Genomic DNA, 63129 nt, shown 5'->3' on the forward strand with positions numbered 1-63129 from the left:
AAAATCACAATTTTTAAGCCACCATCGTGGAGATGAGGGTTTGCTTTAGTTGGGCTCTTGTCCCTTGACTTTTTAAAATAAAATTTTGTTTGGGCTGTTTTAACTGAGATATAACATCCAGACAAACAAAGAGAAAAAATGATTAGGTGGTGTTGGTTATGTTTTCACATAATCATTGCTTGATCTGAATCATTGAACTCATTTAGAGCCCAATCTCTGAGTTAGATTTACATTATTGATTACAGCAGAACTGTGATTCTACAGCACAAGATCAGCTTTATCAATATAATCTGAAGGATTTCACAAACAGTTGTTCTGAGCAAAAAAAAAAAAAAAAAAATCCTTCTCTTAGGCACACACAGACATCAAGAATCAGCCTGTGAATCTCAACAATGGTGAGAATAATAAACCATGTTGCAGTGCATTCTGGGTTCCACCAATCAAAATTCATCCATGGCTCCCATCATGCATTGCTGCATGAATAAATTATGAGCTGAATTGTCTTAGTAATTTCCTTTATTCTCATATTTTATTTTGTTCCGTTTATGTGACTTTTTAGTAGCTTGTTTTCTAATGTTCAGAGTTGATCTGTTGATCAGAATATGTTGCTTGTCACCGTCCTTGAGATTCACAGGCTGATTCTTGATGTCTGTGTGTGCCTAATAGAAAGGTTTTTCTTTTTTTTTGCTCAGAACAACTGTTTGTGAAATCTTTCAGATTATATTGATAAAGCTGATCTTCTGCTGTATAATCACAGTTCTGCTGTAATCAATAATGTAAATCTAACTCAGATATTGGGCTCTAAATGAGTTCAGTGATTCAAATCAAATAATGATTATGTAAAAACATAACCAACACCACCTGATCATTTTTTCCATTTGTTTGTCTGGATGTTATAACTCAGTTAAAACAGCCCAAACAAAACATTATTTTAAAAAGTCAAGGGATAAGAGCCCAACTAAAACAAACCCTCATCTCCACGATGGTGGCTTAAAAATTGTGATTTTCTCCTTTGGTGATTGTGCTTGTTATCATCAGGTGTCTTCAATAATGCTCAATCATCACTCAATTAATCACTTAATTATCTAATTAACTTTAACACTTTTCAGTGTTCTTTTAACACTCTTATTTTAACACTTTAACACTCTTGAGTATGGTCTCACATGTACTCCCAGGAGAGTTAATTTAACACTGCAGTTTTTGCTGTGTGTATGACAGCTTTATATCCTGACACATGAGAAAAAAACAAAAAAAACAAAAAACAGTTGCTTAAAAGGCTTCACAGCATTTTGATAACTTAAAGTGCCCCTATTCTGCTTTTGCAAATATTAATTTTAATACAATGTGTAATATAGCTGTTTGTTCATGTAAAAAGTCTTCAAAGTTTTAAAGATCAAAGTGCATGATAAATAAAGTTATTGTCTCATTAAGTATTCATTGATTCTGAACTGTGGAAACAGTCTATGGTCTTCATTGGCTGCTGGTGAACAATGTCTGCTTTGACCCTCAAACACTGTAGTTGAAGCTGAGGGCTGGAAGAGTTTGGTTCGTATTGTCAACATGTCGAGAAGATGCAGTTTGCTGCATTTCAAAAGAATGAGACTCCTGTTGGAACTGATACTGAAAAACTAACGCCATAATTACTGTTCACTGTGAAGCCTCCGGAGCAGAAATTCAGAAATGCTAATGAGCGTATGGTTTGCCACACACACTGTAAGCGATACACAAATCACAAAAATCACCAGTGTTAAACAAACACTGCTCAGATTTCATATGGTCCATAACTACAGAAGCAATGTTGCAGTTAGTGAAATAAAGTAGATTCACTCTACCTCTACAAGTGATGATTGAGCATTACACCTGTGGTTAACAAGCACAATCACTGAAGATAAGAGGAACAACAAGAACAGAAAAGGGGAAGAGATGGGCAGAAACACAGCTACAAGTGACTTAGTCACAGCCTTAGATGAAATCAACTGCAAATAAAATCAGTATCTCATCAGATGATTAAACAACTTCAAAAACAGCATTACCATATTCACTTTTTACAAACCAGTTTGCCTTTATTTCTTTCATATGGTACATGCAACAAGGTTGTTGAAGTCTGTATGACTTCAGCGTTCCCTTTAGCTGACACTTGGTCATTGACTTTGGATTAATTCATTCTCTTTTAGCAATTGCTAAATGTGCATGCCATCACTAATCAACAATATTTCGTGCTCCTGACTGCGATTGCACCTTTTTACTATGTGCACTTTTCAGAATCAGTCACTGACTGATGGATTTTGACTTGCAAATGAGAATGAAAGTGTTTAAAAACAGCAACTTTCAGTTTCATTATCAAGTTGTTACTAACTGTCCCATTGAAAGAGCTCTTCTCATAACCTATGTTACTGAACAAACTGCTTATGATGTTTTATTAGGCATTTTTCTTGGTTTTCATATCTCTAAATATTTTTGTTTTGCAATGTACACAAGATATTTTTACATTTTTGAAATGTACCAGTTTACCAGTGATATTGATTCATAATGTAATCATAACTAAAACAATTCAAGTGTTCAGTTTTACTTTCAGCAGAGGGAGCAAAAGAAATTACAAAGTTATAATCATATAATTCAATAAATCACATGTTTCACCCATATATTGCTTTTCCTTTACATCATTAGTGAAAGTGAAAAGTAACCTACTTGGAATATGTCCTCCTTTATTTAAACTATTCAAGTTAATGTGTGTGTTAATGTGTTAAATATTGAAATATGCAAGCAAAATAATGCTTGTCCCCAAAACACTGCTTGCATACAGACAGCTGGCATACTCATGCTAAACTTTGCAAGACCATGCTGGTGAACCAGTTTCATCAGATCCGTTTAGCTTTAGAACCGCATGAATATGCTGGTCCACCAGCTAGACCAGCACTAACCAGCATAAACCAGCCTGGACCAACATGGAATCCATGCTGGTTTATGCTAGATTTTTTAGCAGGGTTGGTGTTGTTATCAACAGATAAAATGTACACCTTGATGTGAAATGTACTAAAGAAAACCATATGCCCCATTACTACAGTGCTAAATCGTTAAAATAGAAATGAATGCATACTGATAACATCCCGGTCTTACCTTTGTATTGAGAGCCTTTGTATTCACCTGAAGCAACTGTTGAAAGTATGACACGAGAATTGGCATAGACTGAATCCATTTCATGAGTCTGACAGAAGATGTGTCTGCTGAGACTTGAGTGCTTGAGTTTGTTCAGAATAAGGAAGTCACATAAAATGTCAACCAAATTAATACAGACTGGAGGTAATGAAGTTATCAGCCTGAATAACAGATTTGGCAAATGCATGTTTGACTACATGTGATAGCCTCCAAAAAAATAAGGTATAATTAAATATTTGTGTTCTCCAAAAGAGAGGGATGAGGCTGTCTACTATTGCTTTACACCCCCCAACATTAAGCATACAATCTCACATTTTTAGCATTTAGATTGTGCTGTAGCAGATTATGCCACCTAATAAAATAACACTTAAAAAGTGTTGGACTTTTTTTTTTTTTTTTGGGAAAAAAGAAAACTATACTGCATTAGAACAATGCCAGGGTGGGTAAATGATGACTTAATTTCCACTCAGAAGGTGAGCAAACCCTTTAAAAAGGTTCCAGGGGAAATATTATTGCTTTGTTTTGTTAAACCTAGAACTTATAACTTAAAATGGTTGTTATGAAATGGCTGTTAAAAATCTGCTGAACTGTTTAAAATTATTTCAATTTTTTATGAAATACATCCAGCTGCCTTTTAAGAAAATAAAACAAAATAAACTTTTATTTGTAACATAACATAATGGTGTATAAAGACTATGAACAGATATATTCCTGCAGCCTTGCTCTTTACTCATGTCTTTTCACTTTTTTCATCCCTTCAAATGTCTTAACCAATCAAACCAATATCAGACTAGATACAGTAATAAAACAGCATTACATTTAGTCATTTATTAATATTATTATTTATTATTTTACCATTATAGCAACTTACAAATGATGAACTTCACAAGCATTATTGATCACACCAGAGCTTTCAATAAAGCTGTAGACTCTAGGATGCTGCATTACTGACCTCTTGTGGAGAAAAGAACAGAGAGAAATACAAAATAAAATGCAAAATTATCAGATTATCAGTGATTAAATTCCATTCTGTTTCTCAAACAAACATATAGTATGGCCTTAAAAGACTTGGAATAGTACACTCAAAAAAAAAAAAAAAAGATTTTTTGATGCTGTTCAGTTTATTTAAACAGTTTATTTTGATTCATCACCATTGTATCAGGTTTCTGGTTTAAATGTGATTGATTCATGTTAAATTGACTTGAAACGATTACTCTTTGATTTAACTTGATGTTTTCATATTGGAATAACATGTTTCAATCAAGTAAACCCAACCAGGACTCAATCAAACAGGATTTTCACTTCCCATCATGCTTTGCAAAGGGGCTGAACTAGGAGTGTAAATGTTGAAATAAAGTGTTATTTTAAGCAGTTTTTAGGAAGATGAGAAAATGGAAAGACTTTTTAATGTTTACTGTTCTATTATGTTGGTATTTAAAAGTTTCTGTTAATTAATAGTTTTAGGGTTACCATTGTGGTGAAATGTTGCAGTTGTGCTTGGGTTGAGGACCTGCTAACAAACTTTCAAATTACTTTAGTAAGAAAATAATCACTGTGGTAATGCTCTGGGTTGCATTTCCCAAAAGCACTGTAATCCTATGTTGATTGTAAAACCATTGACACCAATTGTCTTATGTTTAATTTAGGCTTTACAATGTTTTTGATTAAGACAAATTAGGATGAATCCAGTATCACATCTAGATTTCTAACACAGAACATCACGAAAGTTATGTAAATCACAAAATTAAACAAGAGTTAATTGTAAAATTCAATGTATATGAAAACAATTTATTATTTATTTATTTTCCAAAACATTGCAAGTTAGTTGGGCTGACATTATTAAATTAAGCTGTGCCCAACCATAGTAAATAAGTTGAATCAACCTTAATAAATTAAGTTGACCCAACGTAAGTACATTAAATTGGAATAACAGAATTTCGTAATGCTGAAATAAAGCAACTTAATCATGTGGAAGTCCTTTCCATGATTTTTTTTTTTATGTTCGTTCAAAGAGTTATTTTTTTTGAGTGTAGCACACATTACATTTACAGTATTTATCTATAGCACACAAGTCTTACAGTCATTCGTTGCTATTTTAGACACAAAACACAAATCTTGTAGCATTTGTGGTAGATTTTCCAAGACACACCCGACTTAAGTTACCTTCCTGGGGTGTCTCCTAATCGACACTCAAATTTCCTAATCTTTCAGAGCGTCTCCTAATCGACACTCAATAATACCTGGGAGCGTCTCCTAATCGACACTCAATAATATTTCGGGTCAACGTCTTGACCCCCTTAAACCTTGTTCCCTAACCTGACTTGCTGCAGCAATAACCAGAGACTCCAGTTTTTGTCCTTCAAAGCTTTAATCACGGCTGGGAGAGTTCTCATAAATTCCAGAGGATCTCTCTCCGAACAAAGGAATACAACAGGTTTTATAGGATTTCAGGTACACTTCACAGTCAGTATGGAATGATCTATTACTCATTATCATCAGTCTCAATACGATTGGTTTAGATTTAAGAAAAACATCTCAGTTCCTCTGTCCCGCATACATTTAGATTAGAACAACTGAATCACAAGATCATCAAAAAATGTCTCAGGGTTAATAGTTCAGATTACTCAATAGGTTGAAACAATTCCTGAAAGACTATTTTTTATCCTCAGAAGGATGCTGTCTAGCCAGCACAGCAGAATGTTTCTGAATCACAACACTCAGTCCTAGTGACTATTTTCAAAGTTAGATTATTATTAGGCCTGTAAAAGAAAAGAAAGTTAGTTCATTATTAATTAGTTAAAAAATTCCATTACACATTTTAACTTGACATGAGTAAACAAATCAAAGCAAATTTCTTCTTTTGACAAGAAGCATCAAACCAAGAGTGAAAATTGCCATTATAATCTCCTAGACTAGCACAGTTCTCTCCAGACAGATCCCGTACTCTCCAGTTATTAGGTTGTTTCGGCACCGCGTTGAACCAGAACCTTTAACACACAAACAATCTGTGTATAGACACATCTTTAACAGTATAGTTAACTGTAGTTAAAATTATCACCTCAGTTTTTGGATGATTGTTTTTATGCTTTTTTGTTTATCAACTTGTCAATTCAAACTATATTGATTATCATTTGATGATGTCACACTTGCAGATTTCTTACAGTTTCTGAGTGTGTCCCTCAGTGTCCAGATCACTGACACCAATGCGCCCAGTGCGTCACTTTAATTTTAGAGAACAGAAAATCCTAAAGGAGAAAATATACATATGTAGTGTCAAATAATGATTTGGTATAGATCAAGGTATAAAACACCTTTAAGTCCAAGGTAATATGTGCAAAATTTGAGGTGATATGTTCACTGTTTCTTAAAAGCATGAAACTTGGTACACTTGTACAGTTTGAGGCCCCGAGAGCATTTGTGTTGGTTATGTTTCACGTTTTCTCTCATTACACACTATTCAGATGTTAAAATCAAGCCAGAAACAATCCAAATACAACCAGAGTTGGGTAATCCAGGGTCCAAAGAGTAAAAGTCCTGCCATATTTTTATTCTACCCACTGAAGCATTAATGAGATAAATAAGTGATTAATTGAGTGATGATTGAGCATTATTGAAGACACCTGATGATAACAAGCAGAATCACCAAAGGAGAAAATCACAATTTTTAAGTTACCATCATCGAGGTCAGGGTTTGTTTTAGTTGAGCTCTTAACCCTTGACTTTTTAATATTAGATTTTGTTTGGGCAGTTTTAACTGCATTAAAACCAACCAGACAAGCAAAGTTAACAGATAATCAGGTGGTGTTGGTTATGTTTTTACATAATCTTTATTTGATCTAAATCACTGAACTAATTTAGAGCCCAATCTCTGAGTTAGATTTACATTATTGATTACAGCAGCACTGTGATTCTACAGCACAAGATCAGCTTAATCAATACAATTTTTTTTTTTTTTTTAGAGTTCTGATTTAAAAAAAAAACAGAGCTCATTTAAACACACAGACATCAAGAATCAGCCTGTGAATCTCAACAGTGGTGCCCATCATAAAGCATGTTGCAATGCATTCTGGGTGCCACCAATCAAAATTCATCCATGGCTCCCATCATGCATTGCTGCATGAATAAATTATGAGCTGAATTGTCTTAGTAATTTTCTTTATTCTCACTATTTAAATTTTGCTGTTTTTCTGTGACTTTTTAGTAGCTTGTTTTCTAATGTTCAGAGTTGATCTGTTGATCACAATATGTTGCTTGTCACCATCATTGAGATTCACAGGCTGATTCTTGATGTCTGTGTGTGTGTGTGTGTGCCTAATATATATCTATTTTTATTTTTTTTTTGTGATAAGGACAACTTTTTAAAAAAAATCTGTATTGTAAAAGCAGATCTTGTGCTGTAGAATCACAGTGCTGCTGTAATCAATAATGTAAATCTAACTCAGAGATTGGGCTCTAAATGAGTTCAGTGATTCAGATCAAAAATGATTATGTAAAAACATAACCAACATCACCTGATCATCTTTTAACTTTGCTTGTCTGGTTGGTTTTAATGCAGTTAAAACTGCCCAAATAAAACCTAATATTAAAAAGTCAAGGGTCAAGAGCCCAACTAAAGCAAACCTTGACCTCGATGATGGTAACTTAAAAATTGTGATTTTCTCCTTTGGTGATTCTGCTTGTTATCATCAGGTGTCTTCAATAATGCTCAATCATCACTCAATTAATCACTTATTTATCTCATTAATGCTTCAGTGGGTGGAATAAAAATATGGCAGGACTTTTACTCTTTGGCCCCTGGATTACCCAACTCTGAATACAACTTGGGTTAACAATTTAATGTAACACTGAATACCAGTGCAGGAAACAGTGGATGGTTGTGTTCAGCTTGGTGAAAAAAGTACACTTCTATAATATACTTAAAGTTCTCTATTCCTGTCCAATAATTTAAATAAATTCTTCTTTAGTACTTCTTAAGATAATCTTAAGAACATCTATGTGTACTTAACTGTGCTATTTTGAGACACCATGAAATATTTTTAATATACTATCTCTGTATTTAAAAAAAAAAAAGTATTTAAATACCACTTGTAGCACTCTATGGGTTCAAATGTACTATGAGTGGCATCTAAAATTTTTTTTAAATACAGAGATAGCATTTTAAAAGCAAATTTTAGTTCATATTTCATGGTGTCTCAAAATAGCACAGTTAAGTACACTTAGGCGTTCTTAAGATTATCTTAAGATAAGCACGTCTCATGCCAAATGTGTGAGAGTTGGCAACCCTGCGTGTAACTTATTTATGCATACACAAGTTTAGACAAAATGTGATGCTGAATCAACAAAACGATGTTAAAAAATGTCGGCAACAAAAAGGAAAGCAAAAAGGTGCCCCACCCTCTTGTTGGAAGTGAGCGTGGTCAGGAGGGCCATCTTCAAAGAGAGGGTGCTTAACTCAGCTGACTCCAAAAGGAGCTCTCTGTAGGCCCGGTAAGACCACAGAGAGGTCTCATGAGGGAATAAGGCATCTGAGGAACCTCATAATAAGGTCGTGCTTCCCCAGTGACTTACTGTTCACTGCATCATGATGTGCCACTATGGCGGCTACATACACTTTCAGAGTGGAAGGGGACAACTGACCTTTCAACCTTAACTCACTTAACTGACTCCAGAGTCTCAAAAGTAGCTCCATGTAGGCCCAGTAAGATGAAATCCTCCTGGTGCCTCTGAGGAACCTGAACGAATGGTGACAGATCGGAGTAATTGCCACGCAATGTGTCCCGGGGTGCCATGCCCATCGCGTGACTCGAGTCTGAACCCACACAGCAAAAGGACTCCGTGGCGGATCCACCGCGGAGGTATCGCGCAGAGGTGGAAAGTCCAGGGCTCAGAAAGTGAAAGTCCAGGGCTCAGAAAGTAAAAGTCCTGCCATATTTTTTTTTCCACCTGCTGAAGCATTAATGAGATAAATAAGTGATTAATTGAGTGATGATTGAGCATTATTGAAGACACCTGATGATAACAAGCAGAATCACCAAAGGAGAAAATCACAATTTTTAAGACACCATCGTGGAGATGAGGGTTTGTTTTAGTTGGGCTCTTGTCTTGACCCTTCACTTTTTAATATTACATTTTGTTTGGGCTGTTTTAATTGAGTTATAATAGCCAGACAAGCAGAAAGAAAAGATGATCAGGTTTTGTTGGTTATGTTTTCACATGCTTATTACTTGATCTGAATCACTGAACTCATTTAGAGCTTAATCTTTGAGTTAGACTCACATTATTGATTACAGCAGCACTGTGATTCTACAGCACAAGATCCAGTTTTTTTTTTTTTTTCAAAAAAAATCAAAGGTTTCATCAAAAGTTGTTCTTAGTAAAAAAATAAATAAAAATAAGACGCTCTCTCATGTTGTAGACACACAGATATCAAGAATCATCCTGTGAATCTCAACAGTGGTGAGAATAATAAAGCATGTTGCAGTGCATTCTGGGAGCCACCAATCAAAATTCATCCATGGCTCCCATCATGCATTGCTGCATGAATAAATTATGAGCTGAATTGTCTTAGTAATTTCCTTTATTGTCATATTTTATTTTGTTCCGTTTATGTGACTTTTTAGTAGCTTGTTTTCTAATGTTCAGAGTTGATCTGTTTACCAGAATATGTTGCTTGTCACCGTCGTTGAGATTCACAGGATGATTCTTGATGTCTGTGTGTGCCTAAGAGAAAGATTTTTTTTTTGTAGAGAACAACTTTTAAGAAATCCCTCAGATTATATTGATAAGGCTGATCTTGTGCTGTAGAATCACAGTTCTGCTGTAATCAATAATGTGAATCTAACTCAGACATTGGGCTCTAAATGAGTTCAGTGATTCAGATCAAATAATGATCATGTGAAAACATAACCAACACCACCTGATCATCTTTTCTCTTTGCTTGTCTGGCTGTTATAACTCAGTTAACACAGCCCAAACAAAATTTAATATTAAAAAGTGAAGGGTCAAGAGCCCAACTAAAAAAAACCCTCATCTCCACGATGGTGTCTTAAAAATTGTGATTTTCTCCTTTGGTGATTCTGCTTGTTATCATCAGGTGTCTTCAATAATGCTCAATCATCACTCAATTAATCACTTATTTATCTCATTAATGCTTCAGGGGGTGGAAAAAAAAATATGGCAGGACTTTTACTTTCTGACCCCTGGACTTTTCATCTCTGCCGCGAACGGACCCGTATCGGAGTCCACTTGCTCGCAGTGACGGATCCGCAACGAAGGCGGATCACGGACCCGCCTTGGCTCCGCGCTGCATCCGCTCCGCATCCGCGATTTAAACCTTACCTCAGCGGCGGGTCCGTTTGGGACCCGCAAATTGATACAACCGTTACAGTAAAGGCGCGTGCACGTCCGCGGATCCGACATGGGTCCGCTCAGGATCCGCTGATTGACAGTAGAATTTATGGTGCCGCTCGGATGCGGACCTGATCCTCTGGGCGGTGCCAAAACGGATGTGACAGTCACGCGGATTTGGCGACTTGAATGCGGATCCGCCTAGGAGTCCCTTGCTGTGTGGGAAGCCAGTCCTGAACCCAATATGCATCAGCCTGAGTGGTGTAACCACTGCCGAGGATGCTATATGCCGAAAGGGAGGACCTTGTACTGGTATGCTGAAGAAACGGTCTGTGTCGAGGCAAGATCGAGACATGAAAGTATGCATCCTTCAGGTCTATCACCACAAACCACTCCTATTGGAGAAAGCATGTTAGAATGTGCTTTTGTGTCAACATTTTGAATTGTAGCCAGTGTAGGGCCCAGTTCAAAACTCGCAGATCTAGGATTGGTCACAAAACATCACCTATTTTGGTACAATAAAATTAGGGCTGTAAAACCCCTTCTTCATCTCGGCTGGAGGGAAGGGCTCTTTTGTGTCTTTCACCAATAGGACAGCAATTTCCACGAATCTCTTTTTGAGCATAGATCTTAACTTGAATGCTTTGGAATACAAACCTAAGGTTTGTCTCTTTTTAAAGACACTCAGCATTTTTTTTTTTTATTATTTTATACAAAATATATATTTTACAAAAGCATTTGGACTCCATATATCCAGCCAAGTTGTGTTCCAAATTTGATTTCACAAAAATTATTATTAGTATTAGTAAAGTATAGCAATGTCCACTTGCAAAAACCTTTTAGCAGCATGAATTTGGAGTATTTAAGCTTTCAAATTAATGCTTATGTAATGGCGAAAATGGCAATAATAAAAGTGCAACAAGTGTCCTTGTACTGGAACGCTGACTATGAAGAGACTAAATAGTAATGAAATTAAGCAGTTTACACTGGTCTTTCTGCAGTGAAAAATCTATGTGATCTCTGGCATATAATTTAAACAGAACTGGACAAAATATAATATCTTACCTTTGTACCTGTTGCTGAAGGCATGGATTCAACATTTTCTTAGACTGAATCCATTTCTTTAACCCGATTAAAGGCGTGTAGGTTTTGGCTATCATGCTTGCTGCATGGAAACAAGGAAGCCACATAAATATTACCACTGCCATTCAATGTCATTTGTACGGACAAGAGAAGTAAGCAAATGGAGGGAAAAAATCAAGTTAAAGTTGATTATCAGTGGTGAGAGATCAAATATATGAATTCCAGCAAGATAAAAGTATAACCTTAAAGGTGCCCTAGATTATGTTTTTAAAAGATGTAATATAAGTCTAAGGTGTCCCCTGAATGTGTCTGTGAAGTTTCAGATCAAAATACCCCATAGATTTTTTTTTAATTAATTTTTTTAACTGCCTATTTTGGGGCGTCATTATAAACGCGCCGATTTTATGCTGCGGCCCCTTTAAATCCCGTGGTCCACGCCCACAGAGCTCGCGCTTGCCTTGAACAGTGCCTTAACAAAGTTTACACAGCTAATATAACCCTCAAAATGGATCTTTACAAAGTGTTCGTCATGCATGTGGCATGCATACGTCGGATTATGTGAGTATTGTATACTGTTATATTGTTTACTTCTGATTTTGAATGAGTTTGATAGTGCTCCGTGGCTAACGGCTAATGCTACTCTGTTGGAGAGATTTATAAAAAATGAAGTTGTGTTTATGCATTATACAGACTGCAAGTGTTTAAAAATGAAAATAGCGACGGCTCTCTTGTCTCCGTGAATACAGTAATAACCGATGGTAACTTTAACCACATTTAACAGTACATCAACAACATGCTAACAAAACATTTAGAAAGACAGTTTACAAATATCACAAAAAAATATCATGTTATCATGGATCATGTCAGTTATTATTGCTCGATCTGCCAATTTTTCGCTATTGTTCTTGCTTGCTTACCTAGTCTGATGATTTGGTTGTGCATATCCAGACGTTAATACTGGCTGCCCTTGTCTAATGCCTTTTATAATGTTGGAAACGTGGGCTGGCATATGCAAATATTGGGGGCGTACATATTAATGATCCCGACTGTTACGTAACAGTCGGTGTTATGTTGAGATTCGCCTGTTCTTCGGAGGTCTTTTAAACAAATGAGATTTATATAAGAAGGAGGAAACAATGGAGTTTGAGACTCACTGTATGTCATTTCCATGTACTGAACTCTTGTTATTTAACAATGCCAAGATAAATTCAATTTTTCATTCGAGGGCACCTTTAAACTTTTTATTACATTTTAAACTGGCAGTATAGACATTAAATTTACATTTAAACAAATATTTAATTAATATTATTTAATGTAATTGCACACAAAATAATATGCAGACATAGTGACGCTGCTGTACTGTGTCTGTGTGCATCTGTGCTCATAATAATAGATACTGTAGAGGAAGTTACAAAACCTCAAACTCGCATCTAAAAAAAAAGTGAGTTACATCAGCTCAGTCTATCTAATGTCTTACTGTACGTACAACAGTGTACGTACAATCCATTAAATGTTTGTGCTTTTTCAACATATTTATCAGTAATTAAGTCCATTACGCTTATTTGCAAACCATAGATACTCGTTTTGGAGCAGGGTTGGAACTAAACTCTGCAAGGCTGTGGTCCTCCAGGAACTGAGTTTAATACTGCATTTATTTGAACGGTTGACCTATGCAAAATCCATCGCAGAGCTATCACGGACAGTCAGACTTAGAGTGACAGCATTGTTTATAATTGGTATAAATGATTACTGACGTACATGATTTAGCAATGAAGTTACAGAATGCATATTGAAATGCTGGTGATATGCAGTATGCATACTTTGCGTACGGGCAGGAGCACCACTGCAAGTACATTCTTTAAAATGTCTTTTGGTTTGAATAAATGACAGAATGCTAACTTTTAGGTTTATTCAGGAGTTGTGAATTAAACCGCTGCAGCAGCTTCACACACAAATCTTTTCTTTTCAAAACAGAAAGCATCCGTCCAGAAATCCGTCTCTCCTGCTGGATGTCCCAGACTAGCACAGTCTTCACCGGCTTCATCTTCTTTCGTCCAGTTATCAGGCTCACTGATTCCATTCTCTCGTTTCATCCAGAATCTAAAGAACCAAAAAAACCCAAAAAGCTTCTGTTTGGTAGCAACATGCTATTACCTTCATGTATTGTTAGTTTCAATGCAGAGGTTGTATTGTCAAGATTAAAGAAGTTCTTACGTTACTGAATCATTAAGTGGCTGGTTGTTCACCCAAAACCAGTGTCCCTCAGTGTCCAAATCATTCAGACCAATCCAGTGAGTCACTTTAACTTTAGAGGTAAGAAAATCCTGATGAAGAAAAAAAAGGTTATTGTCTAAGACCTCCGGGGGGTGAACTGGGGCTAAAAAGATTACATATTCTTTTTATGTCACATTTGTTAACAATATCGAGTAGATTTAGGTGTTTAGGTGGTACGTTATTTTAAAACGTAATAAAGCATTAAGCTTAGCGCCAGTCACTCGAAATTTCACATCAGAACTACCATGATTTGTGTAAAACCAAAGTAATAAAAACATCCCACTGAGCAAATTACGTCCAGAAGACGTCTTTTTGAGGTCTTGTCTCAGGTTGAAAAGACGTCCACTGGGGGGCCAGAATGAAAGTTTTTATGACGTCTTTTTTTGACGTCTTCTGGACATCCGATATAGACGAACACACAGAATCACCAAAGGAGAAAAATCACAATTTTTAAGCCACCATCGTGGAGATGAGTGTTTGCTTTAGTTGGACTCTTGACCCTTGCCTTATTAATATTAAAGTTTGTTTGGGCTGTAACTGAGTCATAACAGCCAGACAAGTAAAGAGAAATGATCAGGTGGTGTTGGTTATGGACTCACATAATCGTTATTTGACCTGAATCACTGAACTCATGAAGAGCCCAATCTCTGAATTAGATTTATGTTATTGATTACAGCATCACTGTGATTCTACAGCAGAAGATCAGCTTTATCAATATAATATAAAGGATTTCACATGGTAAAAAAAAAATTCACAGACATCAAGAATCAGCCTGTGAATCTCAATGACGGTGACAAGCAACATATTCTGATCAACAGATCAACTCTGAACATTAGAAAACAAGCTACTAAAAAGTCACATAAACAGAACAAAATAAAATATGAGAAAAAAGGAAATTACTAAGACAATTAAGCTCATAATTTATTCATGCAGCAATGCATGATGGGAGCCATGGATGAATTTTGATTGGTGGCTCCCAGAATGCACTGCAACATGCTTTGTCATGGTCACCACTGTTGAGATTCACGGGCTGATTCTTGATGTCTGTGTATGCCTAAAATTAATACTTTTTTTTTGTTCATCACACCTTTTCTGAAATCATTTGAATCATATTGTAAAAGCTGATCTTGTGCTGTAGAATCACAGTGCTGCTGTAATCAATAATGTGAATCTAACTCAGAGATTGGGCTCTAGATGAGTTCAGTGATTCAGGTCAAATAATGGTTATGTGAGACCATAACCAACACCTGATCATTTCTCTTTGCTTGTCTGGCTGTTATGACTCAGTTACAGCCCAAACAAATTCTAATATTAATAAGGCAAGGGTCAAGAGCCCAACTAAAGCAAACACTCATCTCCACGATGGTGGCTTAAAAATTGTGATTTTTCTCCTTTGGTGATTCTGCGTGTTCGTCTATATCGGATGTCCAGAAGACGTCAAAAAAAGACGTCATAAAAACTTTCATTCTGGCCCCTCAGTGGACGTCTTTTCAACCTGAGACAAGACCTCAAAAAGACGTCTTCTGGACGTAATTTGCTCAGTGGGATACCATATTGATGTTCATCCGTTTCCGAAAAAAGAAAGTTTTAGCGCCATTCAGTGGACATTTCACGAAACGTACATGGCATGATGTATTTCCGTTTTGCAAAAATGTTCCAACGGTACATTTTTCTGAGCCTGGGCTAACTTGCATAAGAATATAAGCCTAACACAATACGCTACAATAGATTTGCTGCTGAAGAAACATTTCTGATTATTATCAATATTGAAAAAAATTGTGCTGCTTCTTTTTGTGGAAAACGTGATACACTACCATTCAAAAATCTGGGGTAAGTGTCAATAAAGACGCTTATAATTATTCAGCCTAGGCTCATTTGATTGGCCATCTCAAACATTTCGACATTGATGAGCACTTTTAAAGGGGACCTATTATGCCCCATTTTACAAGATGTAAAATAAGCCACTGATGTCCCCAGAGTGTGTATGTGAAGTTTTAGCTCAAAATACCCCATAGATAATTTTTTATAGCATGTTAAAATTGCCACTTTTTGGGGGGTAAGCAAAAACGCCATTTCAGTGCGGTCCCTTTAAATGCAAATGAGCTGTTGCGATCAGCCTAAGAGGGCGGAGCTTCAAGAGCTCATTCTCGGTGTCAGGATTCAGTCAGGACGCACTATAATGTCAGAAACTGCAAATACATGCTACATGGAGATAGAACAGGTATAGTTTAGTTCAATTATGGTTATAACTTATATTGTCTTCTTCCACTATATTAGTACAAGCCTGTTGTACCGCACCCCGTTCGAATGATGGCCAAATGATTGTGAAATGTGTGAAATGATTCGTGCAGACATAATTGAATTTCGGTGGCGTTGAGGGAGCATTTTTTTCGAAAACAAAATGAATCCACCTCATCTTCAGCAGCTCAGATTTAGGGAGTAAATGTAGAGAGCTATGTGGATTAATCCATCCAGCTACAGAATGGGAGACATTCTTGTCAATGCAGCAATGGCGGACTGTATACAACTCGCTGTGAACTCGCTCAGGGCGGTTCAATGTTAAAATGGCAGTGTCTGTCAACATTCGTGGGTGGGGCCTGTGGCTAATGTGACGCCACATTACCAGGGATCTGGAAATGGCTTGTTCAGAGACACTGCATATGATTTATGGGGATTAAAAAAAAAGGAGTGGTTGGATTTTTATCATTATAGGGTGGTTGTGTACACACACTGCCAACACACAATTATAGCCAAACACCATGCAAAAGTGAATTTTGCATAATAGGTCCCCTTTAAAAGTCTAAGCATGCTAAATTGATAAGATTTTTTTTTTGCCTCAAGTGGGCTGCGCGGGACATTCATCTGGGCTGTTGGAAGGATAGGCTATGTAAATTTACTATAATTCATTCTTTATGCATTGCCTGCAGCAATGGGCCGGCCCACATTGTACAGCGGCTCACCAGGAAAACTCCTGGTGCTCCAGATGGCCAGTCCACCACACCAATAAGGTTTGGAGCATAGAAATAAATAGCTTAATATTTAAAGTCATTGAGAAAACAAAATTGACTTGATAGAATATGCCCCGATTAATCAAACTAAATAATGGTTTATTTTTAGTAATCTTTAAGCAACAATTTCACTAGAATGTTGCCTAATAACATGATGCTCCACTGCTGAAACTACTTTGTTTTTTAAGCTGAAATTTGACGTTTGTATCCCTCCATGCCATTTTCAGTCAGTGAATGAGCCGCACCTGGTTTCTTCAAAAGTCTCTTGTGGTGAACAAGATGTTAACTTTGACCCAATCTTTTGAGACCATCAGAGATTTCTATCAGAGATCTTTCCTGTTTCACTTCTGCTTTAGTTTATTCTTAAAGCTTGGCATTGTGTACTGCATAAATTGTCACTTATGACAAATTGTTTGCGATGTTTCTAATTTCTATAACTTTTTTCTTCATGTTTAGCTAAAAATAGATAATTTTACATAAGTAAAAGGAGGTATGCAGAAGTATATGAAGTGTTGAACTGCATAACACACCTGCTCTGCTTGGCTGTTTATGATCACTAGATGTCCTCCTAGAGTCACACAGTGATCTCGACTCTGTGTCCAGTTCATCATGACCGTAGAGAAGTAGTAACACTTTCCCCCAAAATGAATCCAGTGGACAGAACAAAGTGCACAACCTGTGCTGTCTTTTGAGAAAGAGGTAGTGACAATTCAATTATTCAATTGTTTCAGACTCATTAAATGTCTTTTAACTTTGCACGAGGCTCAAATCTTAATACGTACGATTTAATCTGTTCAGCTTTCTAAGTGTCTCCTCATGCTGTTTTTGGAGCGCATCAAACTGTTCTTTGTAATCTGAATGACAAGGTCAAAAATAAACACAGTCAGGATGAAAATGATCCATTCTGCAGACCATTATACTCTTGAAGTTAATCAAAATTTGGTTCAGTGTGCAGAAATTGTCTAAACTTGTGTCATGGGTGTGAAAGTGAAATGCAGTCTGGTGTAGTTGTCTGTAAGCCATGACTAGTACAGAAACAGTTATGAAAAGGGAGAAAACAAATGGATGGGGAAAAAACAAAAAAAACAAAACAAAAAAAAAAACGACTGACTCATATTTACTGAACAGAAAGAACTGAGATGAAATGCATTGGACATAAACTGGTTCAGCATGCACTTTGTCCAAGCCTTTTTGTATGTATGAATCTGAACGCATCATAACTTACTGGTGTAGTTGGTTTTAAGTTCCTCAAGCTCTCCTTCCATGACTGGTACAGAAACATGAAGACAATGGTGGAAAAAAGAAAACAGACAGTCACTCACATAATTATTTGTCTTTGTGCAGAGTTAATGAAGCATGTTGCTGTACTGGTTGCATGAAACAAATTTTACTCACTTGTGCCGTTAGTTTGCTGGGCAGACAGTTTCACTGAAACACTGGTATCTGATTAAAGGTGAAACATAAGCAGTAGCACTGATATAACTTTGGTAACACTTAGGCAAGACATTCACTATTACAGTTTTTCCTAATTGATTTGACACATTTCTCCAAAGTAATGTACACACAGTGATCTAAACCAAACGGTTCATCTGCAAAATAAAGTACTGCATTTTTTTTTTCTAGTAATGCATTTATTAAAAGTAAATAATGTTGATGTTGAAAAATTCATGGTAAACAAAAGATTGAAACCAAACTATTTTTTACTGTAAGCATTTGTGGTTGTGAATACAGTATTACACAGTATGAAAGAAAAGAAATACATCCACCATGTGTAGTTATACAGAAACAATGATTGTGTTTGAAAAAGGAAATCAAGATACTGTTACATTGTTGTGTTACATAGAGAATTGTGTGCTGTGTTTTGCAAAAAGTGTTTTGTGAAATTGAAAACTGAGTCAAAGACTGGCTTTGCAGATTTGGATGTTCTGATGAGTGTCAGGTTTCAGAAACTCTGACAAGTAAATATTGTGTGTAAGCAGTTGTTGCAGTGGTTCAGTCTGAGTAAAAAAAAAAAAAAGAAAATTATATATCTCTCAATTAAAGCATCATCTATTTTTTTCCTGTCAACCTTTGGCTGCACTACAGGATATGATGACGCTATCATTCATTGCCCCCAGGGCATCCAAGATGTAGGTGACTGTCCAACTGCGTTCAGCACTCGTTTTATTAAGGTCTGATCGCGCTCTGACAACGGCAGTGATGTCTCGCGCTTATACTTCAATGAGTGCTAGACATCACTGCCGTTGTCAGAGCGCGATCAGACCTCACTAACTTAGTGCTGAACACAGTTGGACATAGTGGTGTTTTAGAGGTAAAAAAAAAATGATTTAAAAAAAAAAAAACGGTTTCTCTCACAAACTGATCGTTTCGTGTCTTAGGACATCAATGTGTCGTCACGAGCCGCAGGGTTTAATTTGGATTTGTCTAAGCAAGTTTTATTTACTCTTATAAGTTCCCATTCACTCCCATTATTTGACTGACAGACAGCAGCAGTTAAAAATCATCATTTGTGTTCTACTGAAGAAAAAAAAAGTCACCTACATCTTGGATGCCCTGGGAGTAAGCAGATAAACATCAAATTTTCATTTTTGTGTGAACTATCCCTTTAAACCATTCAAGCGCGATAAGTCACAAAAAAGAAAATCTGTACTAGCACACTGTCTGTTAAGCAGCCATTGAAACAATTTTTGCCATTAAACATTTAAAATAAACTGTCTTTATGGTTTTTTTTTCTGCATTTTTGGAGATTCAATGTGAAAAATATTACAATTAAAATATTACAAACTAATGTTAGGTGTGATTTATCACAGTTAATTACAGAAAAGTGTCATTGATTTTTATTTGAATCGATTGACAGCTCAATATATACTCACACAGTATCCCTAGAATACAGAGACCTCCAAGAGCAAAAACAAGACAGAAGGCTAAAAAAATCAGAAGAACTTTAGTCCACTTAGGAGGATGAACTTCCCTCTTCCTTTCTTGATCTTTGTTGGAGTTACCTGAGGTCAAAAATTGTATGAGATGTTATTTCTAATCTCTGTCAAGATCTAGCAAAGAGTGAATGATAAACCGGGCTTTATATATGGTGAGCTAATGACACTAATGAGACACAGGTGAAAACAATAATGGAAGATGAGTCCAGGCAAAGGATAATGGCAAATTAAGTCTTTATGGAAATGGTGAAAGTCCTTGTTGGAGCGCCCCCTGGTGGCTTTCACGGGCAATCCAGCTGGTGATCATGACAACTTTTTCCAACCAGACATTTTTTTAATTGTGTTCTTGTCCTGAGAACTCAGTTTTGAAGTTACATTTAATTAAAATACCTTCAGTTGACTCTTGTCTTAATGTTTGCCAGTGTATTTTAATTGTGATCATTGTTACTCAAAATATATAAAATAAATGTACTGAAAGTTTAGTTTGAAGAACAGAATTCACATGTTAAAATCTTAAGAGTTTCAAACTGGATGTTTGAAATAAAACATACAAAACGATAAAGATCTTGTGACAGCTACGCCTGTGAGACTCCTATCCCCTCATGATAGATGAGAAAAATTATATTACTGTTCTTCACAGCATCTTGAGAACATCAACACTTATAGTCGATACACCGGAAGTCAAATGGTCAACTTCACACCAGTTCTCACATCACTGTTGCTTTAGGCAGTATATTTAACCACATTAATTCACGCTTTTGGCAGAAGCTTTTATCCAAAACAGCTTATATTGAGTTTAACATTGCATGTGAACTCTTTCTTCTTTCTGAATCAATGACCTTGATGTTAGTATCATGATCTGCTGTCTGAGCTACAGGGAAGACATAGCTTTTTATTTTTTATTTAAATGACAGTGTTGAGAGCATTTGATTCCCAGGGAACACATGAATGGAAAAAATATTGAATGCAATGTAAGCTGCTTTGAACAAAAGAGTCTGCCAAATGTGTAATTGTTGAATAAACATGCAATCTTAAAGATGAATGCTCCAAACGGTGGTTTTCATAGCGATGCCATAGAACCATTTTAAGTCCCTCAAACAACCTTTATGTGAACAGTTATTAAAATAACCCCCCCCTTTTTTTTTCTTAGTGTGAAGAACATTTTTCCAATATAAAGAACCTTTTGTGGAATGGAATGATTTCATGAATGTTAAAGGTTATTTATGGATCCATCAATGCCAATAAATAACATTTAGAATTAAGAGTTTAAAAATGAAAACTTTAAACAGCATTACTACAGTGTTAAATTGTTAAAATAGAAATGAATGCATACCGATATCATCCCGGCCTTTACTTTTGAATTGAGAGCGGTTTTCATCTGATGCAACTGTAGAAAGTATGAAATCAGTATTTTCATAGATTGAATCCATTTCATGAGTCTGAAAGAAGACGTGTCTACTGAGACTTGAGTGCTGCTTGAGTTTGTTCAGAACAAGGAAGTCACATAAAATGTAGTTCACATTTAATACAAACAGGAAATTAAGAGGTTATGAGTATGAATACTCATACTCATACAGATCAAGCAACTAATAATTCATGTTTGAATATAATGAGATATAGTCTCTCAAATAAGGTATAATTATATGAATTTGAGTTCTACAAGAGAAAGGATGGTGGCAGAAGCATCACAATCGAGATATACTGCTCTGTCTTAAAACAGCATAAAATGTCTGTTGCTTCACTCACCCTAATATTAAAGGATTAGTCCACTTTTAAATAAATTTTTCCTGATAATTTACTCACCCCCATGTCATCCAAGGTGTCCATGTCTTTATTTCTTCAGTCGAAAAGAAATTAAAGTTTTTGATGAAAACATTCCAGGATTATTCTCCTTATAGTAGACTTGAATGGGCACCAAACAGTTGAAGGTCATAATTAGTTTCACTGTTATATACTATTGAACTAGCATATTGCATATAAAAATTAGTTCAAACTTTGACCTGTGGAGGGCAGTAATACGCTTAGCAGTGTCTACACTGCTGGAATTCAAATAGAGAAGAAGAAGAAGAGAGCTAGTTCAAGATGAGCATTTCTGGTTAAAACTTACATAATTTTCAATTTTTTTCAGAAAATGACCGATGGTTTCACTATAAGACCCTTATTTCTCATCTGGGATCGTGTTGAACAATTTGAAGCTGCAGTGAAACTAATTTTGACCCTCAACTGTTTGGTGCCCATTGAAGTCTACTATAAGGAGAATAATCCTGGAATGTTTTCATCAAAAACTAAAAAATTTTTCGACAGAAGAAAGAAAGACATGGACATCTTGGATGACATGGGGGTGAGTAAATTATCAGGAAAAGTTTATTTAAAAGTGGACTAATCCTTTAAGCAGCAGCAGATCATGACACCTTCTAAAATACTCATTTGACTGCCATTCAGAGGTAGTTGTGCGTTCCGACACTTTTTTTTTTTTCAATCATTATGTAAATGATCATAGTATAGTTGTCAGGCGCTGTAAGCTGCAGTAAGCACAACAATATTCAAAAGGAGTATAATAGTAAATTCCACTAGGAACACGTAGGAGAATCACAGGGGTAAAGCTCAGGAAATAACCACGCTTAACATAAACAATACCACACCACGAAACAAACCGAGGGCTTTAGAAGGGAGAGTGATCAGATGAACAGAAACAGGTGTGTAAACTAATTAACAACCAAGGAATCTAACTAGTGAACACAAGCAAACCAGAACAGGGAAAACAGAACCAAAACAGAACATGTTACAATAGTATGTCTCATCATCAGATTTGTTTTTAGAGGTGTGAAATGGATTATTTTTTAAGGTCTGCTGCCTTTGACATCACAGAGTTTGGTACTATCTGTGGTTTTTGCAAACTATCACTTAAATATCATATTGACTTCTTATTTCCAGCCATATTGTAATTAAGAAGGTTGAGGGGAAATGCTCTGACATTTCATTTCACATTGTTTTGTTGTTAAACCTTATGACTTAAAATACATGGCTGTCAAAAGATTAAATTTAAATTTAAATAATTTAAAACAATTCAGCAGATTTTTATGAAACACATCCAGCTTCTTTTTAAGAAAACAAAACAAAGTACATTTTTTTTGTTTTTTTTTGTAATATAACATAACGGTGTATAAAGACTATGGACAGATATATTCCTGCAGCCTTGCTCTTTTACTCATATGTTTCTACAAGACTTTACCCTTTTTTCATCCTCTCAGATGTCTCACCCAATCAAACCAAAATGCAAAATAACTTATTAGCCATTTATTGAACTTTACTCTTTTACATACTCTTTTATCATTAAAATGACTTACGATTACAAATGATGAACTTCACAAGCATTATTGATCATACTAGATTCTTCAATAAAGCTGTAGAGGAAGCTGCATTACTGACCTCTTGTGGAGAAAAGAGAAGTGACAGGCAAAAGCTGCATGTAAAAATGCAAAATTATTAGTGATTAAATTCTGTATTGTTTCTCACACAAACCTAATATGGCTTCATGGGACTAAAAATATATGTAGTTTACATTACATTTACATTATTCATTTAGCTATAGCACACAGGTCTTATTTAAAAATACTTATTTTAAGTATATACTTATTTTAAAAATGCCAGACAAATCACAATCGGATACATTTCTCTGAAGAAGACATGCTGTTTTTCTTTTCCCTACATGTGCATGTACAAAATAGACCTCTTTCATTACATATCACTGTTTCTTTGCACAGATGAAGTTCAGCTTGTAATTGCAAGAAACATCAAACCAATTGTTTAAACCGCTGACATGAGGTTTCACAATACCACAGTCCTCTCCATTGGGATCTTCTACTCTCCAGTCATCAGGTTCACTTTTCTGAGTATTCCTCTCGTACCAAAACCTTCAATAGCAGAAACAGGCAGTCAGTGTTAAAACCATATTCTTCCTTTCGATAATATTTTGAATAAAACCTAGCTGTAGGTTTTGTAAAACAGGGGTTCTCAGACTGTTTTGGGGCCAGTGGGGTAGAAAATTATAACAGTGATTAAACCCAAAGTTAATGTGGGTGGGAGTAATGAACACAATATGTTTGTTTTGTTGGTCCCCATCTGTAAATATGCATGTTTTAATAATACAGCATTTTCTAGAAAATAAGTTGTACCTGAGTAGTCACATTGGGTCAAACATAAATTGTTGAGATTTAAAAAGACAGAAATCGCATCAGTGTATCAGTCACATTTTATTATTATTCCAAAACAATGTAAAATACTGTTAAATACGACAAAAGGTTTACAAATATTATAAACATGTATTTTATTTCCCCCTCACTCAACAACTTGAAATCCTTTAAATGTAATTATATTCGGAACAAAACAATAATAAAATATAAACAGCCTATAAAATAAATAATTCATGTTCTATTTTCTGACGTCAGGAAATTAACATAATGCTTGGTATTTTAATGTGACCTGGTATAACAAGATTTTTTTCTCCCCAAATCCTCACGTCTCTTTCCAGGTTTAAAATGTAATTGTCTCCCCTTTTCACTTCTAATCCCTATTAATAGTGTTTACTGGAATGCTTCTAAAGCAGCTAAATACAATATTTATTGTCAGTCAAAAAATTATTATCAGTCACTTATTAACACTCAATGTTCCAGTTAATAAGCATTTTTGATTAAGGCAGTATGTTATATTACAGTGATTAACACGTCCGTAATATTGCTGTGGACATAATCAGGGGTTATTCATGGTCTGTTGTGGTAATTTGTTAATGCTTTTAAACTTTTAAACTTTTAAATTTCCTTTTATGTTTGATTGTTGAAGGGTGAGTAGAATAATGTTGTCTCAAACATTGTTTTGAAAATGATTATTATTGCATTCATATATATATATATATATATATATATATATATATATATATATATATATATATATATATATATATATATATATATATATATATATATATCTACATAGATAAAAAAAATTCAGAGTTCTTACTGTACTCCAGTTTCAGTGAGAGTTTGGTTATTCACCCAAACCCAGCGTCCTTCAGTGTCCAGATCATTGAGACCAATCCAATACCAGTCTTTCATTTTAGAGATCAGAAACATCTAATTGAGAAAAGGCATATAGTTCATAATATAAAGCTACAAATTCAGTGGAGAGATGTGATGTTGTAATCCTTTTCTCTAAACTCTACACATAAAGCCACAAAACACACACACAACATGCAAAACATCTCTTGCAAAAGCAATCGCTTAATTCAAAATTATTTTAACTATCCTAAAAAGGGTGTTTTTGTATAGTAACTCTACACGTAACCCATCAAATGATTTGCCATATACACATCAAACTATACACACAGATGATGAAAGAAAATGTATAACACTACTATCTTTTGTCTTTTGCTTGTTCACTGTGCAGTGTCATGCACAAGTTTGTCATATGTGCACAAATACACTGTATATACAGTATGTATGCACAATTGTTGCACAGTTGATGATTTTTACAGTTGAACTAAATCAACACCGATCTGATTTGAGCTAAATAATGACACTGTTGGCTTGTTAGAGTTGATTTACAGCAGAATTTGAATGTGTTTCTATTGTGAAGCTGCTTTGAAACTGTCTGTATTGTATAAAACGCTATAGAAATAAAACTTACAATTTACTTCTATATTCAGTTTATATTTACAAAAATAAACTACAATGCAGGGGTGAAAATTTTATTTGTTTCTCAAAACATTGAGTTTTGATTTCTAAGCGATATCAGATTAGGTATATTTACACTTTAAACAAATGAATTATGTTTAAGTGTTGTCATACATGATCACTGGGTGTAGATAATAGGGGAAATGATTGTGGTATTTAAATGGCAGTGATTTCTAAATTTGCAGTTTTGCAGACTTAGTCTCAAGATTATGTACATGAGTGAATGGTTTCACTGAGTGGGCCTCTACCACTTTTATTATGTAAGCAATTTTTAAAAAACTGTAAAACATTTTTGTATATTAAACCAGTTTATTTGGTTCAAATACAGTTCTTTGATTTGACGCACATCCAACATCAGTTACTTCAAGATTTCTTAGTCTTACCTGTTCTGATTGGCTGGTTATGATCACCAGATCAGCTCCTTTTGAAACACAGAAAGCACGACTGCTCAACCAGTTGAGTTTATGAGAGCTGAAGAAGTACAACTTTCCACCCCAAGCTGTCGAGATCGTTTCACAGTCCGAAGACTGACCTGTAAATGCAGAAATAAAAAGCATATAGAAAGGATCCATACTTCAGATCGTGACTCTCTTTGAAGTTAAAGGGTTAGTTCACCCAAAAATGAAAATTTTCATTAATTACTCCCCCTCAAGTTATTCCAAATCTGTTGTAACAGTTCTATGTTGAATTTACTGTTAATTTAGTTCTTTTCCTCAACACTAGAGGGCAACGTCCTCAGGTATGAGGGTGAGGACACCAATATAAGCAGAGAGGAAATTAAGTTAAGGAAGTGTGGTAATACGAAATCGGGGTGTTTCAAAGCCACTGGAAGGCAAGGTTCTTTACATGGAAATGACATAGTGAGTCTCAAACACCATTGTTTCCTCCTTCTTAAGTAAATTTGATTTTTGCAAAAGACCTCTGAAGAACAGGCAAATCTCAACATAGCACGGACTGTGATGCAAGAGTCGGGATCATTAATATGTACGCCCCCAACTTTTGCATATGCCAGCCCATGTTCAAGGCATTAGACAAGCCAGTATTAACGTCTGGAGCAGCACAGAGCCCGCAGACTATCAACAGACTTTATGCAGGTAAGCAAGAGAGGACAACAGCGAAAAATGGCAGATGGAGCAATAATAACTGACATGATCCATGATATCATGATATTTTTTAGTGATATTTGTAAACCGTCTTTCTAAATGTTTCGTTAGCATGTTGCTAATGTACTGTTAAATGTGGTTAAAGTTACCATCGTTTATTACTGTGTTCACAGAGACAAGAGCCGTCGTTATTTTCATTATTAAACACTTGCAGTCTGTATAATGCATAAACACAACTTCATTCTTTATAAATCTCTCCAACAGTGTGTAATGTTAGCTTTAGCCACGGAGCACAGCCTCAAACACATTAAGAATCAAATGTAAACATTTTGAGGGTTATATTAGCTGTGTGAACTTTGTTTATGCAATGTATTATAGAGTTGCAAGCTAGGGGGCGGGGAGCGCGAGCATTTAAAGGGGACGCACGCTGAATCGGCGCATATATAATGATGCCCTAAAATAGGCAGTTAAAAAACTGAATGAAAAAAAAAATCTATGGGGTATTTTAAGCTGAAACTTCACAGGGGACACCTTAGACTTATATTACATCTTGTGAAAAAGCATTCTAGGGCACCTTTAAACAGCTTTTGTGGGGAAATAGCTAACCATTTAATTAATCAACAGCCTGTTTGTTAATCTTCAACATGTTTTACACTAAACAATACTTCGTTGGGAACTATCTGTTGAGTATTAATTGACTGAGTCATCATGCCAATTGCTGGTTTTGGAGTGCTTTATTTATTGTCAACAGCCAAACAATGCTGGGATCACTAGTTTTTGTAGAATGCAATCATAGACTGTAAAAAAAGATGGACGACACAACGCCGCTTCCTTCCATTGTAATGAACTGAATCAAAGAGCTTAGAACCCAAGAGGCGACACTTTGATATTTTTTGGGCAACAGCCACAAGATGGCGCTCCAGTAGCGTGGCCGCCATTATGGGGTGAAAATACTAACTGTACCGTAGAATCCTTCACATCTTACACACCCAAAATCGGTGGATTTCACTGCCGAATCAGAAGTGCAATAGAACAGTTTTTTAAATTAAGTCACCAATAAATTGTATGGCTCCTACAATAAATGTTGTATTGTCTGTCTTATATATGTTTTATTTGACCAGTTGTGGAATCCAACCATTCAACCATTTGAGGTAACGTAGATAGCCTACTTTATTGAATATTTTCATTTTATGCAACTTTACACATTTATTAATAGTAAATTAATAATTGATAAATTTAATATCATCATGTTTAAAGTGAACAATATATTTCAGACCTAGTAGAGTAATAGTAATAATATCTAGGTCTAAATTGAAATAGGCTATATTGTACATTTTAATGGATCACGCTACAAACATAATGATCTTATAATTCATGATGCATTGCTGTGTCAGTTATCACATAATTCACACTTTTGGACACTTTTGCTTTAACGGACATTAGACAACACTGCAAAATCAAGCTGTTATATTCATATATTTATTGTCCAACATTCCCAATTTTTCTAATGCATGTCCTTAATTTAATTTCATATGTTGGTAATAATTCAGTGTTTATGAGCCTTTTAAAGAATTTTAACCCAAACTGACTGGGTTTCTAGAGAGCAAAGGTTTTGTAAAAAAAAGTGGAAGATTTAAACACGTGTGTAAAAAGGATTTGATGATCACTAGTTATAGTATTTTATTCTGTGTTGTCATCATTCAGGTTGGATTTCAGCTTTAATGTAAGTTTTTTTTTTTTTTTTTTAAAAAGCAGCTGATATTGCCAAAGAAACTAGTGGGCTGCCGACTCGCTTTCACCCCAAAATGGGGAAATGCAGGGCTGCTGCTGGGCGCTGGTGTTGCAGTGGAACTGCCAGATAACGATCACCTGCTTTTTTCCCGACATGGTAACATTAGGCGTGTTATCTTAACTAATAACATTTATTAATCAGCTTATAAAGCCCACATTTAACTTTACCGAAAAAAGTTCAGTGATCCATCAGATCCTGTAGGTCGGTTAGTACAGTTTACTGATGAACAAGTCATTTTGTCAGTGTGAAATAACAAAGAAATCGAAAATTAATAGTTATATATCTTTAATCTCCCCTCGAAGTTCTAACAGTCCTCAGAGAAGCTGTCAGTCACAACTGTCAATCATAACGACACGCCCCATTTCTATAGCATCAAATTGCTAGCTGAAATCAAACTTATCACAAAAACGAACAATTGAATATATATCAGCGTGATAACAACTACCTTAAAGGTGCTCTAAGCGATCCTGGGCGGAGTAACTTCCTGTTGACATTCGAAGTGTTGTCAAACAAAACAGAGGCTAGCTAGACCCTCCCTCCTCCTCCCCCTCCCCTCCATGCTTTCTGAAACAGTCATGAACGCGCATTTAAAATAATTCTTGTCGGTTATTGGCTGGAGCGTGTTTATTATGTTTCGTGGTCCAGGCTGCACCAGTTTGTTTTTATTGCCGTTTTCGGAGCTTGTGGCGACTACAGAGACCGCGTTTTTTTTACAGTGTGTTCAGGGGACAGGCAGCTAGCGGATAGTGAGGAGATGTTTGCTGTATGTGACAAAAAATGTTTTGGCCTAAAAACGCGTGACATCGCTTAGAGCACCTTTAAATTACCAAAACCATATTTCGGAAAAATTTTATTTGAAGCATAATTTATTTTTTTGTTTTCACTCATTCCTGTTCATTTGCATTGAGAGGGTGAGGTTTATGACCTGTACTGCATCCAGCCACCAGGGGGCGATCAAAGAGGCAGCAGCTTCACTTTTCAGGACGTATGAGGCACACCCGTATGCACTTCATTGACTGCTTTGAATGAACTGATTTGTAAATATTACGGTTAGGGGGTGAAAAGAGACTGTCCTCAAAAAAAAAAAAACACCCAATAGGTCGTATTCCAACCACATTATTACGATCTATATTTACGTTTTAAAATCATGCGCCCTCTAGCTGGCGTAAAAATAATGACAGTGTCGTGTTACGTCTGTCATCATGAAATGACGTTGACTGTTGTTACCAATCAAAATGCGTGTTCATTTAAATGCAATGTGTGGACTTTTTACACCATTCGTCCTATTTCCATTTAGCAAAAAATCTTTTTTTTATTAACGACTACACCCACCCCATCCCTAAACCTACCCTTAGTGATTTATAGTGCATATACACTTTATGAGCACATGTGTTCCCTGGGATCGAACGTATGATCACACGATCACATGATTGCATATTGTTATATATTGCAATGCTCTGCCAATTGAGCTACACGAAACCCGAGACATGACGCAGATAAAAGGAGACTGTTATCCAAAAAAAAAACGACCCTATAGGTCGTTTTTCAAGCACCTTATTCCCTGCGTTCCATTCGGAGGGGCTCATCCCTATGCCCTAATCCCTTCAAAGGGTTTACCCTCCGGAGTGAGAGCTTCGAAGGGATGTAGGGGTCAAAAAAACTCTTTTTTTGGAACGCACTTCTGTGTCATCTTAATCAATCCATCAATCAAGGAAGATAGATTGTGCAAGCTGCGCCATTTGTTTAACTTTAGTTTATATATTTATTTTTGGTTTATCGCATCATAATGTATATTGTGTCTATATATTTGAAACATTTGAATGGACTGATAAAGGGAGCTGTAAAGTATTTTTGTTGAAGTACAATGTCGTTTTGACCATAATAATGTACTAAATCTAACTCGTATAAATATTACAGTAGTATAGAAAAATACATTTATAGGTAAAATCGAGCCTCCTGTACCCATTCTGCAACAACAGACAACTTCCCTGTGCAAAGGATCATGGGGGCCCAAAGTGTCCATCAGTTGTACCCTTTGAAATCCTTCACTCCAAAGGGCCCTTTGAAGTGGCCAGTTTTGAGCACTTCAGTTTGGAACAACCCTTCAATATGGCGGCCATGATTGTTTTCACTCCGAAGTGCCCTTCGGAGGGCGATATATCCCATTTGGAACGCACCGATTATGACTTATATTTACATTTTAAAGTCATGCGCCCTCTAGCTGGCTTAAAAATAATGACAGTGTCGTGTTACGTCTGTCGTCATGACATGACGTATGACTGTCATTACCAATCAAAATGCTTGTTCATTTAAATGCAATGTGTGGACTTTTTACACCATTTCTCCTAATTCCATTTAGCAAAACTCATTTTTTATTTACGAATACACCCACCTCACCCCTAAACCTACTCTTAGTGATTTATATACACTTGCATATACACTTTATGAGCACATGTGTTCCCTGGGATCGAACCCACAATCGCACGATCATATGATTGCATGTTGTTATTGCAATGCTCTGCCTATTGAGCTACACAAGACCTGAAATATGATGCAGATAAAAGGGAACAATGCATTGAAATGAAAGTGTCCTGTTGTCGATAGGGGAGCAACTTTAGTAAACGCTCCTATGGGTCATGTTTCAGGGAAGTGACAAACGACCTATATAGGCGTATTGGTTGGAGAACATGTTGGGTGAAAACAGATGTTTGTGTGTGTGAAGATTGCTTGTTTGTACTCACTATGATTCTTTAATATATTGGTATCAAAAGCTCAACCATTTGAATCCCACATTTTTATTGTGTCTTTCTTTAAACTGAGGTTTAGGAAAGTTTATTACGCCGCAAAACTTTCGTTCATCTTCAGAACACAGATAAAGATCTTTTTGATGAAACCTGAGAGCTCAGACATGTTGCGTTACACATGAGAATGAACTTCATTGGTTCTTGCATGTGTTACGGAATTGTGTAATTTTGTATGTTATGTTTTTATTCTGTATATTGTGTTTATTTGGTTTATTTTCTGTTATTGCTATTTCTGTGTGTGTGTTCTCTTTGCTCTGCTGGTGTTAAGTAGGATATCCCGTAATCAGTTGCGGGATGGCTCCACCTCTCTCTGCCGGGATTGGATTATGACGACTGACTGAGGCTTTAAAACCATCTTTTCCGCTTCCTGAAGTTGTGCTGTTGCGATTCCGGGCCGGTCGCACTTCTTCTCTCTCCTCTCCAGCTGCCAGACTGCCATTACACATTGTGCATTATTTTCGATTCTGTTATATTCTTTTCTTTACAGTGATGGTGTTCTTTAGGGTTGACCTGCCCCCTTTTTTTTAAATTATGTTCGCTCTGTTTTTGTTAGTCTAGTTAGGGTAATTTGTTGTATTTTGATTTTGATATTTTGAGGGAAGTTATTTTGGATATTTTTGTTTATTACCCGTTTTGTTTGTTATTTTGGGTCTTGGGTCTTCCTGAAGTTTATGCACCCACTGGTTTATGTTATCCTGGAAATTCTCAAATGTTTATTTACTTTTCTTTTCTTTCATCTTAAAATGTTAATCGTTTTTCTTGGACCTTGAATACAGTGGATTCTTTTTGGTCTGACGACTGGGCAGGGGGAGACATTTTTCTTTATTTTTTAATTTATTGCGATTTAATCTAGATGGATCATAATACATGCATCAAGCAAAAATGCTTGTGGTTCCGTTTACCACAAAAGATGTGTGAGCTGATGAATGTTTATATGTGAATGAAAGCCTAAATTCAATTTGTTCATCATATAAACTGATTGTGTGTCTTCAGAAAATTTGGACTAAACCGCTCAATTTATATATGGATTAGTTTTACGATCTCTATGAACTTTTTGATGCATCAAAGTGGTACTTGTGTAGCTGTCTATGGGGGGACAGAAATCTCTCAAAAAGATCTTCATTTGCATTCCAAAGATGAACGAATGTCTTGGGTTTGGAATGACATGAGGGTAATTAATGACATCATTTTCATTTTTGGGTGACCTAACCCTTTAATCTCAGACTGTTTCATTGTGCAGAAATTTTGATACAACACCTAAGCCATCTAAAAGAGAATGAGCTCACCTTCGTAAAAGGACAGTTGTTCTCGAACTCTGGTGTAGTTAGACATAAGTTCCTTAAGCTCTCGTTCCATGGCCGGTACAGAAGCAGCTGTGAAGAAAGGGGAAAAAACAAGTTGTTGAGACTAACTTGTATTTCCTCAACAAACAAAACTGTAATGAAATGAAATTAATAAATTAAAACAGGTTCAGAATTATAAATAGCACCTGTTGGTCTTTGTATGAATCTAAAAACTAATATATGTAGCAAATTAGTTGAATAATTAATAATAACTCGTTATAATTAATTATAAATATTTGGATCAGCTAATCGAAATAACTTCATGTAGCTGAATTAATATTACAATCAATTAATCTGTTTGTCCAGTGAACACTAAGTATTGATCATCTATCAAATCCTCCATGGCCACAGGAAAATAACTCTTTCTTAGCATGTAGCTGTGATCATAATCATTAAATTGGCATTGGTTTATAAGCAGATCAGAATCAACTTGCAAGAATGTGCACAAAAGTTTTATATAACTAAATCACGAACACACAACTAATCTAAACAAGCACATGCACACAAATCACGCACACATGGGAAATGAGAAAGTGGAAGTGAAACCGTAACATAACAGAGATATAAAAAAGAGTCATTTAACCGCTGAAAGAACCATCAGTTTCTCACTATAGAGCACCTTTCTTAACAAAGGGGTTGATAACTTAATACTAAATCGCTGTTTAGTGTTCAAATGTACGATACTTGCAATTGCCTTAGCTATTGAAGAGCGTCTGGATATGCAGTCTCGGGAGAAATTCTTGATGGTTCTGTCCAATGTTTCTTCCGCACCGAATGAAGAAATGATGACGAACTTGCACTGTTAATTTGACTCTGTTGTGGATCGAATAAGTTGCGCATGGCTTGCCTTTGAGTTTTGGTTTGACCAATGAGAAAGGTGCAATTTCTCAAGCTGGAATGTTCCTTTGTTGTTTGTTGAGTCATTTTCATGATTGGAGTAAGTGGGCAATTTGTTTAGATTTATATAAATGTAAATTTGTTTACATTTATAAATATAACAAACACACACTGCATTCTATGAGAAGGTGATCACCAAAGTGTGAATCATTAAACAATAGGAGTTTGATAGGAGACACAACCTAGATGGGCTACATTACATCTAGTAGTACAATCTAGTAGTTCTATCATCAGGCATGTATAACACCATACAATATAAAAGACAATACACAAACAGTAATAACACACAAAATGTCCTGGGGGAAATGCATGTTCATTCATCAGACATAGTTGTCAATGAATTAGTGGGAATGATTCCATTTCTATTAGACTGCATGTCTGTATCTTTGTATCTTGTAGCCTGTACTGTTCTGTCACTGAAAACAATCAATGTCCCGAGTGTCTTGAAGTGTATGAGTGAAGCAAAAGGGCTGATAATTCTCAGTGGGGAAACCAGACATCACAGAGGGGTTGTGAAGATTAAGTGGAAGAGTGTTGTGTTTGATCAGTCCAGTCATTACACATAACTTACCGTCTTTAGTGCGGAGATGTTCTCTAACTCTGGTGTAGTTGTCTGTAAGTTCTCTCACCATGACTGGTACAAAGACAATTATGAAGAAAGGGAGAAAACAAGTGGTTGGAGAAATGTGTTCAAAATGTGTTGAAATAAGTTGAAGGGTTTAATCAAAACCAGTTCAAGCTGAAACTAACATAACTTACTGTCTTTAGTGCGGAGATGTTCTCTAACTCTGTTGTATTTGTCTGTAAGCTCTCTCACCATGACTGGTACAAAGACAGATATGAAAAAAGGGAGAAAACAAGTGGTTGGAGAAATGTGTTCAAATGACAGAGTTGTATTTACTGGAGAAATAAAAAAAAAAGAAAAATTAGTTGAATGAAATCTGAATTAGAAAATAGCTGCATGCACTTTGTTTAACTCTGGTGTAGTTGGCTGTAAGTTCCTGAAATTCTCTTGCCGTGACTGATACAGAAACAAGTTGACAAATTCACTTATGAAGTCATTAAAGAATTAAATTCATTTTACTCACGTGTGCTCTTAGTCTCCTGGGCAGACAGTTTCACTGAAAGCCTGGCATCTGATTAAAGACAAAGCATAAGCATTATAGCAGTGACATATCTATTTATACTCAAAGAATTAATATTATTATTTATTTATTTATTTATTTATTTATATTTTGCTTCTTGTTAAATTTACTTTGTTAAAATGACCTAAAGCAACACATTCTTGGAAATTGTGTCACAATTATGTTTAATGCACTTAATGCACATAATTAACATAATTAAAGTTAACATAATCATTTTGTTTTGGGACTGCGTGAATAATTGGATCTGCATTTCCCAGCATGCTTTGCATGGGACTGCATCAGGAGAGTAAATTTAACAAATAATTGTTATATTGAGTTTTTCAGTAAAAATGTTTCAGTTTTCAGCTGTTACAAATATATGCAATAAGGTCAGCTGCAAAAATATCTGTCCACGGGTTATCACAAATCTTTCACTGCATGTCTTTAGTAAATCCTGACAAATTTACTTAGTTTTTTAATGCCAAAATAGAGTTTTCACTGATCCAAGCTGTTAGTATGGCCTTTAGTGCACTATTGCTGAATAGAAAAGAGTCAAGTTCGGAACAACATGAGGATGAGTAAATGATTAAATGATGACAGAATTTTTATGTTTTGGGTGAACAATCCCTTTAAATTTATTCAAGTTAATATGTTTGTTCACCAAAACAGTATTTGTTTAAATGAACTTGTTAATTTTGAATTAATTGAACAATTTATTAACATCTGTCTATCTACACAAGGGGTCGGCATGGCACGCGGAGGGTAATCGTTGGCATGTGATCACAAACGAGAGATGTGTATTTCATTCAGATAAAGTTCCTCACCTGAATACAGATCTACATTTTGAGGTAATCATTCCTCATAGTAACACAGCTTGTTTTATTAAGTTAAGGAGGTGTGTTAACATCACGTGCCCACAAGTTGAAAGCTTATTGTTTGTTCCGCTACACAATTAATGCTATAAATTTTGGAGATATTCAATCAAGAATATTGAGTCCTATTAAACATTTCACACACATCAAAATGACTGTGGTGCATGTGGAAAGAGGGCATTTTTTTCACATTCCAGATGAAACTGGACAAAATGCATATGGGTATTAAGGCTACACATGTAAATTTTACTCTTCCTAAAATGGTAAATACTAAACATGCGAGAGCGTGTTATAACAGCTCCTGGTATATGAAAGCCCTACTGCAGCACACATCACCGCAGAGGAGTAGCTGAAGCATCTCTTCAGCAACCAGATGTGCAAACTGCCACAAATGATACTGAAAGTTCAGCGTCACATCCTGAAGATCAACATCAGAGCTATTCTTAATAATTATCCAAACTCAACTGAACTCAGCCGATCTGAGAAATTGAAATTGACAATCATTTCACTGTATGTAATTCACACTTCATGCCAAAATTCTTAATTAATAAGTAGTAATAAGAAGTAGTCACGCAGTCAACAATTGATTTAAATGTCTAACATCATTACATTTCTTTCTAACATCATTAAATTTTTTACTACAAATAAAACTAAAAAAAAAAAAAAAATGGTTATTGAACCATGGTAACCACAAATTAACCATGGTTTTGCTAACCATATTTTAACCATGGTATTTTTTAGTAAAACTGTGGTAATACAAATGTTAACAATTCATGAAAAAACATGGTTACACTTTTATTATAATAAAACCATGGTTAATTTTCGTAAAGGGTGTGTATCAGTAAAATTAATTTCTAAATGTAAATTTAACAGGTATGAAATATGATCAATAAGATAAAAACACAGTTAATGAGAAAACGAGCACTGGACTGTGACAGGTTTGTTGGGAAATGCATAGCTACAACGCACAAACGTACTCCCTCGTCTGCATATTATTTTAAAAGAAGGACCTTCATCCCGCCGTATCAGTCTCACCCATGCTTTCCTCAATTCTTGTGTTGGGAAATCATGTAAACTGAGGCAAGGATGTCGTTGTTTAGAATTAGAGCAGCCAGGTACGCTGCAGTAACATCTGCAAGAAAATTTAGCCATTAGTTTTGATTGAGTTGCGATGGGAACAGAAGCAGCGATACTCTGCTTCACTTACCAGATATAGGAAGTGTGGTATATATATAATATATATAAAGGTCTATTACAGTCTTTGATCTTGAAATCAAAGACTGCAATTGAGATATGAAGAGAAAAGCTCATATCTTGCTTTTTGCATATAGTGTGGGAATTGAAGATTAGATTTATATTCATTTTGCAGAAACACATATGTTTGTTGCAAAGTGTAAATGGAACAGTTTTAACAAAATGGAGAGCTATCCGATCAGTTTAACGCATGAATGACCAGATGCCTGTTGGAAATCTGTTCTTCAATCTTTAATTTAAACATGAAAGAAAAAAGAAAAAAAAACTAAAAAAAAAAAAAAAAAAAAAAACTAAAGGATTTTGACAAATGTAAAACAAATTTTAAGAAAAATTGCTTCAGAAATATTTAAGGTTCTCTATGTTAGCTATTACGATTTTTTTCATATATATGTATCATACATATTTGGGGGTGGCACATTGATTAACTCAGAAACTTAAAAAATGACACTTCATGACAAAAAGGTTGCAGACCCCTGATATACACTGCAATAATCTTTGTTTTATATACATATTTGAATAATAATTTTTATAGTGCATTTTACAAGAAAATACTATTTCAGTCTTTCTGCTTCAAAATTTCACATTTAATTCAATGCATAAACTAATATTAGTTATCAAAATCATAGAGTTATACTCACACAGTGTACCCAGAATACAGAGACCCCCAAGAGCAAAAAGCAGAGAAACAGCCAAAACAATCAGATGAACTTTAGTCCATTTAGGACAGCCTTTCCTCTCATTTTCTTGCTCTTCAGTGGAGTTGCCTGGAAATTTGATGAGAAAATGGCAAACTTTACACCAGTTCAGGCAGCACTGTTTTAAGCAAATGTCTAAATATGTTTTTGACAGATCTACATATTTATAACTTATTGCTTTCAGCATTCCATGTGAACTTTCTGCTTTCTGAACTGATGCTCTAATGTTTTTATTTAAATGACGGTGTTGACAGCGTTCGATTACCCATGACTGCATAATGGATAAAGTAGCATGAATGCAATGTAGGACACATTGGAATTGGTTGTCAAATGTGTAATTGTTGAAAGAACATAAGAAAACCTTTTAGAGTCAGTGCAGTGCTAGAAATAGAAATGAATGCATACTGATATCATCCCAGCCTTACCATTGTATTGAGAGCGTTTTTCACCTGAAGCAACTGTTGAAAGTATGAAACTAGAATTTTGATAGTCTGAATCCATTTGATGAGCTGACAGAAGACGTGTCCGCTGAGACTTTTGTGCTGCTTGAGTTTGTTGAGAACAAGGAAGTTACATAAAATGTCGCTCTTATTAATACAGACAGGAAATAATGATTTTATAGGTCTGAATAACAAATCTAGCAATTATGTGTTTGAATATGTGATAGCCTGCATGATTATATGTTTGTATTCTCCAAGAGAGAAGAATGAGATTGTCTACTATTGCTTTTTTCAGAACAATATTCTCATTTGAAAGCATTTGAGTAGTTGTGCATTTTGACTTTATTTTCTATTGCAAATGTTATATTAATAGCAATAATGTATCATAGTATAGTATAGATGTTTGAGCAATACCAATTTGTTTTGGAGGCTTTTAAAAGTGTGAAATTCTGACCTTGAGTCCTAGCTCAAAATAGTAACTAGGGTTTGATACTGTCTGTGTTCTTGCTGTGTCATCAGCCAATTTTACTGAACTAACACTTATATATCATACTAACTTATTCCCAACCAAGTTGTTCTTAAGAATGTTCAGAGCAGTGGTTTTAAATCCTGGTCCTGCATGAAGACTCACCGCTCTGCACATTGTGTATGTCTCTCTTATTAAACACACCTGATTCAGATCATCAGCTCAATAGGAAAGAGCTCCAAAAAACTGAACTGAATTTGTCAGAAAAGAGTTGCATACAAAATGTTGTGTGTTCCCAGGACCAGGATTGAAAACCACTGATCTAAGGGAAACAGTTTTGCTTTGTTTTGTCAGTCAATTTATGACTTAAAATCTTAGGGCTGTCAAAAGATTAAAATAATTTAGCAGATTTTTATGAAACAAATCCTTTGCAACATAATATAACATAATGATATATAAAACTGACAGATATATTCCTGCAGCATTGCCCTTCACCCTTATGTTTCTACAAGATTTTTTCTGACTAAATGCAGTAATAAAATAGCATAACATTTAGTCATTTATTATTAAAGCGACTTACAAATGATGAACTTCACAAGCATTACTGATCATAGAGCTTTCAATAAAGCATTAGAGGACATTTTATAAGTGACTTCTTATGGAGAAAAGAACAGATTGAAATACAAAGTGACAGAACAGGCAAAAGTTGCATGTTGAAAAAAATGCAAAATTATCAAATTATCAGTGATAAATTCCATTCTGTTTCCCACATAAACCTATAATATGGCCTCAAAAGTCTTGAAATAGGTGTAGCACACTTTACATTTACAGTATTCATTTAGCTATAGCACACACTAAGTATTATAGTTAATTGTTGCTGTTTTTTAGACACAAAACACAGATCTTTTGTAGCATTGATATGAGCAAGCTGCATAAAATGGATAATGTCCTGGTAATATTTTTTATTTTTTTTATTTTTTTTATTTATTTTTTATTCTGAAGATTGAAAGTTGTCATTCTCTTCTCCCAGACTAGCACAGTTCTCGCCAGACAGATTCTGTACTCTCCAGGTTCACTCGGCCCCTCATTGAACCAGAACCTTTAACACACAAACAATCTATGTGTAGACACATTTTTCTTGTTTGCAATAATGTTGTAGTTTAGGTTATCACCATTTTTTTTTTTTTTTTTGTTGGTTCTCAACTTTTCATAAATTCATAAATTCTTACTGTACTCCAGTTTCATTGAGAGTTTGGTTATTCACCCAAACCCAGTGTCCTTCAGTGTCCAGATCATTGAGACCAATCCAGTAGGACACTTTAATCTTAAAGAACAGAAAATCCTAAAGGAGAAAATTTATTTTGATTATGTTACACATCTCATTACATACAAATCAGATGCCAAACTCATGCCGGAAATGCTTCATATACAACTTGGGTTAATAATTTCCTGCAATAGTGCAGATTGAAACTAGTGCAGGAAACAGGTGGTTTTGGTTATGATGTTGTTCAGCTTCTTTCTCTTGAGGTTTACACCAGTGAAGTGCCTAAATATAATAACAGAGAAATATAAAATATTAGGTGTGGCAAGTAAAGATTAATTGCACTTAAGAAGACAGACAAACCCCCACTGCATTCACCTCATAAATCTTCTAAGTTGTTGCCATAATGGCAGTATGTCATCTTTATTTCAACTTCGATTTGAGGCATTAGGAGACCTTAGTATCTTTGAGGAATGTAGACAGCATTATATTATATACTGTTGAAAAGTTTGCGCCTCAAAGTCTTAGGCCCTGTTTTCACTAGGGCGTTTTCATTTTAAAACTTACGTTTTGCTATGGTTACTCCTGTTGTTTACACTACACCAGCGTTTTCAAACCTCAAAAACAGAGACCCCCCGTTTTAGTTTGAAAACGCCGGGGTTGTGTTTCAGTATAAATGGACCAAAATGGAGACCTGGCATGGCAAACAACTTGGCAAACAATGGCATGGCTGCCCATGTTCGCTCTGCGTATCCTTGACAATAACATGGAGACTGAACTGCAATCTTTGCTGGCTTTGTTGTCATTTTTAGTAGCCATTGTGCAGTTAAACTCTGCATTTTTTTTTTTTAATACTGCAGCTACCCACCTGTCCAAGAGGCATACGTTTACACCAGTGCCGTGCAGTGGTGTTCTGAAATGAGGAGGCACATTTTTTTTTATGAATCAATGTAAATTCATGTGCATTACTCTTAAAGTTGACACATCTTCCTTGTTAAATGAGCATTACTTTACAGTAGGCCTACATCAAAAAAGAAAAAAAAGAAATCAAATACAATTCTATTTTGTAATTTTACATTAACAATGTAATGCTCTATTTATCAAAACCAAGTCAATCTCATCAAGTTAGTGTTTTAAACATTTCTACATTCATTCCAAAATAATCACTTAATGCAATAATTTAAACAATATATTTTATTTGTGTATTGCGGTTTTTCTTTTTAATTGTCAACCTAGGATATTTTGGATCATCAGTCATGCTCCATTAACACCGTCTGTCACAGACACGAATTGTATTTTTAATTTCACCAAGCTGATTGCTCTAAAAACCCCCGCAGTCATCATGCTTTCAGTCCATTTCAAGTTTGATTTTGACGTGACATAAAGCGGTGATATCTAAAGCCGGGTTCACACTGTGCGATTTATAATAGTCCTTTACGATGGTTGTCAGATTGTACGAACATGATCCTCATGTCACACTGTGGGATCTCAGCTGTCATTAATGTCAGACTGCACGACAGTCAAGACGCGTAAAAAACGGACGCGCGCATGCAAACTTGTTCGGAGTTTTACATCATCAAAACATACACATTCGATGAACGTGAGCTGCGTTACACACGGGACTGAAATGGTGGCTAAAAAAGACATCTCTATCATTAATTTTGATCATGCATGGCTTGTCTTGAAAAATGAAGACAATTTGACGTTCGTCGTAGGAGTCACACTGAAGGATTGTGCACCAAATCTTCTGACACTGCCAGAATTTCGTCGGAGGTAAACTTTGATCGCAAAACCGACAGCCGGTTAATGACCGTTGGCTGAGTACAGAAAGACAACAGATTTTAGGCTAGGGTTATAGGAATCTTTTAGGATTTGCAAAATTTGTCTCGGACGACCAAATCGTGGCTAAAATCGCACAGTGTGTACCAGCCTTAACTGTGATCTGTTTACTTACTTTTCAATTAGTCTTCCGATTGACGCCATCTGTTCAGTCAAACTGACGCGCGGATCGCGTCACGCATGTCAAGGAGAGGCGGGATTTATCGCACAAACCAAATCGCTGTGTCCGAAACCGCTCACTCGTTCACTCATTCACTATTCTCTATATAGTGTATGGCATTTGAGTGCACTATATCTGCATGGAGTGAACGAAATGAAGTGAGTGAATTCGGACACTGACGTATAGGCTACACTGTGCGTCGGAGCTGGAGCTGTCGCAGAAACGGCTCGACACGATAAAACAATTTTATCCTACATGTTACTTACATTATAAAATAATGTTAATAACAATAACAATTATAGGCTAATGACTTTATTTTGTAATCATACATGTCTCTGTGCCAGCTTTGTAGTTTAATCGATTGTATAATTGGTTTGTCATGCTTAATATGTGTTTATAATCCTTAAATACTATAAAATACTGTAAACAAAAATAAACACATTAACAAGTGTACATTATTTCATGTATTTATTTTTTTTAATAAAGTTTTTTTAGTTTGTTATAGACTCTCACGCTCACAGATGAGGTGGTGTTTGAGCGCCCTCAGGCGACCGTTATGATTTGAATACGCTACTGATGATTAACGACAGTCCTCTCCGCATTGGATTTTGGGAAATAGTGCTTCAGCGAGTGTACATCGAATGTACACTCGAAATCAGAGAGAATTGTGGGTAAAAAGTAGTGAACGAATGTAGGGAATTAAAGGTCCCGTTTTTCGTGTTTTTTTGAAGCTTTGATTGTGTTTATAGTGTGTAATATAACATGTGTTCATGTTTCGCCTGTAAAAAAACACAGTATTTTTCACATAATTTACTTATCTGTATACCGCTGTTTCCACTGTCATAAAAACGGGCTGATGACTTCCTTGTTCTATGAAGTCCCTCCTTCAGAAATACGTAACGAGTTCTGATTGTGCCAGCGGTTCCTGTGTTGTGATTCGACAGCAGTTTAGCGCATCTTGCCCGGAAAGGTCACGCCTCTTACCATAACGTGGAGATGCACGCGCTTACCCTATCAATTTGAGCCGGAATCAGACCCGGTGATTGGACTGCAGGATGAAAATAACAGTGTTTCGACGACATGGCGACAAACACACTCTACAAACGCAACTCTTGTGTATTTCTGTGGGCGGAGGTTAGTCAAAAAACTGTTTTAGTGACGTCATTAAAGAAGGAAGTAGAGGGATGTAGTCCAAACTGGCCGTTCGATGTAGGCGACTTCTGTTAAATAAAATATCTCGCTTGGCATTGAACTTTGAGCTTTAAAATTTTACAGATTTTATTTATACTCTAACAACAACATTACACACTAACTAAAGTTTGAAACATGGGATCACGAAGAACGGGACCTTTAAGTCACTCACTCAGAATTCGGACACCACTACAAAATGGCCGACACCCGATATAGTGGACTATATAGTGGATAGGGAGCGGTTTCGGACACAGCTATATTCAATCATAACCAATTACATCCAATCATAGCGCGATGGAGACATTGCCTCCTCTCACGTGACTTTCCCCCATTCATTCTCAATTACCCCCCACAAAACCCACCGCACGCCGGGGGTCTGATGATTTTAAATGGTTTCCTATGAGAGGAAAGGGAGGCATGACTCCATAGACTGTAAAGCAGGGGTCATCAACTATATTTGTCCAAGGGCCAGAATTTTTCTCTGCAGAAACTGTAAGGGCCAGATACTCGTAATATAAAATAAAATTCTAATTGTATCCTAATATGTTATTATTTGATATACTAATTCTAATTCCAAATTTATGTTATTTTTTACATATTACCTGTACTGCAGCAAGCCACCAGGGGGGTAGCGATATTTTAGGCTTCAATTTGTGAGGCTGTCAAGCTGTCCATACTGTCAGCAATTGTGCGCAAATCCCAGGCAAGGAAAATTTTGACATTTGTGAAAAAATGAGCACGTGAAACAATAAAAGATGTTCAATGAGAGCAATGCGTTTATGTCATTCTTGACTGAAGGCAGGCTATGGCACAAGCTACTTTTCAGAAGGCTTTTTTTTTTTTCGTTAGATTTAAAAATAAATAAATATGGAACGGACCCGAATATTCGTTCGGTGGGTATATTTGGTCGATTTGAAAATTTGAATCGAATATTCGTTTTTGTTTTATTTTTGCACACCTGGGATCCCCCGCGAAACGTTCTCATTCCCCCTTGAATAAGGCCGGCGCCACTGGCTGCGTGAGTGTTCAGCTGAGTGGAGCCACGCGGAAAACGTGTGCATGCTAGAAATAGAACCGACTCGTGTTCCAGAACGGGAGTGTTCTCTGGTAGAGCGCAGAACGCAGAGTTTGTATGGACGAAGTCATGTCTGAGCTTGTGTTTTGTTGCTTTGACATTGTGGAAAATAGAATAATAGAAACAAAATGTATTAGCATTTTTACCCGTTATTATCAGTCTAAATTAATCTTGTTTTTAATTTAACTTAATTTAGTTTTTGTTTATTTAAATTTCGTTTTCTTTATTTAAATTTTGTTTTTTCTTTATTTAAATTTTGTTTTTTCTTTATTTAAATTTTGTTTTTCTTTATTTTTACCCTTACTGTGCCATTTGTTAGTCAGAAAAATATAGACTACCTTAAAAGTATTCTTAATTAACAGACTGTGTGTGTGCGTTTTATATCCTATTGCAGTGTCCGTTCTCGGAGCAAAGCCCTGCCCCGTGAGGTGCGCCGCTTCCCGCTCGCGCTGTTCTGACTGTAGTTTACTAAAAGTTTATTAATTCTGAATGTGTCGCGTCTCGGGTCCATCTATATTGCACCAAATGATGATCCCTTTAGTCGATTGGATGAACGGTTCTCGAAATTAAAAATGCAAACAGACTACAGACACAGATTCCTGCCTTTAAAGGAAAAAATGTTCAGCCCCTCTCTCCGGCTTCAAATAGTCGGTTCATTTCTACCATGATTCGGGCCAGATTTGGCCCGCGGGCCGCCATACGTTGACTGTAAAGCATGACTCCTCTGTGACTTCACCTGCGGGTGTCGCTGTTGGGCAGTGTTCCTTAAGAAATACACGTGACTTGCGCTCTTTTTAATGTCATAATTTGTAATATTTGTGTTGTTTTATATGTAATATGGATTATTTTCTCATCCTATTTTTTTTGAGGAGGCACTGCCTCCCTTGTCTACTCGGAGGAAACGCCCCTGGTTTACACTTGTATGCGCATGCCCAGTGTGCATGAATGGTCATGTGACATGCGTTTTTAGTCAGTATAGACAGAGATTGTTTCTGAAACACTAGTGTAGACGAGGATCTAGTGTAAATGGGGCCTTTTTTAAAGGGTACAGTAATTCCACATTATCATTTCTTTTCGGTTTTTGTAAATACCTTAGCTGTTCTGTTTGCACTAGACTAAAAGTACATGCTTGTTTTGACAGATCTGTGATTTAAAAATGGCACCACCAGAAATGCTTCAGAACCAGACATGCGCAGTAGCAATCCAGCGCATTTGTTATTCTTTACATCCTTCAAATGGTCTATAGAAAATGATAATACAACATTCCTGAACAGAAATGGCAAGGAGGCAGAGGTGGAAAGTAACTACAAATACTTTCGTTACAGTACTTGAGTAGATCTTTTTCTACTTTCTTGAGTAGGCTATAATTAAATTGTGGTCCTTCTACTTTTACTTAACTTGAGTAAAAACTAAAGTATTCAACTTTGCTACATTTATTTTACAACAAAAGCACAAAATACTTTGACAAAAGGTGCCGACCGAGCAATAGGATCCATGTTTTGATCGTTTATTTTCCTATTTTTAATGAAATAACAAGAAATGAAAAGACAGCTCGTTTGTTTGTTTAGTTTAACAAATGGAAAAATGAGATTTCGGCTCAATTTCTCATGTTTCATTTATGGTACACAAATCAGTTTATGGCTTAGAAATGTCAGTTGCACATGTGGGTGGCGCTGAAATGGCCATTTCATCTGATTGGTCAAACCATGCAATCTTCAGGACGACCTTAATTCTGTCAGAATTCTGTACAATAGGAGTTGGTATGGTACACTGACAAATCCCAACTTTTGTCCTCACATGAACCACCCCAATGTCGCTTTGGGAGGTCTGTGGGGACTGGCTCAGCAGAAGCACTGCCACTGTAACCCTCAGGTCTCCCACAGTGTAGACCACCACGACCCTGTGGTGTGCAGAGGGGACTCTAGCCTTCACGAGGAAACAGAGTCACAACCTCAATGTGTGAATGCAGAGTGAATGCTGAAGCACTGTTAGATAAAATAATTTGGAGATCAAGTATTTCAAGAAGATCTATTCAGGTTGAGCGATCTAGCACAGAAAGGCAGGTATACCTGGGTACCAATGACTAGGCAGACACATAAAGTGCAGTTCAATCATGGCACACAGTTTATTGTCCAGGGGTACATTATATAATTAGAAAATAAGAAGTGAAACTAACAGTTCAGTAACTGAAGTACATAAAAGGACTGTAAAAGTTCACTTATAATTATGACGTGAGGCCTGAATCCTTTTAGGGTGTACAGAGAAAGATCACATGATGAAGAGAGACCGGGCACATGAAGTTTCTAGAATCTCACAAGCACAAACAGCCACTCGGCTCCGAAGCAAAAATCTGAATGAGTGAGCTGTCGGCCATGCAAATCTCACTGACAGATGGGGAACTCCGTTTTAAAGTTTAATTTAATTAAAATATACCTTCATTTTGCAGTTGACTGACGTTCACTGAACTGAATGTTTGCCAGTGTATTTTAATTGTGATCATTTTTACTCAAAATATATAAAATGTTTGATGTTTAAACCTGGTTGTTTGAAATAAAACATACAAAACCACTTCTAGAGAAAACAACAGTGGATATTTGATTTAAACCTTAACTGAGATAAAGATATTTTGACAACTACACCTATGTGACCCCTATCCCCTCATGATAGATGAGATAAATCATGTTACTGTTTTTCACAACATCTTGAGAACACCAACATTTTTAGTTTACACCAGAAGTCAAATGCATGTAATCATTCCATTCCACGATTTATCACTATGAAAACCATCTTTTGGAGCTTTTATTTTAAAGTGTATGTTCATTCAACAATTAAACATTTGACAGATGTTTTGTCCAAATATTGCATTCAAGATATACATTTTATTAATTCATGTGTTCCCTGGGAGTCAAACGTTCTCAACACTGTCATTTAAATAAAACTCTGTCTTCCCTGTAACTCAGATCATGATGATACAAACAAGGTCATGGATTCAGAAAGAAGAAAGCATTCACATGCAATGTTAAATGTAATACTAGTTGTTCTGGATAAAAGCATCTGCCAAAAGTGTGAATTAAAAATTTAGATATACTGCCTAAAGCAACAGTGATGTGAGAACTGGTCTGAAGTTTTATGGAACCATCTATACCTATAAGTAAAATGTATTTTTAAGAGTTTTCAAATGAAAACCTCTGTACACCGTTACTAGAGTGCTAAATCTTTAAAATAGAAATGAATGCATACTGATAATATCTCGGCCTTACCTTTGAATTGAAAGCAGTTTTCATCTGAAGCAACTGTTGAAAGTATGACACCAGAATTTTTATACATTGAATCCATTTCATGAGCCTGACAGAAGATGTGTCCACTGCGGCGTTTTGTTCAGAATAAAATGTCATTCACATTATACAGACAGAAAATAATGAAGTTATGAGTGTGAATAACAGATCAAGCAACTAATATTTCATGTTTGAATATATTATAGTCTCTGAAATAAGGTTTAATTGGGGCTATATATTTGAGTTCTCCAAGAGAGAAGAATGAGGATGGTGGCAAAAGCATTACAATCGAGACTGTATACTGTACAGTCTTAAAACATCATAAAATGTCTATAGCTTCACTAGCTCTATTGTTAGAGTTATGTTCAGTTTCATTGTGTTTCCCTGTGACCTAGTTTTCCCGTATGTATTCATTAGCCATTTTGTTCACCTATAGTGTTCATTATTATCTCAGTTCCCTCATTTAGTTCTGGTATAAGCACTACCTGTTTTGTTGAGTTCTTTGTCCTGTCTCATCTTGTAATGTGGATGTTACCTGTGTTTCTGCCCTATCTCCTGTGGATTTTTGTATTGAAAGACTATTTCCTTGTACTCTTCATCATTGTGCACTGTATATATAGCCACCCCTTACACCTATTAAACATGAAATCTCAAATGATCAGCATTTAGATTTTCAGAGCAAATCAGAGCAAATGAAGCAGTTATCAGAGATTAACTGAATTGCGTATAAGTGCTGTTGAGTTAAAATACCTGTGGAACATACTGACCTATATAACTAATGAGACATTTATATGTATATATAATGAATAAATTTGGCAGATGCTTTTATTCAAAGCAACATACATTGCCTTCAAGGTAATATGTTTTATCAGTTGATGCATTTCCTGGGAATCAAACCCATGACCTTGGCATTACTAGTGCCATGCTTTACTGTTTGAGCTACAGAAATGCAGTTGTTTTGACAGTTTATAGCTTCTAGAGTTTAAAAATGCCAGACAAATCACAACTGGATACATTTCACTGGAGGAAAATTACATCACTTTAACAGAGTAAGCAAGCAAATCCAAAAGAATATGTTCAAAATAGACCTCTTTCAATACAAATCACTGATGGAGGTAAATTAAAATTTCTTTGCACAGATAAACTTCTTCTGATAATTGCAAGAAATATCAAACCAATCGTTTGAACCGATGGCTTCATTTTTCACAACAGCACAGTTCTCTCCAGTGGGATCTACTACTCTCCAGTTATCAGGTTCACTTTTCTGAGTGTCCCTCTTGAACCAAAACCTTCAATAGCAGAAACAGAAGATCAGGGTTAAAACCATATTCTTCCTTTCGACAATATTTTGAAGAAAACCTAGCTGTAGGATTTGTAAAACAGGGGTTCTCAAAGTTTTTTGGGGCCAAGTAATTAAACCCAAAGTTACTGTGGGTGGGAGTAATGAACACAATATACATATATATATATATATATATATATATATATATATATATATATATATATATATATATATATATATATATATAATCATCTGGTCCTTGGCAGGTCTTAAAACCTTGTCATTATTTATTTATCAAAAACTAGGCCAAAATGGAAAACTCAATGGTGACAAAGTTAGGACACCCTTACTGTTAACATATGAATTAAGAGGGTGAGTAACAGTCAGGCACTGTTAATCAAATATCTTTGATTAACTGATCACCAGCACGTGTGATCACCTTTATAAAAGCTGAAGTTCAGGCAGTTTGAGTGTCTGGAGACTTCAGGCAATGGAGACTCCATTGACATCAGCAGTGATTTTAGAGAAGCAATTATTGCTGCCTATCAATCTGAGAAGGGTTACAAGGCTATTTTCAAACAGTCTGAAGTCCATTATTCTATACAGTGAGATAAATTATTCACAAGTGGAAAACATTCAAGACGGTTGCCACACTGCAAAAAATGCTGTTCTTACTTAGAGTTTTTGTCAAAATATCTTAAAGCTCTTAAATCAAGAAGCATTTTCTTGACAAGTAAAAATTATTTTCTTGTTTTCAGGAAAAATAAGTCAAAATTAAGTAAGTTTTTCCTTAAAACAAGCAAAATAATCTGCCAATGGGGTAAGCAAAATAATCTTATTTCAAACCAAGAATAAGCTATATAATCTTGTTTTCAGTTTAGATTAAGATTATTTTGCTTACCTCATTGGCAGATTATTTTGCTTGTTTTAAGGAAAAACATGCTTAATTTTGATTTATTTTTCCTGAAAACAAGAAAATAATTTGTACTTGCCAAGAAAATGCTTCTTGATTTAAGAACTTTAAGATATTTTGACTAAAAACAAGACAAAAATTCTAAGAACAGCATTTTTTGCAGTGCAATCTTCCCAGGAGTGAACTTCCTAGCAAATTCAGCCCAAGATCAGAGCTTGCAATGCTCAGAGAAATTGCAGACAACCCTAGAACTACACCTCAGACTCTACAGACCTCAGTTAACTGATAAAGTTCAAGACAGTACAATTATAAAAACACAGGACAAGTATGGAATGTTTTGAAGGGTTTCCAGGAGAAAGCCTCTTTTTGCAAAACAAAACAAAACAAAACAAAACAAAACAAAACATGACAGCATGGCTTAGGTTTGCAAAGTTAAATCTGAACAAACAATAAGACTTCTAGAACAATGTCCTTTGGACAGATGAGACCAAAGTGGAGATGTTTGGCCATAATGCACATCACCAAGTTTGGTGAAAACCAAAAACAGCATATCTGCACAAACACCTCATACCAAAAGTCAAGCATGCTGGTGGAGGGCTGATGATTTTGAGCTTGTTTTGTAGCCATGGGCCCTGGGCATCTCACAGTCATTGAGTCGACCATGAATTCCTCTGTAACCAAAGTTTTCTAGAGTCAAATGTGAGACCATCCATCCGACAGCTAAAGCTTGGCCAAAATTGGGTCAGGCAACTGGACAATGATCCGAAGATCACTAAACAAATCAGAAATGCTGAAAAAGTAAAGAATCAAGGTGTTGCAATGACCCAGTGAAGTCCAGACCTCATCCCGACTGAAATGCTGTGGCGAGAGCTGTGCATTAACAAATGCTCACAAACCTCAATAAACTGGAGCAACGTTGTAAAGAAGAGAGGGCCAAATTCCAGAATTATATTAGAAACTGATAAAGTCATTTTTTTTTTATTATTTAAAGTTATTTCTGATAAAAGTGGATCCACAAGCAATTGAACCATGGGGTGTCCTTACTTTGTCACCCATGTCTTTTGCATCTTGGCTTTATTTGTGTTGAATAAATGATGACACGGTGTGATGCATCATCTGAGGTTTTATTCTCCAAATTTTAAGACCTGCCAAGGACCAGATGATTTTTTATTATGCCTTGATATAGAAAACCGTGGAATTCAATAGGACATATATATGTTACATTAATTAACAAGCAATTGCAGACAGTGTTCTTACTGTACTCCAGTTTCATTGAGAGTTTGGTTATTCACCCAAACCCAGTGTCCTTCAGTGTCCAGATCATTAAGACCAATCCAATGACTTTCTTTAATTTTAGAGATCAGAAACATCTAATAGAGAATCACATTCACATTACTAGTCATGTGTCACATTGTGCAATACTAGTTCTTTGACATCCAACATCAGTTACTTCAAAATTTCTCAGTCTTACCTGTTCTGATTGGCTGGTTATGATCACCAGATCAGCTCCTTTTGAAACACAGAAAGCACGACTGCTCAACCAGTTGAGTTTATGAGAGCTGAAGAAGTACAGCGTTCCAACCCAATCTGTCAAGATCATTTCACAGTTCAAAGACTGAGCTGTGAATGCAGAAATAACTTTGTCTAAGCCTGTGTTATGTGTCTAAAAGAGAAATAGCTCACCTTTGTAAAAGGACAGTTGTTCTCTAACTCTGGTGTAGTTGTCTGTGAGCTCTGCTGTCATGACTGGTATAGAAAGTTATGAAGAAAATAAAATACAAAAAAAAAAGCAGACAAAATCATTAAGTACTCATTTCTTTTTACAAACTGTTAATGAAACATTGTACTGGGTGCATTTAATATATTTTACTCACTTGTGCTGGTGGTCTCTTGAGCAGACAGTTGCATTGAAACATTGACATCTGATTAAAGAAAAAACAGTAACACTTTACAATAAAAGTACATGAATAATCATGTACTAAAAATAATACTGTGTGTTAGTATTGTCACTTTGTGACATCTTCCACCTGTTGACCCATGACAGTAATATTCTCAATATTTGATCTACCACCCAGGCTCTACAATTAGATTTTTTTTTTTTGCCATGACACATTTAAATGTACATCTATGTACATGTACAGTGAAATCATGTTCTCGTAGCTTACATCATTCTGAGACGCTATTCACTCAAGGATCCAATCCACGGCTCTGCAGAAACGTGCTCAAGCCAGAACGCAGCCATGCCTGACTCCGGAGGTGGTTGTAATCTCCTCAGAGAGTGAGCCATTAACCCACTCTGGCAGTTGTGTCTGAATGATGATCCTTAATTAGATCTAGCAGGAAATTTGGAATGCTGATTCCCCGCAATGCTCTCCACAGTGCTTGATGATCCACAGAGTTAAACACTGCCTTAGGTGGATAGTTGAACTCATGGTGTATTTCTGATAAGAGCCGAAGAGCGAGGATGGCATCTGTTGTAGATCTGCCCGGGCTGAAACCTGACTGTTGAGGGCAGCGTTGAGACACAAGGAGAGGTTAAATCCTTGTTAACAGGACGTGAGCGAATACCTTTTCTGGAACAGACAAAAGTGTAATGGGTCTATAACTGGAACATTCGTTCCTTGGACCCTTACCCTTGTACAGAGCCATAATAATGCCTTCTTTCCACTGAGCAGGAACATGCCCACAAGACCACAACCATAAAAATAGTTTGTGGAGAGCTTTGCTGACAGAGTTGATGGTGCATTTCAGTAGTTCTGGTGAAATACCCTCAGGGCCAGCTGTCTTTGGCGGCTGTGTGGATAGTTCACTGTTTGTTGCCCATGCGGTCTCGACATCCTCTGAAAGATCAACCAGTGCTGACAATTTATTCTCGATGGTGATATTGTAGCGCTGAGCCATCTCAAGGTTGTCTGTCAGCGTTTGCACATTAAATGTTGGCTGTGGCTTATGCTTGTATATGGGTCTAAATGGAATTGCAATGGCCGCAATAAGCAGGCGGTGATCGCTATTTGGTGGTAACAATGCCGAGCGGTCGTGCCAGGATGTGATCCAGTTCCTTCCTTGTACAGCCATCATTAGATATCCATGTAAACTTGTGAATATCTCATCTTCAAAACCACGATCCAGTGGCCATTATGCCCTCGGAGGAACATAAACAAAGAAGACGGCCTGAATTGTCATTTGTAGTACCCACACCAAATGGTCCGACAACGTCTTTGAAGCCGGCAGTCCGTGGCCCTGGATTTGCATTCATGTCACCAAGAATGAGCAATTTGTCGTGTTTGATCTGCGACATTTTTTCACTTTCTCCCAGCGTGCTTGCATCGCCTCTCTCTGTTGCTCTGTGTACCTGGCCTGTACCGCTACCTCGCTATCTTCGGAGCGTGTGTCCCCCTTCCTTCTTTCACATAATGTTATGATCCTAGTCTGTTCTCTCATATGATCGACTGCATGGTGTGCCTATCCAAATAAAGTCCCACTCCTGCCTGCGGCTGAAGATTTGGCACTACAAAGAGTCGGCTCCTTTCAAAAAGACACATCACTACTCGAAACAGTACGTAAAAATATAAACATGAGACAAATTATACAGGGCATTTTTGCCCTGGTATTTTGAATTTTAGGCTCATTCTACCTATATATACAGTGTGGTGTTTCCGGTCTGCAGTGGTCAGTATCTATCAAAAGTGATCCAAGGAAGGAACAGTGGTGAACCGGTGACAGGGTCATGGGCGGCCAAGGCTCATTGATGCACGTGGGGAGCGAAGGCTGGCCTGTGTGGTCCAATCCAACAAACGAGCTGCTGTAGCTCAGATTGCTCAAGAAGTTAATGTTGGTTCTGATAGAAAGATGTCAGAATACACAGTGCATCGCAGTTTGTTGCGTATGGGACTGTAGAGCCGCAGACCAGTCAGAGTGCCCATGCTGACCCCTGTCCACCGCCGAAAGCCCCAAATGTGGGCATGTGAGCATCAGAACTGGACCACAGAGCAATGGAAGAAGGTGGCCTGGTCTGGTGAATCATGTTTTCTTTTACATCACGTGGATGGACGGGTGTGTGTTCATCGCTTACCTGAGGAACACATGGCACCAGGATGCACTGTGGGAAGAAGGCAAGCCGGCGGAGTCAGTGTGGTGCTTTGGGCAATGTTCTGCTGGGAACCTTGGGTCCTGCCATCCATGTGGATGTTACTTTGACACGTACCACCTACCTAAGCATTGTTGCAGACCATGTACACACTTCCATGGAAACGTTATTCCCTGGTGGCTGTGGCCTCTTTCAGCAGGATAATGCTCCTGCCACAAAGCAAAAATTGTTCAGGAATGGTTTGAGGAGCATAACAACGAGTTTGAGGTGTTGACTTGGCCTCCAAATTCCCCAGATCTCAATCCAACTGAGCAAACAAGTCCGATCCAGGTCTCACCTTGCAACTTGCAGGACTTAAAGGATCTGCTGCTAACATATTGGTGCCAGATACCACAGCACACCTTCAGGGGTCTAGCGGAGTCCATGTCTCGACAGGTCAGGGCGGTTTTGGCAGCAAAAGGAGGACCAATACAATATTAGGAAGGTGGTCATAATGTTATGCCTGATCAGGGTGTGTGTGTGTGTGTGTGTGTGTGTGTGTGTGTATATATACTGTATATATATATATATATATATATATATATATATATATATATATATATATATATATATATATATATATATATATATATATGAGAGAGAGAGAAATAAACTCACATAATATCCCCAGAACACAAAGACCTCCAATAGCCAAAACAAGAGAGACACTGAGAATGATCAGAAGAACTTTAGTGCACTTTGATGGACAAACTTCCTGGTCTGCTTCTTGCTTTTTAGTGGAGTTGCCTGTGGATGGTTATATAAAGGAAATCATTTCTGAACCTTTTTTTCATCGGTTCAACATTTTTGTCTGGATCTATTTCTTAATTTATATTACATTAATAAGTAATGGATATGACCATGTTGAAATGTTTGGTCTTGGTGGAATAGATCTGCTGATGGAGCTGCTGCTGATGGTTATTGCTGCTGCAGAGCAAGTACAGGAGTTGCTGCTGCCAATACATAACACTATATGCTCCTGTGAAAAAGTGAGACATGCTGCTCATGGGTGCAAAAATGGGGTATGCAGTATGTGCAATGCATGTCATTGTGCCAAATTCATTCTTTGAAAATCTTCTTTAATAAAATTTTATAAATAAATTAGGGCTGTCAAAATAATTTGTTCATTTTGATTAATTAATCTGAGAAAAAATAACGCGTTAAGGAAAAATCCATTCCGTATTGACCTTTGAACCTGGAGTCGTTCTAGCCACCATTTGACTGTAAAATGAAGGAGGGAGATGACTGCTGCGCTGATGGACAGAACGAGCAGAGCTCCTCCCTCGTGCGCGCGAGCTCTCTCTGTCTTCAAAGTAAGCACCGTCTTTGCACTCTCTCTACCTCACACATAATAATCTAAATCAACTAACACAATGCTAAAAGTTCGTAAGACTGAATCCATGTTTCACAAGGCACATTCGGAGAATGTTTTTCCTGAATAACCTGAATAGTGCTCAAAAGAACGTCACCTCATCCTCTCTGACAGGCGCCCTGCACGTGCAGCTGACATAAACCACACTTTCAGTAAACAAAAAGAAAATCCTATCCAGTGGTGAAGTGTTTTCTGTGTTGACAAATCTTTTGCGATATCCTAATAACAGTCGCGATTCGCACGAAACGCGTCAACGTCCGCTAATGTCCAATTCGCGACCTAATGACTCATTTGAACAGATTCATTTTAATGAATCATGACAACAACTGATCTGTCCACACGGTCTATAATGAATCATTTACTCAAACAACTCTGAAATGAGAACATAAGTGTGCATAGTAGGGCACTTTTTACTGTTTGTGTGGATGACCATGTCTGTCACCACCAAAGACCATTTTTGGCCCAGGAAAAACCCTGCATTGATTCATTTGAATTGAAATATTTAATACTTTCACAGCAAAAATTATGTATGCGATTAATTTAGATGGATTAATCACAGAGTATGTAATTAATTAGATTAAAATTTTTAATCGATTGACAGCCCTAAAATAAATTAAAGGTTATTTGTTAAAAAATACGAACAGAAACATTTTTATTTAGATTTTGTTTAGCATTTTAAATTTATTTTGATTATATCAATATACAGTAAACCGCTCACCCTCTGACATTACTTTAAATTATGTTTTATTAACAAAGATTTTGAGGAACAGGTTAAGTTAATTAACCTAATCAGCACAAATGGAGAGCATTCAGTCAGTCAACTCAGCCAAAGACTAGAGGTATATATACAGCAGACTTATCTCTGTTCGTTTGACAGCTTATCAGCATCCCTCCACCACCCCATCTCCACACATCTAGTTATATCTATTCTTACCACAGGGGGGAGTACTCTGGGTTCGGGCTAAAATTCCAAGCTCGAAGCCCTACCCCCAGACAGCACAACAAATACGCATATCTTTTACTCTGTTTAATTATATGTAAAAATGTAAACTTATGAATTCTGTCCCATGGTCAAAATGGATAGAGGTGGGATGCATTTGGGGCACAAAAAAGAAAAAGAAAAGGGGGGAATTATAAGCTTAACATATTTTTTTATCACTGTAAGTCTTGAAGTTAATCAACATTTAACATTGTTTTGTGAGACGGCAAATTAATTAATGTTATTATCAGTTGATTTCCACAGATCTTGCATACCCCTCAACAATTGTGCAGTTGTACCCATGATGCTGCTGCTGTACAAAATAGCATACATGAATTAACCCCCAACAGAGCAGGTGACAAAAAAGACTGAATAATACAAGCCAAGTGTATTATTATATCATGCAGGGAAAAAAGGAGAAGACATTTTGGGTCCCCCCAGTAGATCTACCACCAAAACATTTATTGCTGCTCCAATGAGAAAAGAGCAAGAAAAGCCCAAACTCAGGTCTGCATGCCTGCAGGTCCCCCACTCTTTTGATGGTCTTTAGAGACAGGATCTAAAGCTTGACTGACTCTAGTGGCTCAAAGGGAGTTCTCTGCAGTCCAGAGAGGACCACAGAGAGATCTCAGGAGGGGATGAAGCACAGTCTTGGAGGATTTAACCTCACCTCTGGTGAACTGAATCAGAGTGGGAGTGAGGTTGTGTAGCATTGCTCACTGCACCTGGTATGACCCAGAGATTGAGGATGCCCTGCGAGATGGGGGCATCAAGAAAGTGCACTTTGTCGACGTCCTGCATCTCTACAAGGTTTAGTCAGAGATTGCATTCCTGGACCACCAAGGTGGACCTCGTCTGGCTGAGGGCCTGCAACATGACTTTCATCGCCCGGAGGACCCTGGCTAAGAAATCGACCCTGGCTAAGAAATACCTTGGTGCAGTTCTTTTAGTTCTTTGGCCTGGTGGACTTGCAGGATGGTCATGGCATGTAGGACACAGACAGCCTGTCCAATGGCACTGTAAGCCTTAGTGGCAAGGTTCTTCCAGGTGGCAGCACTTTGTTGGCACAAGTGCACAGCAATTGCATGGTCCACCTGTGGAATCTCCACGTACCCCCTGGCGGTCCCACCATCGAGGGTAGTGAGAGTGGAGGAGGCTGCAAAGCCTCTTCGGGCAGTAAAAGGTGCCTGTCACAATTTCTGAAACTCCTTGTGTATCTCAAGGAAGAATTCACTGGGGCAGGACACTGCTGTGAACCGTGTGCCACACTCAGGAACCAATCATTCAACTGCAAGTGCTCGGGCATGGTGAAGGATTCCACTTGAGTCTGATGCCCACTGCATTTCTGAATTCAATTCAGTGGGGTGGAAGCTCAGCTTCATCTTGCTCTACAGAGGACAATAGCCCAGTGTCTGATGCAGCTATCGGCATCTGGCCCTGTGGTATGCAGAGGGGACTCTAGCCTTTACGAAGAAGTAGAGTCACGACTGCCATGTCGACATGGTCATGTTCTCGCAATGAGGATATGAACCATCCATGAACACTGTATCAGCATGCTCATGGCCCAGACATGTGAGACAGTGATCGTGGCTGTCAGATGAGGACATAAATGACCGCATCCGGAAACACACGGAGGGAAAGGCATCTTTAAAAAGATGCTTGCTGCCTGTGCTCACTTTTAGAGAAATCTGCTCTTTTACACTGAAGTGCCCAGGGGGGAATCACTGCACTTAACAGTGCACACAGTGACTGGTAAAACACCACTGAATGCATCATACAGTTCCAGCAAGAAATACCTTTTTGGGGAGTGTGTGTCTATACCTTCCTGTCCTTGTGTTGGGGGCTTCCTGTATATTTCATCATTGTGCAGATTTATGCATATCTGTCGATGCAGCAGCTTGTTTCTCACTCAAAAGCACCTGTATAGTACAATAGTACCACATACCACCTAATAGTACATAAATCTCCCATTAACTGTGTAGCGTGAAAAGAGCTTTGCAATGTATAGCAATAGTCTTCTTAAGCTGTTGCACCACAGCTTTATTGCCATTGCCTGTACACCTGTATCAATGTTTAGGTGTTTGTGTTAAAGAAGGCTCTGCCCCTTTTTCTGTTTCCTGCTTTGTTTGACTTTCATGTATGTTACATGTCCAGCAGCAGCATGTCTTACATGCTCACAGCAATGTCTGTGAATGTAATGGCTGTAGCAAGTCTCCGTAGTTTGATTCCCAGGGGACACAGGAATGGATAAAATGTATATCTTGAATGCAATGTAACCTTCTTTGGACAAAACTGTCTGACAAAATGTGTTATTTTTGAATGGACACACACTTTAAAATAAAGCCTCTAAAAGGTGGTTTTCATAGTGATGCCATAGAACCATTTTTGGATCCCCAAATAAACTTTATGTGAACAGTTCTTAAAATCACCTTTTTTTTTTTTTCTTACAGTGAAGAACATTTAATAATCTGAAGAACCTTTTTCCAATATAAAGAATCATTTGGGGAATGGAACCATCTATACCGGAGGTCGGCAACCCGCGGCTCTAGAGCCGCATGCGGCTCTTTAGCGCTCCCCTAGTGGCTCCCTGGAGCTTTTTCAAAAATGTATTAAAATGGAAAAAATATATATTTTTTGTTTTCATATGGTTTATGTAGGAGGACAAACATGACACAAACATTCTTAACGTTTTTCAATGCTGTAAAAATGTGTATAATACATATTAAATTTCAACATTTCTGTCAACGAAGATTTGCGTCATAGCCATCGACGTCACTTTCCCGCCGAAAGCGCGCTCCCTCAGCTGGACTGATTGGCAAAAGAACCTGCTGCGTGACTGGATTTAAAAGAGGAAACTGCGAAAACGCGAGTAAAAACAAACGAATTACACTAAAGGTTGGACTCGAAAGTGTTTCTTACAACTTGTCAAATAAACCTAATCCATGGATATTGACATGTAGCCAGGAGTCGTGTTTCCTGACATTTATATGTGCCTGATTTGACGCCGAGGAAATACATAAAGCAAATCTGCCTGTGAATATTTTATATAACTACAATATAGGTAACTTAGGCTTAAATCCGCGTAATTACTTAACGTTATATCAATGTTATATATATCGTCATATTGTCCATCCCTAAAACATATAGTTTTATAGTATAGTTTTTGTCAGTGTTTATTTTAAAACGCACAATTATGCAGAATATAAGATGGAAAATATTTAATAGATGATTTGTCAACATAATATATAACAATACAATATATATATGGAATGATTTTACCTCAAAATCCAACAATTTGACACAAAAAGATAACTGCAAATCCATGTTTCTCTGCTGGAGTCCAGCTGTTTCTGTGGATTGCACCGATCCATTTGCTTCTTTTTTCTGTAGCTTTCAGCAGTTTTTAAATATATACCTCGGGAATACCTCATTATGTATTTGTAGCCTAGTTAGTCATTTTGATAGTAGGCTAATATAGCTAATATACACTTACAGCCTGTGTTGCCTTCATATAAGGCTTTTAATTTTTTGCGGCTCCAGACAGATTTGTTTTTTGTTTTTTTGGTCCAATATGGCTCTTTGAACATTTTGGGTTGCCGACCCCTGATCTATACCAATAAATAAAATGTATTTTTTAGAGTTTACAAATTAAAACCTTGTACACCATTACTACAGTGCTAAATCTTTAAAATAGAAATGAATGAGAGTCAGTCAATCTCTTACCTTTGAATTGAGAGCAGTTTTCATTTGAAGCAACTGTTGAAAGTATGACACCAGAATTTTCATACATTAAATCCATCTCATGAGCCTGACAGAAGATGTGTCCACAGCTGCGTTTTGTTCAGAATAAGGAAGTCACATAAAATGTCATTCACATTAATACAGACAGGAAATAATTAAGTCATAAGTCTCAATAAGAGATCTAGCTACTAATATTTCATTTTTGAATATAATGAGACATAGTCTCTGAAATAAGGTATAATTGGGGCTATATATTTGAGTTCTCCAAGAGAGAAGAATGAGGATGGTGGCAATCGAGATATACTGTACAGTCTTAAAACATCATAAAATGTCTATAGCTTCACTAGCCCTATTGTTAGAGTTATGTTCCGTTTCATTATGTTTCCCTATGACCTATATTTTTCCTCTGTGTATTCATTAGCCATTTTGTTCACCTATAGTGTTCATTATTATCTCAGTTCCCTCATTTAGTTCTGGTTTAAGCACTACCTGTTCTGTTCAGTTCTTTGTCCTGTCTCATCTTATAATGTGAACCTGTGCTTCTGTCCTATCTCCTGTGGTACTCTTTGTCTTTGTGTGCTGTACAGTCACCTCGACACCTATTAAACATAAAACTCAAATTTTCGGCATTTAGATTTTGCTACAGCAGATCATGACACCTTCTAAAATACTCATTTGACAGCAATTCAGAGGTAGTTCTGACACTTTATTTTATTTTATTTTTCATCATCATAGAAAAGAAAATGTTCTGTTGTTTTTGGAGCTGTCAACATCATATTAATGTCTTGTTATTTCCAATCATGTTGTAGATAAAAACGTTGAGGGGATATAATTTTTTTCTTTGTTTTGTTAAACCTTATGACTTAAAATAGGGCTGTCAAAAGATAAAAATAATTCACATCCAGCTACTTTTTAAGAAAACAAAACAAAAAGAGTGGTTCTTTGTAACAATGGTGTATAAAAACTTTGGACAGATATATTCCTGCAGCCTTTTATGTGTAATTGTTGAATGAACACCCTTGACACTGACACATGGTATGGTGACCAGATTGGCTCCTTTAGAAACACAGACATATTGACTGCTCGACCAGTTCAGTTTATCAGAGCTGAATAAATACAGCTTTCCACGACAAGCTTATCCAGCCATCCACAGAGAGATTACAAGACTGAGCTGTGAGTAATGAATAAAGTGTGATTAAACCTTCCATTATTTAGATCATAAACTTAATCAAACTAGATCCATGTGCAAAAATATTCACACTTTGTGTCACACTAAGCTTATAAACTGACACTCACCATCATAAAAGGACAGCCATTCTCTGAGTGTGTTGTATCGGGCTGTAAGATCATTAAACTCTTTTTTCAGGGCTGATGTATGATAATATGATGTTATGACATACACTCACCTAAAGGATTATTAGGAACACCATACTAATACTGTGTTTGACCCCCTTTCACCTTCAGAACTAGCTTAATTCTACGTGGCATTGATTCAACAAGGTGCTGAAAGCATTCTTTAGAAATGTTGGCCCATATTGATAGGATAGCATCTTGCAGTTGATGGAGATTTGTGGGATGCACATCCAGGGCACAAAGCTCCCGTTCCACCACATCCCAAAGATGCTCTATTGGGTTGAGATCTGGTGACTGTGGGGGCCATTTTAGTACAGTGAACTCACTGTCATGTTCAAGAAACCAATTTGAAATGATTCGAGCTTTGTGACATGGTGCATTATCCTGCTGGAAGTAGCCATCAGAGGATGGGTACATGGTGGTCATAAAGGGATGGACATGGTCAGAAACAATGCTCAGGTAGGCTGTGGCATTTAAACGATGCCCAATTGGCACTAAGGGGCCTAAAGTGTGCCAAGAAAACATCCCCCACACCATTACACCACCACCACCAGCCTGCACAGTGGTAACAAGGCATGATGGATCCATGTTCTCATTCTGTTTATGCCAAATTCTGACTCTACCATCTGAATGTCTCAATAGAAATCGAGATTCATCAGACCAGGCAACATTTTTCCAGTCTTCAACTGTCCAATTTTGGTGAGCTTGTGCAAATTGTAGCCTCTTTTTCCTATTTGTAGTGGAGATGAGTGGTACCCGGTGGGGTCTTCTGCTGTTGTAGCCCATCCACCTCAAAGTTGTGCGTGTTGTGGCTTCACAAATGCTTTGCTGCATACCTCGGTTGTAACGAGTGGTTATTTCAGTCAAAGTTGCTCTTCTATCAGCTTGAATCAGTCGGCCCATTCTCCTCTGACCTCTAGCATCAACAAGGCATTTTCGCCCACAGGACTGCCGCATACTGGATGTTTTCTGGACCATTCTTTGTAAACCCTAGAAATGATTGTGCGTGAAAATCCCAGTAACTGAGCAGATTGTGAAATACTCAGACCGGCCCGTCTGGCACCAACAACCATGCCACGCTCAAAATTGCTTAAATCACCTTTCTTTCCCATTCTGACATTCAGTTTGGAGTTCAGGAGATTGTCTTGACCAGGACCACACCCCTAAATGCATTGAAGCAACTGCCATGTGATTGGTTGATTAGATAATTGCATTAATGAGAAATTGAACAGGTGTTCCTAATAATCCTTTAGGTGAGTGTATGATGTATGTATGTATGAAGATAATTAAAATGTAAAAAAAAAAAAAAAAAGTTTGTATTTTAAAGATTTTGCTTTGATATTTCATTCACACATGTGGGTGGTGCTGAAACACCCCTTTCATCTGATTGGTCAAATGGTGCCATCCATAACAGTCGGTATGGCACACTGACAAATCCCACTTTAGTAAACATGCCGCCATGCAAACCACCACTCACATATAAAGCAGAAATATGTTGCAGGGCACATAATTAGTACTGCTGCAAAGCTTCTCCTCTAATGTACAACATAATTAATGTACATTCAGTAATTTATTACAGAACAGAGAGAAATACAAAATGACAGAATAGTTGTGTATGTTGTAAAAATGCAATATTATCAGATTATCAGTGATCAAATTCTGTTATGTTTCTCAGTCAAATCTAATATGGCTTCACAAGACTAAAAATAGATGTAGTTCACATTATATTTGCATTATTCATTTGGCTATAGTACACGGGTCTTATAGTTATTGAAGTTACTTGTTATTTTAGACACAAAACAGGGGCCTGTACCATGATGGTAGTTGAACAAACTCAGAGTTGTAGGATTAGTTTCAAGTTGACAAAACCAAACCACTCCAATCCGGCTTTGTTGGTACCATGATGCTGATCATCAACTTTCTCTGTCAACTCGCATGAATGCGTGACATCAGTGGTGAACAGTCAGTCACATGCCTTGCAACAGGGAGAAAATATGATTCACTTCTCACGAGAGAGTCAGTGCCATTCAAAACTCTTTTTCTGAAGAGTAAGAGATTGAAGAAAATGTAAAAAACTCATTTACATTGACGAAAATAAAAAAAAAATATCTTGCTATCAGTGCAAGTGAAACTTGTGAAGTTATAGTTTATTTAGTTGATAATATATAGCGATAGACTCAAACATGTAAGGTCACGTAGTTATATTTAAAGTTTATTTACAGCATATTTACATATTACC

At 36.7% G+C, this 63129-nt stretch overlaps 4 protein-coding genes across 6 annotated transcripts in view; all 4 read right to left on the bottom strand.

The window, feature by feature from the left end:
* LOC125276263 (C-type mannose receptor 2-like) overlaps positions 1–3240 on the bottom strand; it is a 10428-nt gene extending 7188 nt beyond the window's left edge. The window contains exon 1 of the mRNA XM_048203765.1: positions 3118–3240. Within this exon, the coding sequence (XP_048059722.1) occupies positions 3118–3196 (79 nt within the window). The 5' untranslated portion in view covers positions 3197–3240. The remainder of the gene's footprint in view (positions 1–3117) is intronic.
* A 9980-nt stretch (positions 3241–13220) lies between these two features.
* Positions 13221–21270, bottom strand: LOC125276173 (C-type lectin domain family 4 member E-like). The gene is made up of 8 exons (XM_048203689.1): positions 21138–21270; positions 19742–19870; positions 18264–18311; positions 18094–18135; positions 17651–17722; positions 17399–17553; positions 13801–13910; positions 13221–13686 (listed from the first exon to the last, which is right to left on the bottom strand). Exons 1-8 carry the CDS (start codon positions 21232–21234, stop codon positions 13512–13514), a joined length of 828 nt encoding a protein of 275 aa, XP_048059646.1. The 5' UTR covers positions 21235–21270; the 3' UTR covers positions 13221–13511.
* Positions 21271–23088: 1818 nt separating this feature from the next.
* LOC125276165 (C-type lectin domain family 4 member F-like) lies at positions 23089–38162 on the bottom strand. Its single transcript, XM_048203675.1, has 9 exons — positions 37843–38162; positions 37361–37486; positions 34561–34608; positions 34232–34294; positions 34044–34106; positions 32519–32605; positions 25917–26065; positions 24821–24933; positions 23089–23718 (listed from the first exon to the last, which is right to left on the bottom strand). The coding sequence occupies exons 1-9, from the start codon at positions 37916–37918 to the stop codon at positions 23550–23552; spliced, it is 894 nt and encodes a 297-aa protein (XP_048059632.1). The 5' UTR covers positions 37919–38162; the 3' UTR covers positions 23089–23549.
* A 7781-nt stretch (positions 38163–45943) lies between these two features.
* LOC125276181 (C-type lectin domain family 4 member F-like) lies at positions 45944–60065 on the bottom strand. Of its 3 annotated transcripts, XM_048203701.1 has the most exons (7): positions 59520–60059; positions 54064–54192; positions 51194–51241; positions 51003–51065; positions 50791–50906; positions 50577–50689; positions 45944–48413 (listed from the first exon to the last, which is right to left on the bottom strand). In XM_048203701.1, exons 1-7 carry the CDS (start codon positions 59593–59595, stop codon positions 48245–48247), a joined length of 714 nt encoding a protein of 237 aa, XP_048059658.1. In that variant the 5' UTR covers positions 59596–60059; the 3' UTR covers positions 45944–48244. The 3 variants fall into 3 exon arrangements, with proteins under 3 accessions (XP_048059658.1, XP_048059659.1, XP_048059660.1); XM_048203702.1 differs by lacking the exon at positions 54064–54192 and having other exon boundaries at positions 59520–60062; XM_048203703.1 differs by lacking the exon at positions 50577–50689 and having other exon boundaries at positions 48346–48413; positions 59520–60065.
* Positions 60066–63129: the final 3064 nt, after the last annotated feature.

The sequence above is a fragment of the Megalobrama amblycephala genome, linkage group LG9 (genome assembly GCF_018812025.1).
Source record: "Megalobrama amblycephala isolate DHTTF-2021 linkage group LG9, ASM1881202v1, whole genome shotgun sequence".
NCBI classification, from domain to species: Eukaryota; Metazoa; Chordata; class Actinopteri; order Cypriniformes; family Xenocyprididae; genus Megalobrama; species Megalobrama amblycephala.

What these genes read in the sequence shown, in the direction of transcription:
- LOC125276173 (XM_048203689.1), bottom strand. Translation starts at nt 21,234, where the DNA reads ATGGATTCAATCTATGAAAATACTGATTTCATACTTTCTACAGTTGCA. An exon ending in CTGTATTCTAGGGATACTGT is followed by an intron (nt 18,312 to 19,741) that starts GTGAGTATATAT and finishes ACCTTTAATCAG; the next exon opens with ATACCAGTGTTTCAGTGAAA. An exon ending in CCACTTAATGATTCAGTAAC is followed by an intron (nt 13,687 to 13,800) that starts GTAAGAACTTCT and finishes TTGGTTCTTTAG; the next exon opens with ATTCTGGATGAAACGAGAGA.
- LOC125276181 (XM_048203701.1), bottom strand. Translation starts at nt 59,595, where the DNA reads ATGGATTTAATGTATGAAAATTCTGGTGTCATACTTTCAACAGTTGCT. An exon ending in AAACTGCTCTCAATTCAAAG is followed by an intron (nt 54,193 to 59,519) that starts GTAAGAGATTGA and finishes AACCATCCACAG; the next exon opens with GCAACTCCACTAAAAAGCAA. An exon ending in ACAACTGTCCTTTTACAAAG is followed by an intron (nt 50,907 to 51,002) that starts GTGAGCTATTTC and finishes TGATCTTGACAG; the next exon opens with ATTGGGTTGGAACGCTGTAC.
- LOC125276165 (XM_048203675.1), bottom strand. Translation starts at nt 37,918, where the DNA reads ATGGATTCAGACTATCAAAATTCTAGTTTCATACTTTCAACAGTTGCT. An exon ending in AAAACGCTCTCAATACAATG is followed by an intron (nt 37,487 to 37,842) that starts GTAAGGCTGGGA and finishes TCAAATTTCCAG; the next exon opens with GCAACTCCACTGAAGAGCAA. An exon ending in CCAGGAGACTAAGAGCACAC is followed by an intron (nt 34,295 to 34,560) that starts GTGAGTAAAATG and finishes TCTTTGTACCAG; the next exon opens with TCATGGTGAGAGAGCTTACA.